Source organism: Gorilla gorilla, chromosome 21, assembly GCF_029281585.2.
Source record: "Gorilla gorilla gorilla isolate KB3781 chromosome 21, NHGRI_mGorGor1-v2.1_pri, whole genome shotgun sequence".
NCBI lineage: Eukaryota > Metazoa > Chordata > Mammalia > Primates > Hominidae > Gorilla > Gorilla gorilla.
In genome coordinates, this window is record NC_073245.2 from 52,178,989 (window position 1) to 52,251,077 (window position 72,089).

The 72,089-nt window shown below is 38.1% G+C and overlaps 1 long non-coding RNA gene across 2 annotated transcripts; it reads left to right on the forward strand.

Annotated features, from left to right (window-relative positions):
- Positions 1-43,440: 43,440 nt before the first annotated feature.
- LOC109024283 (uncharacterized) lies at positions 43,441-51,275 on the forward strand. 2 transcript variants are annotated; one of them, XR_002003778.4, is made up of 4 exons: positions 43,441-43,597; positions 45,377-45,472; positions 47,022-47,578; positions 49,248-51,275. It is a non-coding gene; the product is annotated as an uncharacterized lncRNA (long non-coding RNA). The 2 variants fall into 2 exon arrangements; XR_002003777.2 differs by lacking the exon at positions 49,248-51,275 and having other exon boundaries at positions 47,022-47,648.
- The last annotated feature ends 20,814 nt before the right edge of the window (positions 51,276-72,089 follow it).

Sequence of the window (72,089 nt, forward strand, 5' to 3'; positions counted from 1 at the left end):
TCTGTGTCAGGAACTGGGATCAAAGACAAAATACTAGAACAAAAGATTGTCCTAACACCGCTATTGCTTAGGAAATTATAAGAGTTTTAGAAGTGCTATGCCAGGAACTATAGTCAGAGACCAAATATCTATTTCTTATTATATTACAATATCATAGCTAATATTTATTGAGTGCTCACTATATGCTAAAGAGTGTGCTAAGCACTCTAGTATAAATGATCTCACTTAGTCCTCATAACATTATTATGCTCACTTGAAGAGTGATGAAACAAAAGCACATAGGCTTAGAAACTTGCTCGGGCCACACAGCTCATTCATGGACACAAACCTAGGATATATGAAAATAGGCTTTGATTTCCGCAGCCACACTATGGTTTATCTCTTTTGGTAAACTTTCAGTTAATAGCTCCATTTTTACTTCCCCAGAAACTTGTAACAAATCTATATGTTGGGGATAAGTTGGAGTGCCATGGTGTCTTATACACATCCTCCATCTTTATTAGCCAACCGTGAACTTAGCACCAGCCCTGGGCATCTCAGGCGTGTCCTCTGTCAAAGGGAGACTTCATTCACCTGGGCATTCCTTCAGTCTCTGGGGCAGGTTTTGGCTCCTTTCTCCATTTGAAATTATTTGACTTGGTATCCAATTTTAAGTTTAAAGCTTTCTTTTCATTGACTCTTTCAGAAAAGCCATCAGATCCCTTTGCAAAAGGAAAAACTTCTAGTGGCTCAACTGAGCATACTTGGTTTCTTCCCAATAGCATGTTTATGAGAGTGTCTTCCTGACAGCTTCATGATAAATACTATCATCAAATAGTAGCCAAGGACTAAGGTCCAATTCAAACTCTACCCTTCCACCAACTGGCCCACATGAGCATATGTTCCTGGTACAGCACTAACCTTAGAACAATCATTTGTCTAACCATTTATCTCTCTTTCCATTCCCTGGCCATAAGAGTGTGAGAAGTCATGCTATATTTTTGGGAAATGTTACAAATATATTTATTAGACTAAGGAAGTTCTTGAATAAAGCCATCACAACTTATGTTGGATGAAAATGTAAGAGAACATGTCAAATATGTCAAGTTCAATACACTTTTAGTTTTGTTTTGTTTCATTCATTTTCCAGATAAATGAAAATTTAGAAATTTATTACATCAGAGCTACAATTCAAGGGCCTGTGGAAGATAACTTTTCCCACCAATTGCTTATTTCAATCAAATGTACATGACCATAACATTATACTTTAAAAGACAAAAGAAAAAATAACTTAACTTCCTTGTACCAGTATTTTTCAATACGGGGTCAGTGCGGCAAAATTCATTGGGTATCTGGCTAAGTGCCAATTCCTGGTCTTATTCCAGGCATATCAAAGCAGAATTTCTGGAATGGAGGCTTAGGAACCTTAGATTTTGTTTCCCTTAGTTAATCTTATTGGCCATTATTCACTGCTCTAGCATCTCCCCTCACGTTGCAGGCTCAGAGGAACTGCATACAAAACTCAAGTGCCAGAAACAATGGAAGCTGACCTGGTATCAATGCTTCTCCTAAAATCTGGGCAGATTTCTGCCCCACTCTAGGCCCTTCTGTCTTTCCAACACTTTCTGTAAAATTCACATAAGTCAGGAGAATTTCGGAGTAGATTAACTATGACACAAAAGACTTCTAGGTGGCCAAACCTACCATAGAATAAATGATTTTATGAAACATTTTACGAATGATCTCAAACAGCCCTGCTGATCCTCTCTAGGAATGAAAATGAAGGGATGATAAGAATTTAACCAGTAGTCCTGAGAGAAACACTGCTGACAGAGAGACGCAGGGTGGAAGAGAGGTTAGATAAAATTTTAAAAACACCTGCCTGACTCTGTGGAAGGAACAGCAAGTCACTTCTAATCCCTGGAGTTATGCTGCCTCATAGGGAAGTAGAGTTGGATTTTAAATGAGAATTTTATGAGACATTCTTGATCTCAAATATTCTATACTAGGACCCCTTTATTGTACCAAGGCCTATTGGGTCATGGGTACCAATTATTTATTTAGAAAACATCACCACAGTAATTACAAGAGATCCTTGAGCTCTTTGATTTGTTTGGGCTTTGTTTTAGAGGCATGCGAGGCGGGAACAGTATTGTAATTCCTTAAGTGAGAAATCCTGCCTTTCTTCTATGCATCTAGTTTCCAATCCCATTGTAAGGATGTGAAATAATCAAAATCAACAGTACCTGTGATTAGTCACTCATTTATCCTTGAATTCACTCGTTTGCCAAATTGTTATTGATTACCTTCTATATGGATCACAAAAATTCTCCTCATTGTTGGGGAAAAAATGTAACCAACAGGTGCAGTCCCTGCCTACATGGAGCGTATGGTCTGAAGAGGGAGTATATAAGTAAATAGGCAAATTTAATATGGAATGAGTGCTATGATAGGATTAAGTCTCAATGAAAGGGAGCCAACTATGAGAACAAAGAAAGCAAGAACTAGAGACAGGAGACTTGTCAGGGGTCTTTGGCAACCATCCAGGTGAGAGTGGCACCAGTGAGCATGAAGAACCATTGATTTCCTTTGATGTTTTTTTGCTCATTTTTCTTTCTAAATATTGGAGATTAGGCAGAGCCTAATCACTCACCTCTGTTAATGGCTTCTAACCAATTAATCAGTGTACATAGGCCAGATGTGAACCAAAATACATCATGCGCTAGTAAAGCTGGGCTTCCTCTCTTTCACTCCAGTTTGAACTTATCCACTCAGCTCTAGGGCAGGCAGTCAAAAACAGAAGGAGTCTTCTAAAGAGGAGTCACATCCAACCCCGTATTATGGCCACAGTTTTCCATGCCCCCTGTGTTCATGCACCTTGGTTGTGTCCTCACAGAAGACTCTGGGCTTGGCCTTACATTCTGCATTGACCAACAGGATGTGCAGGAAATGACATTGGATCTGCCCGCAGCCGCAGGAAGACTTGTGCTCTTTTTTTTTAACACTCGTTTGAAACCTCAGGTACTTTGTAAAGAAGCCTGGGCTACATTGCTGGAGGATAAGAAACCAAGAGGAAAAGAGCCAAGTTGTCCTATCCAAGGTCATCCCAACCATGTGAAACAGTCCAGCCAAGATGAGAAGAGGTGTTTACCACAGTTGGCAACCAATGTATCAGTGAGCAGAGATGAAATCAGAAGATCCATCTACTTGACCCATATACTTGTGAATGATAAATGCTATTGTTTTAAGCCACTGAGTTTTGATGTGGTTTGTCACACAGCAATATCTAGATGATATATTTCCTGAGATCTAAGAGATTCAAGAAACAGAGACAAGATAAAGAAGAACTGGTACTGCTATTTTATGACTGTAACTTTGTGGCTTATATTACTACAGCCAAGTTCCCATAAGGTTCTGTCTGGTTTAATCAACCATCAAAAAGAATAGAAGAAATCAGAGAGAGAGAGGTCACGTATTTCCTCTGACACTTCTTGAGCCAGGATCTGAACAAAGTCTTACCTGGAGGAAGAACTTCTTTCTTCTGTGTACCTAAGTCATTCACCACCATAATTGCATTCTTAGTCTCCTTGTGAATAACCCATTAACTCAGATAAACCACTCTTTAGTGAATATAATAAGCTCATTTAAGAGCTGTGCATTGGCTAGGACAAAAAGAAAAAAAAATAACAATAACACAGAAAGTTAACCAAAGCTTAACTAACAGACTTTTCATCTTATTTCTTTATTTCTCTCCTAAAACAGTACCCATGCTTGAGTGTAACAAAATATATATAAAAACAAGCTGTCAGGCTTCTGACACAGTAGATGCCTAGAGGCAAATATTTCTGCTAAAAGTTTTGATGGAGCCCTGGGGAGAGGAGGAAAGGGTCCCAAGCTGAGAGGGATTGGCAGCTGGCTGGGAGCGCAACCTGACGCTCCCTTCCCATTTCACAAAGAAGGTTTTGTTTGGATTGTGGGGCATGGTGAGTGACTCCTTAGCACCATGGGGTTATGCCGGGTTCTGGGGGAACATCTGGGCTGCCATTTCAAGCAAGGCTGAAACCCTATCCTGGCCAGAGCTGCTCCAATGAATCAGGTGTAGGTGTATTTTTCCAGGATGTTCAAAACCACATCTTACCCTGAGAAACAGGGTTTTGTCCATAGAAGCCTCATTCAAAAGGGCAAGCAATCCTCCTTGGTCCCCATGAAGGGTATGTTTACTGAGGCCTTCATGCCCGAAGAATCAAATCCAATAACTGAAAGTATGACCTCCACACATGCTTTTCAAAGTATGTTAGGAACCCTCACCAATAAAATCTCTATTCTCACTCCATGCCATTCCCACCTTGTGTTTATAACACAGTTTCAAAAGATCGATCCCTCATTTGGAGCTGAAAGAATGCATTTTTTTTATTTTAAGTTCTGGGATACAAGTGAAGAACATGTATGTTTGTTACATAGATATACATGTGCCATGGTGGTTTGCTGTGCCTATCAACCCATCATCTAGGTTTTTAAGCCCCACATGCATTAGCTATTTGTCCTAATGCTCTCCCTCCCCTCGCCCTCCACCTCCCAACTGGCCCCAGTGTGTGTTGTTCCCCTCCCTATGTCCATGTGTTCTCATTATTCAACTCCAACTTATGAGTGAGAACATGCAGTGTTTGGTTTTTTATTTCTATATTAGTTTGCTGAAGATGATGACATTCAGCTTCATCCATGTCCCTGCAAAAGACATGATCTCATTCTTTTTTATGGCTGCATAGTATTTCATGGTGTATATGTACCACATTTTCTTTATCCGATCTATCACTGATGGGCATTTGGGTTCATTCCATGTCTTTGCTATTGTAAATAGTGCTGCAATAAACATACATGTGCAAGTGTCTTTATAATAGAAAGATTTATATTCCTTTGGGTAAATACACAGTAAAGGGATTGCTGGGTCAAATGGTATTTCTGATTCTAGATCCTTGAGGAATTGTCACACTGTCTTCCACAATGGTTGAACTAATTTACATCCCCACCAAAAGTGTAAAAGCATTCCTATTTCTCCACAGCCTCACCAGCAGCTATTGTTTCTTGACTTTTTAATAATCACCATTCTGACCGGCATGAGATGGTATCTCATCATGGTTTTGATTTGCATTTCTCTAATATCAGTTATGTTGAGCTTTTTTTCACATGTTTGTTGGCTGCATAAATGTCTTCTTTTGAGAAATGTCTGTTCATATCCTTTGCCCATTTTTTGATGGGGTTGTTTGTTTTTTCTCGTAAATTTGTTTGATTCTGGATACTAGACCTTTGTCAGAGGGGTAGATTGCAAAATTTTTCTCCCATTCTGTAGGTTGCATGTTCACTCTGATGCTAGTTTCTTTTGCTGTGCAGAAGCTCTTTAGTTTAATTAGATCCCATTTGTCAATTTTCGCTTTTGTTGCAATTGCTTTTGGCATCTTCGTCATGAAATCTTTGCCCATGCCTATGTCCTGAATGGTGTTGCCTAGGTTTTCTTCTAGGGTTTTTATGGCTTTGGTTTTTACATTTACGTCTCTAATCCATCTTGAGTTAATTTTTGTATAAGGTGTAAGGAAGGGGTCCAGTTTTAGTTTTCTGAATATGGCTAGCCAGTTTTCCCAGCACCATTTATTAAATAGGGAATTTTTTCCCCATTGCTTGTTTATCAAAGATCAGATGGTTGTAGATGTGTGGTGTTATTTCTGAGGTCTCTGTTCTGTTACATTGGTCTATATGCCTGTTTTGGTATCAGTACCATGCTGTTTTGGTTATTGTAGTCTTGTGGCATAGTTTGAAGTCAGGTAGCTTGATGCCTCCAGCTTTGTTCTTTTTGCTTAGAATTGTCTTGGCTATACATGCTCTTTTTTGGTCCCCTGTGAAATTTAAAGTAGGTTTTTATAATTCTGTGAAGACTGTCAATGGTAGTTTGATGGGAATAGCATTGAATCTGTAAATTACTTTGGCTAGTATGGCCATTTTCATGATATTGCTTCTTCCTAGTTATGAGGATGGAATGTTTTTCCATTTGTTTGTGTCCTCTCTTATTTTCTTGAGCAGTGGTTTCCAGCTCTCCTTGAAGAGGTCCTTCACATCTCTTGTTAGCTCTATTCCTAGGTATTTTATTCTCTTTGTGGCAATAGTGAATGGGAGTTCACTCACGATTTGGCGCTCTGCTTGTCTATTGTTGGTGAATAGGTATCCTTGTGATTTTTGCACATTGATTTTGTATCCTGAGACTACACTGAAGCTGCTTATCAGCTTAAGGAGTTTTTTGGCTGAGACTATGGAGTTTTCTAAATATAGAAACAGGTCATCTGCAAGTAGAGACAATTTGACTTCCTCTCTTCCTATTTAAACACTTTTTTTTTCTCTTGCCTTATTGGCCTGGCCAAAACTTCCAATACTATGTTGAACAGGAGTAGTGAGAGAGGTTATCCTTGTCTTGTGCCAGTTTTTTAAGGGAATGCTTCCAGCTCTTGCCCATTCAGTATGATATTGGCTGTGGGTTGCCATAAATAGCTCTTATTATTTTGAGATATATTCCATCAATACTTAGTTTATTGAGAGCTTTTAACATGAAGCCATGTTGAATTTTATTGAAGGCCTTTTCTGCATCTATTGAGATGATTATGGGGTTTTTGTCACTGGTTCTGTTTATGTGATGGATTACATTTATTGATTTGCATATATTGAACCAGCCTTGCATCCCAGGGATGAAGCCAACTTGATTATGGTGAATAAGCTTTTTGATGTGGTGGTAGATTCAGTTTGCCAGTATTTTATTGAGGATTTTTGCATCAATGTTCATCAGGGATATTGGCCTGAAGTTTTCATTTTTGTTGTTGTGTCTCTGCCAGGTTTTGGTATCAGGATGAAGCTGGCCTCATAAAATGAGTTAGGGAGGATTCCTTCTTTTTCTATTGATTGGATAGTTTCAGAATAAATGGTACCAGTTTCTCTTTGTACCTCTGGCTGAATTCAACTGTGAATCTCTCTGGTCCTGGGCTTTTCTTTAGTTGGTAGGATATTAATTACTGCCTCAATTTCAGAACTTGTTATTTGTCTATTCAGGTATTTGACTTCTTCCTAATTTAGTCTGGGAGGGTGTGTGTGTCCATGAATGTATCTATTTCTTCTAGATTTTCTAGTTTATTTGCATAGAGGTGTTTATAGTATTCTCTGATTGTAGTTTGTATTTCTGTGGTGTCAGTGGTGATATCCCCTTTATCATTGTTTATTGTGTTTATTTGATTCTTCTCTCTTTTCTTCTTTATTAGTCTAGCTAGCAATCTATCTATTTTGTTAATTTTTTCAAAAAACCAACTTCAGGGTTCATTGATTTTTTGAAGGATTTTTTATGTCTCTATCTCCTTCAGTTCTGCTCTGATCTTAGCTATTTCTTGTCTTCTGCTAGCTTTTGGATTTGTTTGCTCTTGCTTCTCTAGCTCTTTTAATTGTAATGTTAGGGAATTGATTTGAGATAGTTCTAGCTTTCTTATGTGAGCATTTAATGCTACAAATTTCCCTCTTAACACTGCTTTAGCTCTGTCCCAGAGATTCTGGTATGTTGTCTCTTTGTTCTCCTTGATTTAAAAGAACTTCTTGATTTTCTCCTTAATTTCATTATTTACCTAGGAGTCATTCAGGAGCAGGTTGTTCAATTTCCATGTAGTTGTGTGGTTTTGAGTGAATTTCTTAATCCGAGTTCTAATTTTACTGCACTGTGGTCTGAGAGATTGTTTGTTATGATTTCAGTTCTTTTGCATTTGCTGAGGAGTGTTTTACTTCCAATTATGTGGTCAATTTTAGAATAAGTGCCATGTGGCACTGAGAAGAAAGTATATTCTGTTGACTTTGGGTGGAGAGGTCTGTAGAAATCTACTAGGTTCACTTGATCCAGAGCTGAGTTCAAGTCCTGAATATCTTTGTTAATTTTCTCTCTTGTTGATCTGTCTAATATAGACAGTGGGGTGTAAAAGTCTCCCACTATTATTGTGTGAGAGTCTAAGTCTCTTTGTAAGTCTCTAAGAATTTGCTTTATGAATCTGGGTTCTCCTGTATTGAGTGTATGCATATTTAGGACAGTTAGCTATTTTTGTTGAATTGATCCCTTTACCATTATGTAATGCTCTTCTTTGTCTTTTTTGATCTTTGTTGGTTAAAGTCTGTTTTGTCAGAGACTAGGATTACAACCCCTGCTTTTTTTTTTTGCTTTCCACTTGCTTGGTATATTTTCCTTCATCTCTTTATTTTGAGCCTACGTGTATCTTTGCACATGAGATGGGTCTCCTGAATACAACACACTGATGGGTCTTCACTCTTTATCTAATTTTCCAGTCTGTGTCTTTTAATTGGGGCATTTAGCCCATTTACATTTCAGGTTAATATTGTTATGTGTGAACTTGATCCTGTCATCATGATGCTATCTGGTTATTTTGCACACTAGTTGATGCATTTTCTTCATGCTGTTGTTGGTCTTTATATTTTGGTGTGTTTTTTCAGTGGCTGCTACCAGCTTTTCCTTTCCATATTTAGTGCTTCCTTCAGGAGCTCTCGCAAGGCAGGCCTGGTGGTGACAAAATTCCTTAGCATTTGTTTGTCTGGAGAAGATTTTATTTTTCCTTTGCTTATGAAGCTTAGTTTGGTTGAATATGAAATTCTGGGTTGAAAATTCTTTTCTTTAAGAATTTTGAATATTGGCCACCACTCACTTCTGACTTAGAGTTTCTGCTGAGATGTCTGCTGTTAGTCTGATGGGCTTCCCTTTGTAGGTTACCTGGCCTTTCTCTCTGGCTGCCCTTAACATTTTTTCCTTCATTTCAACCTTGGAGAATCTGAGGATTAGGTGTCTTGGGGTTGATCTTCTCGTGGAGTATCTTAGTGGTGTTCTCTGTATTTCCTGAAGTTGAATTTGGCCTATCTTGCTAGGTTGGGGAAGTTCTTCTGGAACACATCCTGAAGTATGTTTTCCAACTTGGTTTCATTCTCCCCATCTCTTTCAGGTACTACAATCAATCATAGGTTCAGTCTTTTTACATAGTCCCATACTTCTTGGAGGTTTTGTTAGTTCCTTTTCATTTTTTTTTTCTCTAATCTTATCTGCATGCCTTATTTCAGCCAGATGGTTTTCAAACTCTGATACTCTTTCTTCCACTTGGTCGATTCAGCTATGCTTCACGAAGTTCTTGTGCTGTGTATTTCAGCTCCATCAGTTCATTTATGTTCCTCTCTAACTTGGTTATTCTAGTTAGCAGCTCCTGTATCCTTTTATCAAGATTTTTAGCTTCTTTGCATTGGGTTAGAGAATGTTATTTCAGCTCAGTGGAGTCTGTTATTACACAGCTTCTGAAGCCTCCTTCTGTTAATTCATCTATCTCATCTTCCGTCCAGTTTTACGTCCTTGCTGTAGAGACATTGTGATCATTTGGAGGAAAAGAGGCACTCTGGCCTTTTGGGTTTTCAGTGTTTTTTTCATTGATTCTTTCTCAGCTTTATGAGTTTGTCTAGTATCAATTTTTGTGGCTGCTGACTCTTGGATGAAGTTTTTGTGGGGACTTTTTTTGTTGATGCTGTAGTTGCTTTCTGTTTGTTTTACTTGCAATGTGCAGGTCCCTCTTCTGTAGGGCTGTTGTTCGCTAGGGGTTCACTTCAGATGCTATTCATCTGGCTCACTCCTGCACTGGGAGATGCCATGGGAGAAGGTTGGAGAACAGCAAAGATGATTGCCTGCTCCTTCCTCTGGGATCTCTGACCTCAAGGGGCACCAACATGATGCTAGTAGGAATGCTTTTGTATAGGGTGTCTGACCACCCCTCTTGGAGGGTCTCACCCAGTTGGGTGGCATGGGGAGCAAGACCTGCTTAATGTAGCACTTTGTCCCTCCATGGAAGGGGTGTGCTTCGCTGGGGGGAAACCCACTCGTCTGGGCTCCCTGGATTCCTCAAAACTAGCAGAAAGAAAGACTAAGTCTGCTGGTCTGTGGAGATTGCTGCCACCTCTTCCCCTAGGGGCTCAGGCCCAGGGAGATCAGAGTTCTGTCCCTGAGTCCCTGGCTGAAGTTGTTAAAGTTCCTGCAGGGAGGCCATGCCCAGTGAGGAGGGATAAGTCAGGGTAGGTCCTGAAGAGGCACTCTGTCTGCAGTCTGCCACAGCTAGTGTGTTGGGCTTTGGGGGATACCTCTTGGTAGTAAGCGGTCCAGTCTCCCTGGCTCCAGCAGGGGAAAAGTGCGGCCTGGAGCTATAGAAATGTCTGCCGCCCTTCCCCTATCCTGGGAGCTTAGTGTGTTAGGCAGCTATCAGTCTCAGTGTTGGCTGTTGCCCCTCCCTGAAGGAGCTCAGATGGCTTACACAGCAAGCAGCCACAGCTGTGGTGCTGGTCACCCCTCCCCACTGGGACCTTGGCAAGCTTAAGCAGATTCTAGCTGAGTCACTGTTGAGAATCTGCATGGCTCCGTGGTTGGGACCCTAGGCCCTGGTGGCATGAGCTCATGAGTGTGATCTTCTGATCCATGGGTTGCACAGTTCTGTGGAAAAACCTGTTTTCCCAGGCTAGGTAGCATGCTCACTCACTGCCTCTCTTGCCTGGGGGGTGACTGCTCCCCTGCCCCATGTGGCTGTCAGGTGGTCCACCACACCACACTGGTCTTCTTTCCTCTCTGTGGATAATGCCAGCCACTTAGTCAGTTCTGAGGAGAGAACCTGGATACCTTGGTTGCTGGTGCAGGATTTGCAGACCATTGTGGTTCTTTTCAATGGGAGCCTCTGATCGCATTGCTTCTAGTCCGCCATCTTGGCCCCAACCCTTGCATTGCATTTTTAAACCATGAATTGCATTTTTAAACACCCCTTTTTTTCTACTCCAAGGACATTTTCCATAACATTGTCAGATTCTCCACTTCTTACGCCACTTTGACATTGTTCTATTGCTAATAGTAACACTTCTATTCTTATCAGTATATGCATTTAAAAATCCCTTAATATTTAAAAAATTTTTACATGGATGAGCTTAACTTGATGCTGTTGATGAATCTGAAAAAAATTAAATGTTATTTCTGTATTCTGTGACATCTTAAGGTTGGTAGAGAAAGTGTGGTTGGTAAAGAAAGTGTTTTATTTTATTGTAAATCTGGTAACTGATTCACAGATTGAGATTGATCTAGGACCACATTCCAGAGTCTTAATGTGAGTCATTAAGAGTGGTTTATTGGTGGCTGGAAGATTGGCAGCCCAGGGGGAAAGGGCCAGGACAGCTGCCATGGAGAAGAGCAACAAAGAGGACGATGGGGAGGTATCATGTAGAATATGGACCTGCACTCATCAGCAAAGAGCTCCAGCCAGATCTTGGAGTAGCAGGCTAAACACAGACCAAAGACACAGTAACTAATTGAGCTTCCTGCAAAGTATAATAACTGATGTAAAACTTGTTTAGGAGCTGCAATTTATGGGAAATACCAACATAAAACTAATTTTTACAAAACATGGAATATGGAGGTCAGATTATAACATTTATTGGCATACTGATTCCAATTATTAACAAAATTAGAAGCTCTTAGGTGTATGCACATCTGAGTAGGTCAATTAACATCATACTTACCTCGTAACCTACTGTATTAGATGTCTGCTATTTGCTGCCCCCACATTTAGTTCTCTTCAAGTAATCATAGTGTCCTGATTCTACTTTGGGGATTAACCTCTTTTCCATTCCCGCTTTTGTAATTAGATAGCGAGGGACTCCAGCCTCAAATGTAGATGTGGGCTTATACTGGCTTAAGTCAATCAGATTAATTTTTTTATTGTTTTGTTTTAATTTTTTTTAAGACACAGTCTTGTTCTGTTGCCCAGGCTGGAGTGGAGTGGCATGATCTCTGCTCACTGCAACCTCCCCCTCCCAGGCTCAAGCCATTCCCCCACCTCAGCCTACCAAGTAGCTGAGAACACAGGTTCACACCACCACTACCAGCTAATTTTTGTATTTTTTGTAGAGGCGGGGTTTCACCATGTTGCCCAAACTGATCTCAAACTCCTGAGCTCAGCCTCCCAAAGTTCTGGCATTACAGGTGTGAGCTGCCACACTTGGTCCAGACTTTTTTTTTTTAATCACTGTGATTGGCTCAAAGTTGGAGATATAACAAAATCACTACCAATGAAGTTCTAAGGGGATATGTCATATGACTTCTGGCAGGAAAGGACATTTCATTCACCCTTCCAACAAACATTTTCTGAACAAGCTGGGTGCCCAGTCATGGCTAGGATTAAGAGATATTAATGGAAAGAAAGCACACTCTCTACCCTCAAGGTACTCTCAACGGAGGACACAGAACTATGAGTAAATAATTAGAATAACTAGTGCTGTGTCTGGGGTATCGATGGACTGCAATAAAAGCAAAAAGTGAGGAATTATCCTTAGTGTTCATGTTTGAAGAAAAGCTAGATGGGAAATCACTTCAATATGTAGAGACATCAGCAGAAATTTCCAAAAGGATATGGTGTGAGGCTTAGGGTTTTCTGGCTTCCTATTGGCTTCAGACACTTTCTTCCTGGATCTTCTGATTTGTCAGATAGCTTGTGTCTGTCCTTGAGAGATCTCCATTTCTGATTAGGCCAAATGATTTATTTTCCAGACCTTGATTTGCTAATATGCAAATGTCTGGGCACCCACAAAAGAAGTTGTCTCATCATCTGACCAATCATGCCTGTTCAAAAGATGAATACCATTGTTTGGAGCCAAGATGGCTGAATAGGAACAGCTCTGGTCTACAGCTCCCAGCGTGAGCGATGCAGAAGACGGTGATTTCTGCATTTCCATCTGAGGTACCCGGTTCATCTCACTAGGGAGTGCCAGACAGTGGGCGCAGGTCAGTGGGTGCACGCACCGTGCGTGAGCCGAAGCAGGGTGAGGCATTGCCTCACTTGGGAAGCGCAAAGGGTCAGGGAGTTCCCTTTCCTAGTCAAAGAAAGGGGTGATGGACGGCACCTGGAAAATCGGGTCACTCCCACCCGAATACTGCACTTTTCCGACGGGCTTAAAAAATGGCGCACCACGAGATTATATCTCGCACCTGGCTCGGAGGGTCCTACGCCCACGGAGTCTCGCTGATTGCTAGCACAGCAGTCTGAGATCAAACTGCAAAGCGGCAGCGAGGCTGGGGGAGGGGCGCCTGCCATTGCCCAGGCTTGATTAGGTAAACAAAGCAACCTGGAATCTCGAACTGGGTGGAGCCCACCACAGCTCAAGGAGGCCTGCCTGCCTCTGTAGGCTCCACCTCTGGGGGCAGGGCACAGACAAACAAAAAGACAGCAGTAACCTCTGCAGACTTAAATGTCCCTGTCTGACAGCTTTGAAGAGAGCAGTGGTTCTCCCAGCACGCAGCTGGAGATCTGAGAACGGGCAGACTGCCTCCTCAAGTGGGTCCCTGACCCCTGACCCCCAAGCAGCTTAACTGGGAGGCACCCCCTAGCAGGGGCACACTGACACCTCACACGGCAGGGTACTCCAACAGACCTGCAGCTGAGGGTCCTGTCTGTTAGAAGGAAAACTAACAAACAGAAAGGACATCCACGCCAAAAACCCATCTGTACATCACCATCATCAAAGACCAAAAGTAGATAAAACCACAAAGATGAGGAAAAAACAGAACAGAAAAACTGGAAACTCTAAAAAGCAGAGCACCTCTCCTCCTCCAAAGGAACGCAGTTCCTCACCAGCAACGGAACAAAGCTGGATGGAGAATGACTTTGACGAGCTGAGAGAAGAAGGCTTCAGACGATCAAATTACTCTGAGCTATGGGAGGACATTCAAACCAAAGGCAAAGAAGTTGAAAACTTTGAAAAAAATTTAGAAGAATGTATAACTAGAATAACCAATACAGAGAAGTGCTTCAAGGAGCTGATGGAGCTGAAAACCAAGGCTCGAGAACTACATGAAGAATGCAGAAGCCTCAGGAGCTGATGCGATCAACTGGAAGAAAGGGTATAAGCGATGGAAGATGAAATGAATGAAATGAAGCAAGAAGGGAAGTTTAGAGAAAAAAGAATAAAAAGAAATGAGCAAAGCCTCCAAGAAATATGGGACTATGTGAAAAGACCAAATCTACGTCTGATTGGTGTACCTGAAAGTGATGGGGAGAATGGAACCAAGTTGGAAAACACTCTGCAGGATATTATCCAGGAGAACTTCCCCAATCTAGCAAGGCAGGCCAACGTTCAGATTCAGGAATTAAAGAGAACGCCACAAAGATACTCCTCGAGAAGAGCAACTCCAAGACACATAATTGTCAGATTCACCGAAGTTGAAATGAAGGAAAAAATGTTAAGGGCAGCCAGAGAGAAAGGTCGGGTTACCCTCAAAGGGAAGCCCATCAGACTAACAGCGGATCTCTCGGCAGAAACCCTACAAGCCAGAAGACAGTGGGGGCCAATATTCAACATTCTTAAAGAAAAGAATTTTCAACCCAGAATTTCATATCCAGCCAAACTAAGCTTCATAAGCGAAGGAGAAATAAAATACTTTACAGACAAGCAAATGCTGACGGATTTTGTCACCGCCAGGCCTGCCCTAAAAGAGCTCCTGAAGGAAGTGCTAAACATGGAAAGGAACAACCAGTACCAGCCACTGCAAAATGATGCCAAAATGTAAAGACCATCAAGACTAGGAAGAAACTGCATCAACTAACGAGCAAAATAACCAGCTAACATCATCATGACAGGATCAAATTCACACATAACAATATTAACTTTAAATGTAAATGGACTAAATGCTCCAATTAAAAGACACAGACTGGCAAATTGGATAAAGAGTCAAGACCCATCAGTGTGCTGTATTCAGGAAACCCATCTCACGTGCAGAGACACACATAGGCTCAAAATAAAAGGATGGAGGAAGATCTACCAAGCAAATGGAAAACAAAAAAAGGCAGGGGTTGCAATCCTAGTCTCTGATAAAACAGACTTTAAACCAACAAAGATCAAAAGAGACAAAGAATGCCATTACATAATGGTAAAGGGATCAATTCAACAAGAAGAGCTAACTATCCTAAATATATATGCACCCAATACAGGAGCACCCAGATTCATAAAGCAAGTCCTGAGTGACCTACAAAGAGACTTAGACTCCCACACATTAATAATGGGAGACTTTAACACCCCACTGTCAACATTAGACAGATCAACGAGACAAAAAGTCAACAAGGATACCCAGGAATTGAACTCAGCTCTGCACCAAGCAGACCTAATAGACATCTACAGAACTCTCTACCCCAAATCAACAGAATATACATTTTTTTCAGCACCACACCACACCTATTCCAAAATTGACCACATACTTGGAAGTAAAGCTCTCCTCAGCAAATGTAAAAGAACAGAAATTATAACAAACTATCTCTCAGACCACAGTGCAATCAAACTAGAACTCAGGATTAACAATCTCACTCAAAACCGCTCAACTACATGGAAACTGAACAACCTGCTCCTGAATGACTACTGGGTACATAATGAAATGAAGGCAGAAATAAAGATGTTCTTTGAAACCAACGAGAACAAACACACAACATACCAGAATCTCTGGGACTCATTCAAAGCAGTGTGTAGAGGGAAATTTATAGCACTAAATGGCCACAAGAGAAAGCAGGAAAGATCCAAATTTGACACCCTAACATCACAATTAAAAGAACGAGAAAAGCAAGAGCAAACACATTCAAAAGCTAGCAGAAGGCAAGAAATAACTAAAATCAGAGCAGAACTGAAGGAAATAGAGACACAAAAAACCCTTCCAAAAATTAATGAATCCAGGAGCTGGTTTTTTGAAAGGATCAACAAAATTGATAGACCGCTAGCAAGACTAATAAAGAAAAAAAAGAGAGAAGAATCAAATAGACGCAATAAAAAATGATAAAGGGGATATCACCACCGATCCCACAGAAATACAAACTACCATCAGAGAATACTACAAACACCTCTACGCAAATAAACTAGAAAATCTAGAAGAAATGGATAAATTCCTCAACACATACACTCTCCCAGGACTAAACCAGGAAGAAGTTGAATCTCTGAATAGACCAATAACAGGATCTGAAATTGTGGCAATAATCAATAGCTTACCAACCAAAAAGAGTCCAGGACCAGATGGATTCACAGCTGAATTCTACCAGAGGTACAAGGAGGAACTGGTACCATTCCTTCTGAAACTATTCCAATCAATAGAAAAAGAGGGAATCCTCCCTAACTCATTTTATGAGGCCAGCATCATTCTGATACCAAAGCCAGGCAGAGACACAACAAAAAAAGAGAATTTTAGACCAATATCCTTGATGAACATTGATGCAAAAATCCTCAATAAAATACTGGCAAACCGAATCCAGCAGCACATCAAAAAGCTTATCCATCATGATCAAGCGGGCTTCATCCCTGGGATGCAAGGCTGGTTCAATATACGCAAATCAATAAATGTAATCCAGCATATAAACAGAGCCAAAGACAAAAACCACATGATTATCTCAACAGATACAGAAAAAGCCTTTGACAAAATTCAACAACCCTTCATGCTAAAAACTCTCAATAAATTAGGTATTGATGGGATGTATCTCAAAATAATAAGAGCTATCTATGACAAACCCACAGCCAATATCATACTGAATGGACAAAAACTGGAAGCATTCCCTTTGAAAACGGGCACAAGACAGGGATGCCCTCTCTCACCACTCCTATTCAACATAGTGTTGGAAGTTCTGGCCAGGGCAATTAGGCAGGAGAAGGAAATAAAGGGTATTCAATTAGGAAAAGAGGAAGTCAAATTGTCCCTGTTTGCAGACGACATGATTGTATATCTAGAAAACCCCATTGTCTCAGCCCAAAATCTCCTTAAGCTGATAAGCAACTTCAGCAAAGTCTCAGGATACAAAATCAATGTACAAAAATCACAAGCATTCTTATACACCAACAACAGACAAACAGAGAGCCAAATCATGAGTGAACTCCCATTCACAATTGCTTCAAAGAGAATAAAATACCTAGGGATCCAACTTACAAGGGATGTGAAGGACCTCTTCAAGGAGAACTACAAACCACTGCTCAAGGAAATAAAAGAGGATACAAAGAAATGGAAGAACATTCCATGCTCATGGGTAGGAAGAATCAATATCGTGAAAATGGCCATACTGCCCAAGGTAATTTACAGATTCAATGCCATCCCCATCGAGCTACCAATGCCTTTCTTCACAGAATTGGAAAAAAACTACTTTAAAGTTCATATGGAACCAAAAAAGAGCCCGCATCACGAAGTCACTCCTAAGCCAAAAGAACAAAGCTGGAGGCATCACGCTACCTGACTTCAAACTATACTACAAGGCTACAGTAACCAAAACAGCATGGTACTGGTACCAAAACAGAGATATAGATCAATGGAACAGAACAGAGCCCTCAGAAATAACGCCACGTATCTACAACTATCTGATCTTTGACAAACCTGACAAAAACAAGCAATAGGGAAAGGATTCCCTATTTAATAAATGGTGCTGGGAAAACTGGCTAGCCATATGTAGAAAGCTGAAACTGGATCCCTTCCTTACACCTTATACAAAAATCAATTCAAGATGGATTAAAGACTTAAACGTTAGACCTAAAACCATAAAAACCCTAGAAGAAAACCTAGGCATTACCATTCAGGACATAGGCATGGGCAAGGACTTCATGTCTAAAACACCAAAAGCAATGGCAACAAAAGACAAAATTGACAAATGGGATCTCATTAAACTAAAGAGCTTCTGCACAACAAAAGAAACTACCATCAGAGTGAACAGGCAACCTACAAAATGGGAGAAAATTTTCGCAACCTACTCATCTGACAAAGGGCTAATATCCAGAATCTACAATGAACGCAAACAAATTTACAAGAAAAAAACAAACAACCCCATCAAAAAGTGGGCGAAGGACATGAACAGACACTTCTCAAAAGAAGACATTTATGCAGCCAAAAAACACATGAAAAAATGCTCACCATCACTGGCCATCAGAGAAATGCAAATCAAAACCACAATGAGATACCATCTCACACCAGTTAGAATGGCAATCATTAAAAAGTCAGGAAACAAAAGGTGCTGGAGAGGATGTGGAGAAATAGGAACACTTTTACACTGTTGGTGGGACTGTAAACTAGTTCAACCATTGTGGAAGTCAGTGTGGCGATTCTTCAGAGATCTAGAACTAGAAATACCATTTGACCCAGCCATCCCATTACTGGGTATATACCCAAAGGACTATAAATCATGCTGCTATAAAGACACATGCACACGTATGTTTATTGCGGCATTATTCACAATAGCAAAGACTTGGAACCAACCCAAATGTCCAACAATGATAGACTGGATTAAGAAAATGTGGCACATATACACCATGGAATACTATGCAGCCGTAAAAAATGATGAGTTCATGTCCTTTGTAGGGACATGGATGAAATTGGAAATCATCATTCTCAGTAAACTATCGCAAGAACAAAAAACCAAACACCGCATATTCTCACTCATAGGTGGGAATTGATCAATGAGATCACATGGACACAGGAAGGGGAATATCACACTCTGGGGACTGTTGTGGGGTGGGGGGAGGGGGGAGGGATAGCATTGGGAGATATACCTAATGCTAGATGACGAGTTAGTGGGTGTAGCGCACCAGCATGGCACATGTATACATATGTAACTAACCTGCACAATGTGCACATGTACCCTAAAACTTGAAGTATAGTAAAAAAAAAATTCAAAAAAAAAAAAAAAAAGACACTTCATGCAACAGATGCACAAAGCAGATACTATTATCCCCATTTGACAGATGAGGAAATGGACTCTTCAGGCAATATTAAATAATTTTATTAAAGTCACAAAACCAAAAAAAAAAAAGATGAATACCAGGGAGGATATTTTAACATCTGATGAAAGGCTACTAAATAGAGATAACCATAAGAAATAAAAATGAAAATTATAAAGGATAATCAAGTAATAAATTAATATATAAATACCAAAAATCTGGGAAGTTTTCTGAGCTGACTTAGAACTTTAAGAAATGCTAAAACAATTATGAAAAGCACAAGTGATAATATTAATGGGTTTGGATGGGTAGACAATAAAATCAGAGGTGATAATATTAATGGTATTGAATGGGTAGATATTAGAACCTGAACCAAAAAAAGAAGGTGTTGGAACCTAAGGAAACACAAGTTAACCAATTTTTTTCTTGATTTTATGGTATTCAACAAACATTTATTGAATGTCTAAGTGCCACGAACTGGTAACTGATTCCTTGAACTGGCAATCATAAACTGAGCTGAAAGTAGACCACTGAAAGTTGTTTTTTTTAGTGGAAAACCAAAATATCAGGCCAAGATAATTACACTGAACTATACATTAACAAAGAACCTTTGCTGATGGGGCACAGTGGCTCATCCCTGTAATCTCAGCAATTTATGAGGCCAAGGCAGGAGGATCACTTGAGCTCAGGAGTTCAAGACTAGATTGGGCAACACGGTGAGACTCTGTCCCTACAAAAAATACAAAAATTAGCTAGGCATGAGGGCACATGCCTGTGGTCCCCGCTACTTGGAGGGCTGAGGCAGAAGGATCTCTTGAGCCTGCAGGAGGTTGAGAGGCTACAGAGAGCTGTGATCCTGACACTGCACTCCAGCCTGGGTGACAAAGGGACACCCTGTCTCAAAAAAAATAAATAGATAAAAAACAAAAAAGAAAGAAAAAAGAAAAAGAAAAAAAGAATTTTTGCTATCTACTTGAGTTAGGCACCAGATTTGCATTTTCAATAAGTTCCTGTTATTGCTCATTAGTAAATTATGTCTTATTTTTTATTATACCATCTGAGTACTGGAAAGATCACATTGCTATATAGGGACCTTGGCAGTCTCTCAATTTTGCATGTAATATGTTTAGTGTGTCAGAGCACACATATGCATAGTGTGAAACTGAGTTCATTTTCTATGTATTTATCATTAAACCTCAGGTTTTGAAGTCAGCAAGATCCAAACTAGCATTCTGCCTAGCTTAGTTACTTGCTTAGGAAAGTTATTTATATTTTCTGAGCTTCTATTGTTTCATCTCTTAAGATGGAGGAGCAATACTTAACCTTCAGTTATTAGAATGACTAAATAAAGTTCCTTCTTAAAATATAGAACACTGTGTTTGACACACAGTAGGGCCTCAATGAGAATTTAATGAATGAGCAAATAAACAAATAGATAAATAATAGAAATAAAACAAGACAGAGGAATAATATTTGTCTAGATTTATTTATTCATTTATTTCTTGGAAACAATTTCTCACCACAGAAAAATGTTAGGTACATTATAGGCAGGATGAATAGATGTCTTAAAATTCATGCTATATTCTTAATTCTGGTTAATTTATTCTAATGAAAATTATACATTAAAATCATCACAAAATATAATTTAAGTTGTGTGTCAAGCTGTACTTTTTCATAGTAATGAATTTATTTTTCAGGATATGCTGTGTGCATATAGTTTATTTACATATTTAGATATATTTCCTATTTATAATCAGAATTTGAATTATTGGGCCAGTTTTTAGCTAAATAGTTTATAGCTAAATTGTTTCCCAGTAAGTTTTCTAGTTTTTATCTATGAGAGGGCCAATTTGCCTGCATCCTCTTTAAACTATTTCTTAGGTCAAAGGGATATCTTTTCCTTAACAAAAAATGTTTTAATAGTTTACATCAAATTCACTGAAACTATATATCATGGCTAATGAAACAGGCTTTTCTAATTTTTAACTACACTTCAAAAAATTTCTTGGATAAGATAGTTGGGTTCAATTATCATACAGAAAATCTGTGATATTAGCAGCAAAATTTTAAAACAATAGACACTGATGTCCCAACTGGCACCCTAACGACTATGAATCTTTAATACCTACCATTGTGTTAAGCTTCAAGAAATGAGGCAGAGGAGGGAGAAGACACAGTATTTCAGTGATTCTTTACAACTTGACAAAGTGTTATTATGTCATCTTTCATATCCATAAGCCATTATTTTGCACCTTTGGGGAGCAATACAGTAGTGCTCCAGATCCCACAGAATCACTTATCCTTAAAGTCTTCATATACTTTTCTCAGTCTATCCTTCTCTCAAGGGAAAGCAAACTTCTCTAGCTTTGGGAATGAGTAGGTCTTAGGTGTCGGCTATCACTTCTCCAGAAACAGGACACAAGATAACAAGCAAAGTGACCTTTGCAACTGTCTTTCTCAAAGGAAGCTGAGTCATTTTTCTCTAATGTGGTTTTAAAAAAAGATGTTTTTATTATATTGAGAGTTAGCACCATAACTTCTCCCATGGAGGAAGTTTTTCTTGTGAAAATACCTTCAAGAGGCATTTTGGCGTAGATGAGCCAGAGTGTGGTAGATTGATTGCAAAAAATAGCACAAACATTTCCCCTCCCTGTACTCATCCTCTTGCAATATGACTTTGCAGCTCCTCCCCTCGAGACAAAACTCTATTTGTCCACCATTAAATCTAAACTGGTTTTGTGACTTGCTTTGGCAATAGAATGTGGTGAAAGTGACAATCTACCACTCCGAGGCTAGGTCTCAAAGGCTTCTTCATGCATTGTGCTGGCTCTCTTGAAACCCTGCTCTGCTATGTGGATCAGTCCAGGCTACTCTGCTGGAGGAGGTGCAATCCATGACCCAAGCATGTGCATTTCCATAGCCAGTATTCAGCAACCATTCCACTGAGGCCATTCTAGATTAGCCAACTCCTACCTGACTGCGAAAGTGAGCAAAGCCAGCTGGGATCAGCTGAGCCCAACCTAGAGACATGCAACTCACAAATAGATTAGTGACCAACAATAGGGTTTATTTTAAAGTCCCTGAAATTTGGCATGGTTTATTACTCAGCATTAACTAACAGATACACTCACAAGCAGGAATAGCAGTAAGTATCAGGATATATCAAAGACTGTGGGAAGCTGCTCTACAGTAGCAACAGGGGAATCATGTTGGCTGTTGCTGATAGTTGCTCAAGGTGGTATAAAGAAAAGAGATGAGGATGAGAAGGGGAGAAGATCTAACAAAATGGGGAGTATATGTGATTATATTTGGGGGGCCCAGGGACCGTTAACAGTGACAGGATGGCCAAAAGGTATGTAAGAATGATGAGTTATTGTGTTGCCGGAAAGTGAGCATCCACTCCACTTTGCCTTCTGCATTTTGAACACAATATATGTAACTGATTAATGCAGCACAAGAATAGATAGAGATCCTGTTCTTGTTTGTGAAAACTAAAGAGAGGGCTGATCATTTCTACTGGGTAAAGTGATGTGATACAAAGATAGCATGCTTGGACATAAGACCCTACAATGCCGAGCCACCTGGAGGAATGTGACTCTCCATTTCCATCCCCTCACGTGGAATTCACAAGGCATACTGAAGAGTGTTAAGACTTCCACAGACCATTGAACCCATTAGGTGGGAAGAAGGGAGGTTGAGTCATGTTTAGCTTCCTCTCCAGTGGAACAGAGATCTGCAGCTGACATCTGAATAGCATTCCTCTCATGTAAAGGGTGGAGGGAATGTGTCAACACCAACTGAACACCTAAGCCTTATCTCATGTAATTGTGACAATTGCACAAAGAAATTATTTGCTATCCGGATTATGCTTAAAAGGAAACTAAGTTTCAGAGACATTAAGGAGCATACTAAATTTCACTCAGTTGGTGAGTGATAAACAGTATTTTAAATCCAAGATTGCTTGACCCTGGCCCAATAATCTTTCGATTCCACCACAACTGCCAGAAACATCTATCCACACGTCAGGTGTATCCACAGCTGTTTGGTTTGTTGTTGCTGAAATTTAAGTATAACACCTCCCTTAGCAACTGAAAAGGCCCTTAGCTACCTGCAATATTTAACAACTACTTTCTACATAAATAGCTTCTGAAGGTTTTATCTTACAGCATAGTGGGTTCATGACAGCTTTTATCTGAGATGATGAAACAACAAAAATGCCTGGACTATGACCTAGAGCCTGCCTGGGAGGTGGTTGGTCAGGTGTAGTCTCTTGGGAAGTGCTGGGGACACAGATGTTCCAGATGGTTGAGACATTTCTTTCACTAGAGCATGGAGTGTAGAATTTGCAAAATACCCAACCTCTAGGAAGGAAATACAGATGTTCTAAAATTGTGGTATCCAACTCTTACTTTTCAGATTTCTAGGATTCAACAGAGGTTCCTGAGAGGCCATTGCAAATGTCAGGGGGAAAAGTAATTCAATTAACAACAACAACAATAACAACATAGCTTATAATTGAATATCACCAGGCAGTGTTCTAAGAATTTTGTGTAAATTAACACATTTAATCATGTTTTTATCCTTATGAGCTACATATAACATTATCAATAGCCTCATTTTACAGATGAGTAAACTAAGACAAAGAGGGGTTAAGGAAATTACTCAAGGTTTTGCAGTAAGTGGTCCGACTAGAATTTTTTCACAGGCAGTTTTGTTTCATTGACCATGCTCCTACTCACCATAATGTACTATTTTTCAGGCAGAGAAAGTGTTTATTTTTTTAATTGCACACACACACACACAGACACACACACACACACACACGCACACACACACCTTACATCTTCATGGGATTAGTACATTGGACCAGCAGGACTCACAGGATACAATACCAAAGCAACTTCATTTCCCCCGTAATTGCTCACTCAAACCTGTGCCATGGATCAGACCTTTCCCTAACCCTGGATGAACTCCTGGGCAGAAAAGACCACACAGCTTCCTGATTCCCTCTGAAATAACCAAAGAAACTCCAGGCATTTTAGTTGCCTAAAATAGTGTCTGTTCACTGATGAATATCCCGAGTCCAGTGTAATATTTGAAATTCTGAATTTCACTCAAAGTTATAGCCTGTCCCTTCATTTGAACCTGCAATAGGTTGGAAATCCACTGATGGGGAAAGAGGGACTTTGTCTTTTCTACTCTGTTGTCTCCTTCCATCCCCTACCACAGCCTGGTGTTGACTTCGAACCTCCTGGTTGAAGCCAGGAGAGAAAAGAGGTGGAGGCTTAAAAATACCTTAATTGATGAGCACCCATATACAGATCGTTTCATATTACATTGCAATTGTGAAGGTATTTCAAAATGTTGTTTACACTTATCAATGTTTTAAAATTATGAAAATAATGATAGTTATTAGGACTGATGCTAAATCTGGTTATTTAATGTTATAAAAATTTTGAAATATTTTGATAACTCTACTTAAAGAGGATTCCTTTGGCAATTCTATGGATTTAATTTATCTACTTAAAAACAGTAACCTAAGAAGGGGTCATCTATTGCCAAAGACTGCTGAGAGAGTTTATAGCGTAAAAGCACCTTGGTTTTTGGGGTTTCTTCTCCACCATATAATGTCTCAACTGTTGTCCTATCTCCCTTCCAGACAACCTTCTTGGGTAAAGTCCCTTTAAGGTGATAAGGGCCAGTTCTTTTCCTCCTGCTCACATGGCTGACATCTCCATGGGAAACATGTACCTTTACCGGTGCTTGGCAGAAGTGCAGGTACTCTGTAACCCCAGCAGCCCCTACTCCATCTGCTGTTCAGGTCTGCTAGTTAACTGGTATGCCCTAGTAGGGCAAACTGGCTTTGCATGTTTGAAGTCCTCTTGTAACAATTGGTAAATAACTTCTGCTCTGAGCTCCTGTCAAATCCTCTGCCAATACCCTTGCCTCCTCAGCCTCTTCCCAGGACCTCCAGACCTCCCACTATTCAGGAACCTAAAAGAAAATACTTGGCAAAGCCAGAACCTGCAAGAGCTGACTCCAAATGCACAAATGATTTCAGTTCTCATTTGTCAGTGCTCAGGCCTCACTAGTTGTTGGAACCCTGTGAAACATCCGCACTATTCATTACATCCAAAGGAAGCAATCTAACTCCCTAATTGGGTTTTTCCAGCCTCTCTCACTAGACTTGAGGCAAGGGGACCACATCCCCTACCCACCCCTTCTTGGAATGGCAGTAGGAAAAATACTCCAACACATTTTCCCAAAGAAATTCTCTCTTTAATCTAGCACCTCAATCTTTTTATACCTTTCATGTGGCTTTTGAACCTTACATATTGAGGGTCCGTATTAAATGTTCATTCACTGAAATTACTGCTGACAATCAATCCCTACACACCACACACACACACATACACACACCACACACACACACACACACCTAAATGTGTTTGGCTATAAGAATTTCCCATGCAGCAGACTATTGAACTACAGATTTTTCAGCATTGGCATTTGGAAAAGGCTCAAACCTGAAGGCAGAGAAAACTAATAGCCTAAGGCCTCCAATCTAAAGATAGATTCTACTAATCCTAGGCTGGCTGCCTTGTACAGCTTTGCAATGTCTCCTCCACATATGAGCCTGGCCCGCTTGCCTCTCCTGTTTCTACATTCTCAGTTCCTTGGCTGGCTCCCCCAGGGATAACTCTCAGTGCCTGCCTGATCTGTGTTACAAAGCAGACATGAATAGCCAGGCCAGAGAGCCATGTACTAATTTCCTGGGTGGCCAATCCCTCCCTCTCATATCCTAGTACCATTTTAAGGGAAAAGAAATGTAGGACATGGAATAAACAGAGGGAAACCTGCTTGATTTGTTGTTAATGTGTCAGTGTTTTGTTTTGTGGGTTTAACTTGTAGAAGGCAGGCCTTTGTCTTGTTACTCTCTGGCATTTAACAGGGCCTGCCTTCAGTGACTCAGCCAGGGTTTCCTTAGACAGAAAACAGCCACTTAGCGCCTTTTACACCACCAAGAAAATGAGATTATTCCTTGAGGAGATCAGCAGCTCTCGGCTGCTGTCGAAAGGGCGCTTTGCCTGTTTGTTTGGCTGCAAGGCACCACGCAGCCCAGGCTTGTTTAAAATTAGCTTCCTCATAAATCACTTGCACAATGAAGTGTCTGCCTCTGCCCTCTGACATATTTGTGTCTCTGTTTATTTTTAATGATGACATGGCTTTTTCTGTTTCCATTTGGCTCTTTATTCTCCACACTCCCAAGCACTAACTTCTGTGCCAAAAGTACAAAATCTAAGAAACTGCAGGGAAGAAAGAGTTCCTTTTCCACCAGCACATAAATGTAGTGGGGAAACCGAGTTAGCCTTGGGGGTATTTCTGGAGGAAATTGCCTCCTTTCTAACTTTGTCAGATTATAATATCCTGAAATTGTACTTTTTGAAAGAGTAAGAGGGTGATGGCAATATTCTGTAACTTGATAGGGGTCTGTGTTACACACGTGTATGTGTTTGCAAAACTCAATAAATGCATATGTACCTTACATGTAAATTTTTACATAAAGAAAAAAGTAAACTAATAATGAACTCTAATAATATTTATACAGAACTATTTAAGAAGAAGTATACTAGTTTTCTCAATTTACTTTGAAATGCATCCAAAACTGTGATAAATTAATTGATGGATAGATGGACAGACATGTGATAAAACAAGTAGGAAAAAAATGTTAAAGACAAAATATAGATGGTAGGTACAAGTCTGTTCCCTGCAAAATTACTTCAACTTTGCTGCACGTTTGAATATTTTTACAATAAAATATTAGAATAAATGCTCTCTTGGTGACCCACGCTGAATCCTTGGAAACATCAGAGAGCCACAGCTTCTAAAATCCTATATTCCACCGAAATTTTATTTTTAAAAATCTATATTTATATAGAGTTAAATTGCAATAATTTACGACAACAAGGAAAACAGTATCCTTGACCCAGTAAAAAGTACAAAATACAGAATATTCTGAGAGAGGGAAATTTTATTAGACACGTAAGAACCTTCTTCAATTTAAATGGCATGTAACTAGAAGTTCTTAATGCAGCTCTCTAATCCAATATATAAAACACAAATGAAGAACAGTAAAGGGCATACAATGACCAAAACCCATGTAGGATGAATTCAAATGGGCCTGGGGTGAGAAAGTCCAACCTTAGTGAACCCATATTTACTGTTGAAACAAACAAACGAATACCCAGAAAAGTCTGAAACAAGGAAAAAAACTGGAGAATTCTTCTATGAATGCTACCTTTTTGAGGCAAGGTCTTTTCTTTCTTTTTTTTTTTTTTTTTTTTGAGACAGAGTGTCGCTCAGTCTCCCAAGCTGGAGTGCAGTGGCCCGATCTCGGCTCACTACAACCTCCGCCTCCCGGGTTCAATTGATTCTCCTGCCTCAGCCTCCCGAGTAGCTGAGACTACAGGCGTCTGCCACCATGCCTGGCTAATTTTTGTATTTTTAGTAAAGACAGGGTTTCACCATATTGGCCAGGCTGGTCTCGAACTCCTGACCTTGTGATCCACCTGCCTCAGCCTCGCAAAGTGCTGGGATTACAAGCATGAGCCATAGCACCCAGCTGGTGAGGCAAAGTATTTTTATTTTCTTATTACAACTTTTGGAGACTTTGACTTCCAGAAAACAACCAGATAATTAGAAAAGAAGAGCTCTTAGCACATATTGCCATGGTACACTGCAAAACTGCACTGCTTTGGCAAGAATGTGGACAGGAAAACTCATGGTAACAGTATATTGCAGAGGTAGTAGTTTGTTGTGCATTTCTTTTCTTCAGAATGGCACTTGGAGTTGAAAAAGCCACCTCTGCAGCAGAGCTCAATAACATGAAAGTTGATTATTTTCCAATATGATATTGGAAGTTGTTCTAGTTATTGTACAATTAACCTGTCTTCTGGGGAAGGGAAATATACTCCTCCCATGGAAGAGAGTAAGGAAATGAACAATAAGCTAATCAACCTTAATATCTAAATGAGTTTCTTTTCACAAATGAAGACCATGTACCCTTATTGACAAACACCAGCTCTTGATAAATGTCCACTCATTCATGGATGAGTAAACTGAAAAATATTTTAAAATATATTTAATTGGTTATAAAATACACCTACAAAGTAATCTTCAAAGACAAGTCTTAAAAATGACATAAGAAAAAGTAAAAGGATCAGACAAAACTCCAAATCATGCAAAAACAAAGTCTGCATTTGAGGTGGTAAATAAAGAATTAACACTACTTGAACTTAAGATGTGAACATAAATTACAATTTGAAAAGTTCTCAAAAAACATTGATGAGAAAGACAAAGGGAGGGAGAGAAACAGGATAGAAACCATAGACTTGAATGTATTCCTCAGGAAGTACCCAAACTGAAAGGAAACAACAAAAATAAATAAATAAATAAAGTCAGAGAAAAGGTCTGAGAGCACATTGCCAAGGAGTTAATAGCATTTCAGGGAAGTTAGTGAAGAGGAGCCAAGTGTGGTTCCCTGCACAGCAGCCATGCAAAATGAGTTCAAAGGTTAAGAAAATGAGGATTGGAAAGTTTTGTTAGCTTGACCAAAGCCCAGATCTAGAATGGGATCTCAGGAATTTTATTATCAGAATCATAAATCAGAAATATCAAGTCTGTAATATTATTTGAAAATGCTGAAGTGCCACAAGTGACCATTTTGAGACTGAACTCCTCAAAGTTGTCACCTCTCTCTGAAACTCATTGTGCTTTAATATTCTTGCCCCATTGCCAGGGAACAACTAAATAACTTCCTTTGCTCTATTTCATTCATCCATTTCTCCTTACAAGCAGCATTAATGTTGTGCTGCCTTATTGGACACTTTAACATAGATCCCTGTCCAAAAAAAGCACAAATTTCAGTAGTGTAGGTAAACAACTTCAACATAGCATATGGAGTACAGAGGGAGAGAGAGAAAAAACATGAGAGTCTGCAAGAAATTATCATTTCTGTTTTATAGTATTTTTCTCTTATAGTTTACCCACGTATTTATCATTTTCATAGTTCTTTTTGCTTCTTACATGTCTTACCTTTCATCTGGGAATATTTTATAATTCCCATTGGTAGCATCTGCTAGTGTTAAACTATCTTTGTTGATTTTGATGATAAAATGACTTTATTTTACTTTTATTCTTGAAAGTTATTTCTCTGGGCATTAAACTACAGGATGGGAGTTTTTTGTTGTTGTTTTCCTTTTTTTTTTTTTTTTAGCACATTGTATCTATTTTTTGTTTCCATTGTAATTGAGAAGTCAACTGTCAGTAAATGCTATTTGTTTGAAAGTAATCTCTCCTCTTTTCTCTGCCTCCTCTTAAAATTTTTCTCTTTGTACTGGGTTTTCTTTAGAATCACTATGATATGCCTGAAAGATTTTTTAATATCATTTGATATTTTTGGGTTTTCTGAATGTGTGAATTAGTGTCTTTCATCAGCTATGAAATCTTTTACACCCTTACCTCTTCAAACATTACGTCTGCTTCACTTTCTCTCTTCTTTTGCTTTTGGTGTTTTTATTTCTTATATGTTAGAATCTCTATATGTCTCCGCCATATTTGTACTGTTCAATATATTAGTCCCTAGCCACATGGGGGTATATAAAGTTAAACTTAACTAAGTAAAATTAAATAAAATTTAACAGTCAGTTTTTCAATCTCAATAGCCACATATCAAGTACCCAACAGCTACATGTGTATAGTGGCTACTGAAGTGGACAGCACAGATACAGAATGTTTCTATTATTGCAGAAATTTCTATTGCACTGATCTATATCTGTTAGGTGTTCTGGTATATTTTCAATCTTTCATTTATTCTTCATTTCTGATTTTTCATAGATTTTTGACCAATCTTTTTGTTCAATAGTTCTCTATCAACTCTTCCTAATTTGCTGTTAATTTGATCTTTTTAGTTATTTTACTTTAATTCTAGAATGTATATTTTGTTAATTTTTTAATCTATGATATCACATTTTATGATTGCTGGTTCCCTGCCAACATTTTAAAGCTTGACTTTCATCTCATTGTATATAGTGAGCACAGTTGTTACATAGTCTGCCTGGTAATTCTGTTTTTTGGACTTCATTGTGTTTGTTCCTACACTGCATTATTTTTGCTTTTTTTTTTTCTTATGGTATTTCAACTCTTCATGTATTCAGTTATTTCTGAGTATGTGCTGGACATTGTTTCTAATAACTAACTTTCAGCAGTAAATTCAAGACTTGATTAAAGTTGTCTTCCTCCAACAAATATATTCATTGCTTTTGCCAGAATCCTGGGCACACTATTTTTGTCCATTTAATACAGTTCATGCTTCAGGTTTTCTGTAGAGTAGAATGATGCAAAACTGTCATCTTAACTACCAGACTTCAACCCTTAAAGTTTCAGTCTAAAGTGTTAGTGTCCTCTCAAGATCCTCCTCCCAAATGTATAGAAGCTGCTAATGACAGAAAAGAAGAAATATATAGGAAACATCAAACAATGGAGAAAAGTATCAAAAACAAAAGCTCATTCTTCAGAATTATTAATAAAACAGTCCCTTGAGAGACTGGCCAAAGAAAGAGAAGGCACAAGTTGAAATATAAAAACTTGCACAAATAAGAAATAATAGAAATTGATTTAAAATCTTGACATAATCAAGAAATACAATAAATTGATAATATATTAAAATTTTATAATAAAAATAACATTGAATTATAAAACAATAGAAACCACAAAATGCCAATAATTAATTAATCTATACCTTTTCACCCTATAAAATAGTTTTATAAAGGGCTAACTACATTTTCAAAAAACAAAAATTCTTATTTTCTAAAACCATTGTACATAATATAAAGAAATGTCCTTTAACAAATTTTCTGAAAATAATGCAGCCTTTATATCAAAAACCAGAAAAAAGACAGCATAAGAAAGTATATATTAGTCAATATTAGGTAGAAACATGGATGAAAATATCAGTTATTAACAAAATACTTCTCATATCCATCAAACTCACATAAATTAAATTTCTAGCAACTCCCAGTGCCACTGAAGTTATAGGGTACCTGGAACATTCATCTATTCCCAGTAGGAGTTTAAACAGTACAACCATTTTTGGGAGTGATTTGGAAATATCCACTAGAGTAATGCCCAGTAATGGTGGAATGGATTGATAACTTGTGTGTATTAATATAATGGCATACTATATACCTGTTACCATTTATGCACAATTTCTTTTTGACTCAACATACACACATTTCAAAAATGCAAAATCAAGTAAATAAACCAAGGTGCCGAAGAACATTAAAAAATTATACTATTTGCACAAATTTAAAAAACACACAAGACACAATACAATATGCTGTGTGTGTGTGTGTGTAGATATATAGAGCATATTTATACATCAACTGTAGAAAGGCAATTGTCTTCTGGGAAGGAGACTAGGAAAGGAGATCAAGAAGGGTTACAATGGGGACATGAAGTCTGTCTGAAAAGAAATATTTAAAAATGATTTGAAGCAACCAAGGCTCAATATAAGCATTTTAATATTTAGGTAGACAGTGTTTATTAGGTATAATATTAGACCTTACTTTATAAAGTAACTGTGAGGACTAAGTGAATTAATGCATATAAAGGGCTTAAAGGACAGAGGAGGTGCTCATTACATGCTGATTTTCATAATTGTTACTCATTAGAGATGGTGAATTTCTAGACAGCAAAGCCCAGCTATTATTTATCACTGTCCCTTATGCATACTACAGGATCTAGCACAGAGGAGATGCTCAGTAATTTGGTTGAATGTGTCCACACATCATAAATTGCTGTCTTCATCTCAAACTCCTTAATGGTCCTTGCCTACTTGCATGGATATAGGTGAATGAGGAGTGTAACAGATTGGCATAAACCACTGGTAGAAATGTTAGGGCTTAGTATTTGACTGTTACAACCAGTTCCATATGTGACCTGGTTTATGGTTTCAGGGCAAGTGATTACTTTTAAGTAACCAACCAGCAGAGTTTAGACGTGTTTCGAGATTCTTGGAAGAAGGTTGATTACATAAATGCCAACTATATTAGTATTGATTTCTCAAAGAATAAAAAGAAAAACCAAAAAAATGGTCAGCTCAATCAGCTATTTATTATTTCTTCTGTTCTTTAAAATTGTAAGAATTTCTGAGGGGTGGGAATTTCAAAGCTATTTCAAGATCATCATATATAAAGCATTCTTTAGTATATAAGGTCTTAAGGAGGAGAAATGGGCTTTGGCTGACTTCACCCACAAGCTGAACTCCATAAATATTATATAGTTAACACACGATCCAGATACTTTAACTTCACAGAGTTCAGGAAAGAACAGCTTTTGTTTATGGTGAGTTTTCCTATGTGTTGAATATAAAGTACCAATTAAAGTGTAATCAGAATAGCTGTTTGAATTTTTGGCAGCATATCAGAAGGAGTTACGGAAAGCAGGGCCCTTTCAATGATAGATATGATTTTGCAGAGGTCATGCTATGGCCTGGATAGGGCATGCCTGGCCTGATTTCAAACCATAAATGCATGCGAATGTAAGGAAATGAATCCTATTCCAGGGCCTATATCTTCATTGCCTTAGAAATGGTTTTTCTATTTCCAAAGCAATTCTGGTTTTCAGAATAATTTGCCTGGAACTCAATCCCTATATGCTGATGAGATCAACTGAGGTCTAGAATGGCTAAGACACTGGGGCATTTTATTTTGTTATTTCCACTGTCCAATTCTTTGTAGATTTTGATTTGGAAAAGTATTCAACCCATTGGAACCTAAACCATTCTCCCTCTCCCTAAAATATTTTCATAGAACTGAGTTCCCCTTATTTTCAGGGTTCTTACATCAATTATACATGAAGTGAATGCCTGAAAGGATCAGGACTCATTGTAGGGAAGAAGTGAAGTATGTTATGGAATAAAAGACTAGAAACAGAAAATAAGTAGAAAACAGAAAAAGCAATGAAGCAAACATGCATGGTTGACATAAACGTGGAGCAGAAACTACAACAATAGGTTCTTGGATAGTGCCTCTGAATGGGACAAATAGTCACTCTGGAGTCTCAGTAAAAATCTAAAGAGAGAAACCTGATCCAAGTTAAAGGTATAGTCAGCGACTAGCTCAACTTCTAACAGCTTCCAAAAACCAAAAATATGCAGTTGACCTTGTAACTAGGATTGCATATGGCACCCAGCCAAAACCCGCCAGCCCTCTCCAGGGCAAAGAGTGACAGCTTTGCTGTCCTGCAGTTGAAACAAGTGGGAGCTCATATTAAACTGTGCCAAGCAGGGCCTGCCACTAAGCTGAACACCTGTAATTCACCCATCTGTGTCCCTCAAGTCCTCACCCCAAAGTAAATTGATTCTGAGCTCTAACAGCTGTCTGGGGGACTCTGCTGGGCTGTTCCCAGCAGGAAAGGCTGTGGGAGATGACAAAAGCTGTGGGTGTGTTTCCAAGGTCAGAACCCAAAGAGGGAAGTATTTTTGATTCTTTCATTTGTAGAGATGACAAAAGTGGTAGTGGGTGGGATGCATAATTTCCACATCATTTAAGTAACTACCAGACGTTGTTTATCCCATCATATGATTTGAAAATTAAGATAATCATAGTTGATGAAAGAGGAGAAAGCCTGGGCAATGAGGGTCCCTTTCATCAAGGAGTGTAAAGCAAAGAGTAGGAGAGATGGGGTACAAACTTAGAAAATGAAAGTCATATGCAGTGTCTCTGTAAAGGTAAGAGAATTTCAGGAATATTTTAAACATACATTCAGTGTAGACTACCCTGTTCATATCAATGATAGAAAAATAGATATGTAAGTTTTATGAGCAATAAATTCAAGTTTGGAAGAAAGAAACATACACATATGGTCACCTGCTATGGGTATTTATAATATTAGATGTAAAGTGTTTATAATAGCAGACTCTTGCCAACATCAGCAGCCATTGACATAAATAGATTACTGTAGATTACTAGAAATAAATGAAACCCTTGTATTCTATATAGGTGATATTCCAAAAGTAAACAGAATCTTAAAGGCTGAATAGCCCAGGCTCCCTTGTGACTTGAGCCATAGCCACACTTTTTTTTTGCAAGCTTACATACTATTTCGTTTCTGGAATTTTTTAAATGCTTTTGAGTAAAGAGCCTTGTTTATTGTTCAGATAACTTTTTTATCTCCTATTACTAAATAGGGAATCTTCATTTATGCATTACCAGTCACACATTTATTAATTTCATTTAAAACTATTTATTGTCCTGGTCCTTGGGATATAGTGATAAGTAAGAGCATTAGTCTCTGCTTGCAGGCTCATACTCAACAAGTGGTGACTTTCAATGTACTTTTGTGTTTATGCACACATGGGAAAACTAGAAGCAATAGATTGCATCTAAAGCAAAATGCTAAGAAAACAGCTTCTAACTGAAGGCATCTCTATGAGAAGTTTGACTGAATTTAGCTGATTTCCATTATCACAAACACTTACTGAATAACTACCTATGCTTTGTCTTTGGTGAGCCACAAAAGTGCTGAGATTTATTCATAGGGCCCCATTCTAAATGGGATCAGCCTAGTGGGAAAAGACTCTGCAGTCGTCTTTGCATGTGCCATCAATTTTTCCTTCATCTGTGTGCAATTGCGTTGTCCAGCACATACATTTAAGTGCCTATAAAATATTAAGCACATTGCTAGGCAGTGGGAATAAAGAGTGCTGTTAGCCTCTGTCCATTCATCTGCACATCTATCCTTTCATCCATTTGTCCAATTCAGATATTTAATGAACGATGATCAAGTGCTAAGTGTTTATGCTGGACTGTGGAGAAAAAATAAAACAACATAGACACGCTTTATGACCTCATGGAGCTTACATTACAGAAGCAGACATAAACAAAACATAAGAAAAACAACTAGATATACATGAAATTGACAAATTCTGGTATTTGGAGAGATTTCTATTTTTAGAACTGTAAATCTCAAGAAGTTCTGAGAGACCCTCCTGCTGTAAAATGAACAGTCTATGAAGGTAAATATTTTAGAGAAAATGCTGATTCCACAATTATTAGGAAAGATGCCAGAGGCACCCCCCAGTTTCCCTCCCCTACACACAGACAAACACACACACACACACACACACACACACACAAAGCAAACAAACAAGAAATAAAGGAACCAACAACAAATATGAGTTGGTCCTAGAACAGCTTTGAAATGAGGAATCTAAAGGTACCGGTATCAGAATGCTGGGGGTTGATATTGCCGAGGCTGGGCACCTGGATTTAAAAATATTTTATAACCTTTCGTAATTTTTCTCTACATGGCCTAGTAAAGAGAAGAATGCCCTGGGCATTCTCTTGATACCCCACAAGGACGACTACTCAAGAATTAGGGTTTGAGATGATTCAGCTCTTACAAAGACTGATCTTCGTGAATGGACTGTTTGCTCTCTGCTTGGATTAAGGTGATTTTTCCCTAACCTAAATGCCTACCAGGTACACAATTAGATCTTCTCTAGAAGAATATAAAGCCATGCAGAGCCTTAATTATTACACTTTTTCAAACTCAATATCCATTATTTAATAAAATATAATTACTGGGCATATAGGGATAGAAGGACAAATAACTAATGATCAAGACAGAGAGAGAGAAAGAAAGAGACTAGAAGCAGACCAATAGGAGAGCCAAATATTGGAATTAACAGATAACAAATTTAAAAATGATTATGATCAATAAATACAGGAAATTAATTGGTAAGATTGATGCACAAAATACACATAGGACATGGTGAAAATGTCAGACACTCTTGAATCCAGTTGGAGTTCCAGAAAAGGAGGAGATGCAACACATGACAAAGCAGTAAGGAAAAAAAAAAAAAAAAAGAAACAAAAAACGCTCTCAACAAACACACAAACACACACACATTTTAAAGTGTACATTGAATACTTACCAAAATAGATTATAAAATCTTTCTCAATTTTTTAAAAATTGAGATCTTAGAGCACGTTCTTTAGCCACAATAAAATTAAACTAAAAATCAATAACAGAAAGCTTTCCAGAAAATACTCAAATATGTTTTTCCATGTGTTTGTGTCCTCTCTTATTTCCTTGAGCAGCGGTTTGTAGTCCTCCTTGAACAGGTCCTTCACATCCCTTGTAAGCTGCATTCCTAGGTATTTTATTCTCTTTGTAGCAATTGTGAATGGGAGTTCATTCATGATTTGGCTCTCTGCTTGTCTATTACTGGCGTATAGGAATACTTGTGATTTTTGCACACTGATTCCATATCCTGAGACTTTGCTGAAGTTTCTTATCAGCTTAAGGAGATTTTTGGTTGAGATGATGGGGTTTTCTAAATACAAAATCATGTCATCTGCAAACAGAAAATTTGACTTCCTATTTGTATAGCCTGTATTTCTTTCTCTTGCCTGATTGTCCTGCCCAGAACTTCCAATACTATGTTGAATAGGAGTGATGAGAGAGGGCATCCTGTCTTATGACGGTTTTCAAAGGGAGTGCTTCTGGCTTTTGCCTATTCAGTATATGATATTGGCTAAAATATTACATCCTCATGGATAGGAAGAATCAATATGGTGAAAATGGCCATACTGCCTAAAGTAATTTATAGATTCAATGCTATTCCCATCAAACTACCACTGACATTCTTCACAGAATTAGAAAATACTGCTTTAATTTCATATGGAATGAAAAAAGAGCCAATATAGCCAAGACAATCCTAAGCAAAAAGAACAAAGCTGGAGGCATCATGCTACCTGACTTTAAACTACACTGCAAGGCTACAGTAGCCAAAACAGCATGATACTGGTATCAAAACAGATATATAGACCAATGAAACAGAACAGAGACCTCAGAAGTAACACCACACATCTACAACCATCTGATCTTTGACAAACCTGACAAAAACAAGGAGTGGGGAAAGAATTCCCTATTTAATAAATGGTACTGGGAAAACTGGCTAGCCATATGCAGAAAACTGAAACTGGAGGGCTTCCTTACACCTTTTACAAAAACTAACCCAAGATGGATTAAAGACTTAAATGTAAAACCCAAAACCATACAAACCCTAGAAGAAAACCTAGGCAATACCATTCAGGACATAGGCATGGGCAAAGACTACATGACAAAAACACCAAAAGCAATTGCAACAAAAGCCAAAATTGACAAATGGGATCTAATTCAACTAAAGAGCTTCTGCACAGCAAAATAAACTAGCATCAGAGTGAACAGGCAGCCTACAGAATGGGAGAAAATGTTTGCAATCTACCCGTCTAACAAAGGTCTAATGTCCAGAATCTACAAGGAACTTACACAAATTTGTAAGAAAAAAACAAACAACCCCATTTAAAAGTGGGCAGAAGGTATGGACAGACACTTCTCAAAAGAAGACATTTATTCAGTCAATGAACAGATAAAAAGCTCAACATAACGGATCATTTGAGCAATGCAAATCAAAACCACAGTGAGATACAATCTCAAGCCAGTCAGAATGGTGATTATTAAAAAGTCAAGAAACAATAGACGCTGGTGAGGCTGTGGAGAAATAGGAAAACACCTTTACACTTTTGGTGGGAATAGAAATTAGTCCAACCATTGTGGAAGACAGTGTGGCAAGTCCTCAATGATCAAGAACCAGAAATACCATTTGACCCAGCAATTCCATTAATGGGTGTATATCTAAAGGAATATAAATTATTCTACTATAAAGACACATGTACATGTATGTTTATTGCAGCACTATTTACAATAGCAAAGACATCAAATGACAATCAGAGATAGTCTGGATAAAGATAATGTGATATATATATATATCATGGAATACTATGAATATTTGGAATATAAATTATTCTATTATAAATACACATGTACATATATGTTTATTGCAGCACTATTTACAATAGCAAAGACCAAAATGCCCATCAGTGATAGACTGGATAAAGATAATGTGGTACATATACACCATGGAATACTACACAGCCATAAAAAAGAATGAGATCATGTCCTTTGCAAGGAGATGGATGAAGCTGGAAGCCATCATCTTCAGCAAACTAACACAGAAACAGAAAACCAAACATTACATGTTCTAACTCATAAGTGGGAGTTGAACAGTGAGAACACATAGGATAAAACAAGGAAGATTAAAATATATTTTAAACTGAATAATAACAAAGACACATCATTTCAAATGCTCACAGAACATCCGCCAATATAGATTATATATTATATATAATGAGTTCATAACAATTCTCAGTAAGTTTAAAATATTTGAAATTTTACATAGTATGTTCTCTAACACAACAGTATTAAAAAATTAATAGCACAGAGATTTCTGAAAAAATCACTAAATATTTGAAATGTAAATATTATACTTCTAAATACATGGTTCAAGTAAAAAGCAGCATAAAACATAACATATATTTTGAATTAAATGATATTGAAAACACAGAATGACAAAATTTGTGTGATGTAACTAAATCTGTCCTAGAGGGAAATTCAGAGCTTCAACTTCTTATACTGGCAAAGAAAAAAAAAGATTTTAATTTCAGTGATCTGGTTAAGTGTTAAGAAACATCTGGAGGTTACAACACTCTTCATGGTGAAATATAACGGCATACCCCTCTAACCACCTATATGCAACATAATCCTGGAGAGCCTATCCATGAGACTCCATATAGAAAACTCTAAAAAAATTTTTTTAAATACTAAAACCTACAAGTGAATTTAGTGACATTGTAGGATACAAAGTCAATACACACAAATCAATAGTATTTTACATAATAGCTGAGGACACATGGAAACAAAATTTAAGACCACACCAGTCACGATAGCTTCAAGAAGAATGTAATATTGAGAAGAAAATTGACAAAATATGTGCAAGCCCTATATACTGAAAAATACTAAATAAATCTTGGTGGATATTAAGGCTAAAATTTTTGAGATGCCAGTTTTACTCAAGTTGATCTAGAGATTCAACACAATCCCATTCAAAATCTCCACATGCCTATTTTACAGATATTTAAAATTTTATTTTTTGATTTATATGGAAAGTTAAAGAATAGCCAAAGCAATGTTGTAAAAGAATAACAAAGTTGGAGAGCTACTTAATACATTATTTGATTTCTAGATTTACTATGAAAATAGTTATCAAGATGGCATGATATTGATGTAAGCATAGATATGTAAATCAATAGAAGAATAGTGAGCCCAGAAATATATTAACACATATGAGCTAAACTGATTTTTGACAATGATACCAAGGTGATTTAATGGGGGAAATGATAGTTGTTCAAAAAATGGTGCTGAAACAACATCCACATGGAAAAAAAAATCTCAAATTTTACTTCATCCTCTGTGTAAAATCACTCAAAATGGATCATATACCTATATAAAACCTAAAACTACAAAAGTTTTAAAAGAAAATACAAGATAAAATCTTTAAGTACTTGAATTTGGCAAAAATTTCTTTGATAGACAATGGTTTACGCTAACTATAAAAGAAAATAAAATGATAAACTGGACTTCATAAAAATTAGACTTCTTTTCAGAAAGTGTCATTGAAAAATAATGAAAAGGCTAAGGTACAGACTGGAAGAAAATGTCTGTAACATATATATCTGAGAAAGACAGAGTGAGGAGTACAAAAAATTAACTGGGGAGGAGAGACATGCTAGAGAACAAGAATTTGCTGAACACTTTTTATGTATCTGATACTGTACTTAACTTTGTTTTTAAAGATAAGCTATTGGAGCTTAGAGAAGCTTTCCCAAAGTGTAACAACTAAGGTATTCAGTCTTTCCTTCCATTCTTTAACAGATGAGTCTCCCGTGGTCTTACTAAAATATTACTAATACGGGAACAAATTGGTCCTTTATTGTTTTTTTAAGGAAGACTAGAGGATAGGAAGCTGGGCATGGCTACATGTGAGATCACGAAGACACTTATAGAAATCCTTTTCCTTCTTATTCTGTCCCTGAAACCATATGCATTTATAGTGGTTTTTATTCTTCCTGATTTATTTTGAGGTCTACCCTAAGCTGTAAGCCCTAGGATAAGTCTATTCAATCTATAAAATCTAACTAGAGTTGATAATTTTTTTTTTTTGAGATCAAGTATCACTCTGTCGCCCAGGCTGGAGTGCAGCGACGTGATCTCGGTTCACTGCAACCTGTGCCTCTGGGGTTCAAATGATTCTCCTGCCTCAGCCTCCTGAGTAGCTGGGATTACAGTGCCTGGCACCACTCCTGACTAACTTTTGTATTTTTAGTAGAGACAGGTTTTAGCCATGTTGGCCAGGCTGTACAGCCAATAATTTAATATTAGATAAAGTTTAACCACTATATTTGAATTGTACCATTAATTTCCACTTTTCCCTTTTAAATCTAAGGTGTGACTCCATAACAATAGATTTCAGTCTTGTCTTTCATCCTTGCTACTGGAAGTGTGAACCATGGCCCAATAGCATTGGCATCACCTGGGAGCTTATTAGAAATGGGAAAGTCAGGACTCACCCTACACCTACTTCATCAGAATCTTCAGTTTAATTAGGTCTCAGCTTATTCAAATACACATTAAAATTTGGGAACCCTGCTGTTTATGACCACATAGAAAAACAGGAAACAGGATTGCTTCCTGCTCCTGTAACTACAAAGGTATGAAAGCACATCCTTGGGATGTCTAGACTATAGTCTACCACTCTACTGGACTTTACCGCTTGCGGACCATGTAGAAAACTTTAGACAGGTCGTTTAGCATCTCTCAGCCTCAATTTCCTAACTATAAACAGGATGACTACGTTGTCTTCATAGACTTGCTGTGAGGATTAAATGAGATAACATTCATAAAATACCCAAGGCAAATGCTGACACGGTGTTGGTTTTCAATATATGCAGTCTTTTCAAATGGTCAATAAAGAATGATTCTATTTTGCATGAAATAAATAACAAAAGTCAGTGCCTTAAAGCCAATGCAAACCCTTGACATTTCCTCACATCAAGGAGCAGGATCATTTGCCTCTTTTTCTATGTGTTATTTTTTTCTTTGTGCAATGGCCTCAGTCTATGAGTGGGGGCAGGCAGTGCTAGGAAGAGCCATTGCCTTTTAGATTGTGGCCTCCCTCCCATCCATGTCCCCAAACGGCCTACTTAATAACAAGAACAATAACGGGGTTCATTATGCATGCAGCTCTGCAATCATTGCTGAGGAGAAAATTAGTTTGATGCCCTGAGCGACAGTTGAACTCTAGAAAGTGCCTAAATAAAATAAAAGAGAAGGAAAATATATACATATACATAAATATAATAAAGAGTGCAATGAGAAAAGTTATGAAGAGGCCAATTTCAAAACTTGCCCTTTTCCTGGTGCTTCTTAATTTTTTAGGCATGGCGTGTTGGTTACTAAAAAGTCTGTTTATTTAACCAAAAGTTGCCTTGTCTCTAGCATTGTGCAGGTCCATGGGAGGTCTGGGAGGCTCAAGCATGTACACACATGCATATCATAAAACAACACAGATGAATCTGGAAGCCATCATCCTCAGCAAACTAACACAGGAACAGAAAACAAAACACCTCATGTTCTCACTCATAAGTGGGAGTTGAACAATGAGAACACATGGACACAGGGAGGGGAACAACACACACCAAGGCCAGTAGGGGGATGGGGGCTGATGTGAGGAAGAGCATTAGGGCAAACAGCCAATGCATGCGAAGCTTTAAACCTAGATGATGGGTTGATAAGTGCAGCAAACCACCATGGCTCACCTATGCCTACATAACAAACCTACACGTTCTGCACTTGTATACCGGAATTAAATAATAATAATAATAATCATAATCGTAGGTTGCCTTCTATGAATTGTTAAAAAAAGATTTTTTTTGCCATTATTTTTGGTTTACAGAAGAGTTGCAAAGGAAGTGTAGTGTTGTCATACAGCCTTCACCTAGCTTCTAATGTTAACATCTTCTATAACCACGGTAAATTTATCAAAACTAAGACATTAACATTCATATACACTATTAACTAAGTGTAATAGGCATTCTTTGGATCTCCCCTCTTTGGTTTTTCTGGACCTGGATCTAATCCAAGACATATTGCATTTAGTAATGTATGCTTAGTCTTCTCCAGTCTAGAAGAGTTTCTGTCTTTCCTTGAATTTCATGACCTTGATGCTTTTGAAAAGTACCAGTCTGATATTTTGTATAATGTCCTTAATTTTGAGTTTATCTGATGTTTTCTCATGAACAGACTGAGGTTATTAATTTGGGGGAATGGATACCACAGAGGTCATGTACCCTTCTGATATAGTTAGGATGTGAGTCCCTGCCCAAATCTTGTATTAGAATATAATCCCCAGTGTTGGAGGTGGGGCCTGGTGGGAAGTGACTGGATCATGGGGGCAGATTTCTCATGAATGATTTAGCACCAGCCCCCTTGGTATTGTCCTAGGAGGACATGAGTGACTTATCCTGAGATCTGGACATTTAAAAATATGTAACACCTCTCCTTCTCTCTCTTGCTCCTGCTCTGGCCATGTGATATGCCTGCTCCCCCTTTGCCTTCCACTATGATTGCGTTTCTTGAGGCCTCCCCAGAAGCTGAGCAGAGGCCAGAATCATGCTTCCTGTACAACTTGCAGAACTATGAGCCAATTAAATCTCTTCTCTTTATAAATTATCCAGTCTCATGTATTTCCTTATAGCAATGTGAGAATGGCCTAATACATCATCTCATCACATCTTATCAGTGGCACGTGATATTAAAATGTCTTATTACTGGTGATATTAACTTTGATTATGTAGTTAATGAATGTCTCCAAATTCCCTGCTGTAAAGTTATTATTTCCCCCTTTCTCTACTCTGTTATTAATATTTATAAGAAGGTTACTAAGTCTAGTTCACAGTTAAAGGGAGGGGAAGGGAGATGGGAGGTGTAGTGAGACACAAGACCTCTTATAAAGACAAGATGCATGTTTCAGAAATCATTAGCTCACCAAGAGGCCATGACAGGATGGACTTCTATTCAGGAGTAAAAGAAAATAAGTCATAGAGTTGATAAACACATGATTTGGTGAGGGCTTCCATTTAGGCAATGTTGTTGCCCTTCAATGATTGTGACTTTTTTCTCCCTTCTTCTAAGATTTTTTGTGATTGTTTTAACCTTCTGGTGAATTATCATGGTGATAGCAGCATTTTTGCCTTGTGCAATGCTTTAAATGTTATAATGTACACACACACACACACACACTCATATATATAATCCCTCCTACCTTTTTTTTCTAGTTTTTCCTTTTGCTTTGAAAACCATACACTTCTCCAGCATACTGTTACTACTACTTAAAAAGTATCTTAGTCATTTCTTTTTTTAACTTTTAACTTTTAAATTCAGGGGTACAAGCTCAGGTTTTTTACTTAGGTAAACATGTCATGGGGGTTTGTTGTACAGATTATTTCATCACCCAGGTATTAACCCTAGTACCCATTAGTTGTTTGTTTCCCAATCCTCTCCCTCCTCCCATCCTCCACCCTCTGAAAGGTCCCAGTGTATGTTGTTCCCCTCTGTGTGTCCATGTGTTCTCATCATTTAGCTCGCACTTATAAATGACAACATGTGGTATTTGGTTTTCTGTTCCTGCGTTAGTTTGCTAAGGATAATGGCCGTTATCTTAGCCATTTGAAAATAATGATTTAACCTCTCTCACCTTCATTGTCATTTTAGAAGAAACTACCAGTTGGTGTCCTGCTGAGACAAGGTATGTGGTTCGCTTTTATTTTTCTTTCTTTATGTACATGTAGAAACAAACATACAGTTCTAAGTTTTGAAAATTAAAGGTTTAGGAACATATTTGTGTTACTTTAACATTAATTTTATATTACATATCTTTGCAAAATGCTGAAATTTGCACTTATTTTAACCAGGCAGAAAACAAATAGGAATGGATTTTTAAAAACTGTTTTTGGTGCTTTACTGAAAGTTGTTTTCCCCCTTTCACCTTTATTTGATAGGAATTTTGTCCCTTGTCTCAACCAAAAGGAAGCACATTTTTCAAGTTTTCTTCTCTTCCCATACTTTGGCTCCTTGCAACCAAGAACAGCATAATTTTCTATATTTTTTTATTTTACAAAGAATTATCTTTTCCTTTAGGGTAAAGCAACTTGGATTCATTCATTAAAAAGAAAAGCAAAAATAAATAAAACACATTTTTAAAAAGCAAACAAAAAAGTACACAGCTTATTCTTGTAAAACCTTTATCGACATGGCTATTTTCTCTTCTAGCATTTCAGGTTTTAGATTAAAAGCCTCAGATTAGACAAATTTTTGTTCCTCCCAAGATGTCAACGTATTTGTATTTATATATTTTAAAAATTCATGTAAGTTTTATTATTTTTCTGCCAAAATGATTTTAGCATTTAAAAAATCCTTATCATTAAAAAGGTAAAGAATATAGACCATTAATTCTATTATTTTTATGTACTTCTCAGTAAATCTCTGCAATTTACCAATACAGTTTCTCCCCCATATTATGGAAATGTCTCTTATTACGAATGTGGTTATTGTCTTTCTTTTCATTTTCCTAATCTTTCCAAGACTCTTTCCTCAGGAGAACCTATTATTTCTATTTTAGGTCTCTATTCTTTGTTCATTCTAAAATTTTCTTTCTTGCCATTTTTATCTCATTGTTCTCCTACTTTTTATTCTCAGATGTTTTCTCAAAATATCCTCCTCGCTACTGATTCAACATCCCTACAATCTCAATTATACTCTTCTCTGTGCTCAATGTGAATATTGCTGGGATTTTAAAAATGTTCACTAATCCTTAATTCAGTTTATCTCTAAAAATGTGTGTGTGGGTGAGTGTAGGGAAATGTAGGGAAAAGAAATAATTAAGGAACACACACTATCTCCTTAATTATTTCTTTGCTCTACATTTAAGGGTCATATCTTTCTACATATTTGAGTGTAATAGTTTCTTAAAATTTTCTTTTGAATACTGCAATTACTGATAGTAGCTTACTTTTTTTGAGATTTCTGAAACTTATCTTTCCTATCTATCGAGCCTTGTAAGTTCTCTTTACACGTATGTTTATGTCTATATCTACTTGTCTATTTGTGTATCTATCTTTGTAGAGAGAAAGACTTGGACAAGTTACTTGCAAGGAAGTTATTGGACAGTTTTTTTGTGAAATATTGTCTATTTTCATCTTTGAAAATGTGATAACTGATATTATATATATGAACTTTAAAAAATTAATATAGGCATTAAAATGGTTTTACATTCATTATTGGAATTTCTTTAATAAATTGCCTGTTGATGTGTTTTCCTATTTTTTCTCTTGAGGCATTCATAATTTTATAGTTAACTTTCAAAACTTCTTTGCTTACCAAGAATATTAATACTTTTTCTGGAAAATGCCTAGCAAAGACTTTTTGTCCATTTAAAAATTTTCCACTGTTTCTTGTTATTTATCACTTAATGACATTTCAGAACTTTAATACACTAATATCCATAAATCTCTTCCTTTTTCCTTAGAAAATATTTTCACAACTCAAGACAAGTTAAATATCCACTTATGGGAACAGTGCTGAAGGCCTGGACTAGGATGGTAGCAATGGAGACAGACTAAAGGTCAGCATAACAGTCAACATTAAGGGGGTTGAATCAACAGCACATAGTACCTGACTGGAAATACAGAGTAAATTAAAGTGAGAAGTGAGTTGCTGTCCAGGTTTCTATCTTGAATATGTAGACAGATGATGGTCAGCAAGCAAGAAAACAGGCAGAACAATTTTAGAAACTAAGAAAATGTATTTCCAATGGAACTAATTAAATCGGAGTCTGTAAATAGCATTGTAAGATATAGGAGGCTGATATGGTTTGGATTTGTGTCCCTGCCTAAATCTCATGTCAAATTATATCTCCAATGTTGGAGAAGAGGCCTAGTGGGAGGTAATTGGATCATGGAGCTGGATTTCCCCTTTGCTGTTCTCATGACAGTGGGTTCCCATGAAATCTGGTTGTTTAAAAGTGTGTAGCACCTCCCCCTTCTGTCTTTTCCTCCTGCTCTGACCATGCAAGATGTGACTGCTTCTCCTTTCACCATGATTGAAAGTTTCCTGAGGCACCCCCAGCCATGCTTTCTGTACAGCCCATGGAACTGTCAGCCAATTAAACCTCTCTTTAAAATAAATTACCCAGTTTCAGGTACTTCTTTTTATCAGTGCATGAACGGACTAATACAGAGGCAGAAGCACATTTGCAGACAGAAATGGGGAAAAAAAATATCAGAAGAAAGGATAAGAGGAAGAGCTTAAGAATAAGTATGTGCAAATTTTAGTTGATGCTGGACTGGGGAGAGGTGCTAATGGATTCAGATCCTGGGGGAATCTGGATAAGGATATGGTCCAGAGATCAATGGGAAGGAGAAGAAAATTAATAAACTTGACTTAAGGACTAACCTCTAAGTTGAGAAATGTAATGTTTATGCTAATATTTTTACAGAAAAAGGTGTTATCATTCTCAGTTTTGCAACCTGATTCAGAGAAGCTAAGCCATAGACCCCAAGCCACATGGACTACATGGTGGCATCTATTTAAATTCATATTTATTTGTTCTTAGCACTTTTGTTGCGGTCGCTATGCTACCTCTAAGTAGGACTTTGACTTCCTACAAAATTCACTGTTACACATCCAGGTAGATGTGAATACATGCTGCAGTAATGTCTGTCACCCATAGTCACTGCAGGGGAAGTTGGCATCACAGCACTGACGATATGCCTACTATCTTTAGGTTAAAGTGGATACATTATCATTACCCTATGCAAAAGAATCTGATCATTGCCCTGAAGATAATTTTATTATCTCACATTGCATATGTGATCATTACCCTGAGGGCAGAGATGCAATCATTGGCCTATAGGAATACTTATCATTATGGCTTGGCAAGTGGAAAAGTGATAATTAACTTGCACGAATAGATGGGATCATTGCACTACAGATAGATTTGTTATTGCATTTCCTGAAGAAATGCAATCTCTAGTGTGCAAAAGACAATGTGTTATCTACATTTATGGTAGAGATATGCTCCTTATATTGCCCATAATGATGATATCAATTGCATTTCAGGTGGAAATTAGGATTGTTGCATTGCTGATAACCTTGTTATAATTACGTTGCAGAAAGAGATGCAATCATTCCCTCGCATATGGTGTGTATGAAGATGGGATCATTACAGGAAAGGTGAAGGAGATGCAGTCATTATGCTCTATATACACCCATTTTTATGGCTAGCAGCTGAAGATGGGATGCTTTCTTTGCTGGAAGACCTATTACCTGTTAGGTTGCAAAAGATGTGATCATCTTCCTAAACAATAATTTAGAGTCCCATAACAATTTTAAGTGTGCTGTTCATGAAAATTTGAATACATTGTATTGGGAATATAATGGAAGTGAGACGCCTCATGTCATGAGAAAATCTGACATAAACTTCTTAAGCATGAGAGGCCATGTGGGTATGGAAGCCCTGAAGGGGAGGAAAAAACAGCCAGACCCTAGCTGTTCCAGTCATCCCAACTGAGGGGCCAGACTTGTGAATGAGGCCATCTTGCATCATCTAGGCCTAGTAGAGCTGCCAACTGACTGCAGACACATGAGTCAATCCAGCTAATGCCACATGGAGCAGAGACAAGCCGCCCAGCTGAGCCCAGTCCAGATGACAGAATCATGAGCAAATAAGGTTGTTGTTCTTTTAAGCTACTAAATTTTCGGGTGATTTGTTACACAGTAATAAATAACTGAAACAACTATGTACAGTTTAATGATCTGAAATCAATCCATAGTGTTATGATAGCCTTTTTAACAAAATTGAAATGATAACTTATTCATTTACAATGCAAATCAATTTAATGGCAATAGTTACAACTGCCCTGAAATGATCTAAAGCCTCATGAAGTTGATTTAGTATCTAGCTATCCAACATACTTAATCACATGTTCACAGTTGATGAATAGTGACTGAATCTCCATGAGCAAGATAATAGTAAAGCTCTTTTTTTCTCTTTTTCTTTTTTTTCAGATGAATAATTTTACATTTACACTGAGAAAAAGTTAAAGTTGCAGCTCTGTTTTCACACTACCTGAGGGATCTTTGTAGGTTACATAAACCCTAAGCTTCCTGTGTAAGTTGAGGAAAAAAATTCCAAACTCACAGTGTTATTGAGAGGATTAAATAACATAATTTATGCAAAGTCTTAACCATAGTTGCTAGCATTTAAACTTTAACTTTTGTCCATGTCTCTAATGTAATTTAAAATGATCTTACTCTTCAAGGTTTGATCTAATAGAATATTTGTCAGACACAAAGACCAAGATTTGTCCCAGTTGATGAACCCTGGGTATAACTCAATAGCATATTGGCAGTTTTTATTTTCTGTTAAGTCTGGATCCATTCAATTAGTGATTTATTTCTTAATTTGTCAAACATTACATTAACAAAGTAACACCTTTTCTATCCATATTATATTGTGGTTACAAAAATGGATAAATTATATTTGAATTAAAAAATTTAATTGCCACCAAAGAAGAAAAAAATAACTAGAGAAAAACAAAAGAGATGTGTCAAGAAGGAATAAAGAGGCTGATAACATGAGAACTCTTCTAGCTTTGAAACATGTCTTGTGAAATGACTAAAATTTTAAAAGCTAGGATCAAGTATTGGTGAGGAGATGAAGTAATTCTAAGTCTCATCCATTGCTAATGGGGTACACATTGGTTTAACCAGTTTGGAGGACTGTTTGGTAATGTCCAAATATTTATTAAAGTTAAACCTACTCCTAAGTCTTATAGCCCAGAAATTTCAAACCTAGGTAAATACCTAAGAGAAATAAGAGTACATGTCTTCCAAAAGATCTATACAAGAATGTGTATAGCAGCCATAGTCATAACTCCCTAAAACTGGAAATGACCCAAATGTCCATAAAAAGGGAAATGGATACATGTATCATTACATATTTATCTAATGAATTGCTATGTCGCTATAAGAATGAGCAACCCACTGATACATGCCACAGTATCATGAATCACATAGACAGTATGCTGCCTGAAATAAGCCAAAATAAAAAATGTCTTATTTCACTTATATGAAGTTCCAGAATATGTAAATGTGATTTATGATGACAGAAATTAAAATAGCAGTTCCCTTTGCATAGGGGGAGAGTATTCATTACGGAAGTGTATGATAAAACATTGTACATTGGTGGAATGTTCTATATCTTGACTTGAGTGTTTACTAGGATATATGTCCACAAAAAAGTTATCAATCCATACTTAAGATTTGTGCCCTTTATACTATGTGTGTTATACAGCCACTGAAAATAAATTGATAGATTAAAAAGTAATGTCTTCTAGGTTCCATATGGAGAGGACTGATGAAGCCAGCATTAGGCGTGATGGGGACATGCATAAATGTGTATGTTATCCACTGAGACACAGATGCTGAAGCACCAGAAGATTAAAGGCACTTCTATTTGTTTCTTCTACCCAGCTGAAAGGACAGAATGCTTCTTCCACAGAACCAGGACAGTCCAGGGGAACATAGTCCTTCGACTGAAAGCTATGCTTCCTATTTTCTAACAAAGAGGCTAGCTCATGTTGACCACCCGGTTTTGGCCTGCCTGGCTTGCTTTTTATTCCAGCCTGGAGGACTTTCAGGGTTGAATATCCACTCAAGCCAAATCCCAAGAAGCATAACCTGCTATTAGACTCTTGTCACTTATCGGGTGAGGGGCTGTGCGGCTGTTCTAGTGCTTCCCCACTTGGGTCTTGTGACATACCCTGGGGCCAAGCCAAGCCCTGGCGGTTAGCTTCTACAGTCTGTCCTTAAAGAGAGCTCAGGGATGTCTGGACAGGACCTGGAGACAGTGCCCTGGGCCAGAGACCTCTGATCTCTAGGCCAGCAGAGTCACCATGCAGACAGATTTATGAGCCTTAGGCAAAACAGCTGGCATTCCTGTGGCCATCTTTCTACCCCTTCCTTTCCACATGACCATATCCTTGGCCAGATCTTCATGTCCTTAGATGGCTGTTGCCTTTGGGTGAATTGGCAATTAAGATAAATAAGCATGTTTATCATGGCCTTGTGGTTACCCATCCTGAAGCTCTCAGGGTGGCAAGCTGCCTGACCCTCCTACTATGAACTTAGTAGCTTTAAAACAGAGAGTATCTTTTCCTGCCTAGCTGAAATTTCCTCCCCAGGGGACCTACTTTTAGGATTAATATGCGGGAAAGTCTGCAGTTTTGTTTTCAGTGAGGGTAGTTGTGTTTTCAAGGAAAGAGGTAGCGCCTTACAGTCAGATTAGTCAGCTTTATTTCTTTCATCAACCCTTTACTGGCTTTCTAAGTTTTTTCAAGTAACTTCACCTCTCTGAGTTTCATTTACCTCATTACCTTCATCAGGTAAGATGACATATGAAAAGTCCTTCTCAAGCAACTGCAAAGTTCCAATTAATAGAAGAAATTGTAATGACTATCTGTGTTTGAAGCAGGGCCATTTTTCTTATTTGGAATTTTCACGTATTAAAAATATGGATCCTTTACACCTGTATGCCTTTACTCTCCAAATTGATTCATTCTCTAGTTCCTCTATCTCATTACTAAGTTCAAATAATCATCTTCCTACAAATCACTCAGTTTAGATGCCTTGAAGGCCTCTTTGAATGCTTGCTCCTGTTCACACCCGACAGTCAGTAATCAAGCCCTGTGGAACTTGTCCCTGGTCAACATCCGTTCTTCTCCATTCCTACTGCAGTTCACCACACGCAGGCCCTCATTGTCCCCTCCTGGGATCTATATCCTCTCCTCAGCACCTTTTCCTTCTCTATTGATACCATAGACAACTTCTCATCTCATATTCTCTAAACTCAACTTTCAGGATATCATACTCTTATTCCATAGATCAGAACTTTCAATGACTTTCTCCTTCTTTACAGCTCTTCATAACAACTCTGAAGATAGATTCACTCCTTCTTTTTGGAATTGCCTCTTATTTCTTTTTCTTTCTATGCCCATCATAAACCTCCCATTGGCAAAATTACCATGAACATTTTCTTGTGAATTCATTGCCTTGGTTCATTGGTTCATGGATGGGCACCACCATGAGCCAATTAGAATCTTTCCCTGAGAATCTAGAATCATGGTTAAGAAGGTATAGATGTGCCTAATGCTTTGTTGAATGAAGAAAATATAATCTCCCAAGGGTGGCAGCCATTTTTCTGCCCTATGAACTTCAAAATGCAGAAAATCTATCTGGAATGTGAAAGAAGAAGGATATCAATGTAAAAACACGAACAATATAGATAAGTAGAGAGAGAAGAGAGAGTGACTCCCCATTCTGCTTTTTTCTGAGGCCTTAATTTTTTTTTTATTTGTCATTGGTCTGCTAAGATAAGTTATCCCCCTTTTTTTTTTTTTTTTTTTTTTAGAAGAAGTCTCACTCTGTTGCCAGGCTGGAATGCAATGCCACAATCTCGGCTCACCACAATCTCCACCTCCAGGGTTCAAGTGATTCCCTTGCTTCAGCCTCCTGAGTAGCTGGGACTGCAGGCATGCACCACCATGTCCAGCTAATTTTTTGTATTTTTAGTAGAGACGGAGTTTCACCATGTTGGCCAGGATGGTCTCCATCTCTTGACCTCGTGATCTTCCTGCCTCAGCCTCCCAAAGTGCTGGGATTACAGGTGTGAGCCACCATGCCTGGGCACCCTTTTTAATTTAACAACCTGGAGTTAGATTTCTATATTTGTGACACTGGGAGTCCTACTTGTTTTAGGACCTACATACCAACTGTCATTTACTGAAATGATATTTAGCCATACATTTTTTCCCATCTGATTATAAAACAAAAATCACAAATCTAGAGAAGTTTGCTCCAATATTCTAAAATGCTTGGAACATACATAATAATATAATTGAAACTCCCTTCCCTCTTGGCTTTTCTGACCTTGAACTCTCCTCTTTTCTGACTCCTCAGCCCAGCACCACCCCTTCCTTTCCCTTCTTTGCCTCTCCTTTTTCTACACATCTTCCAAAAGTAAGTAATGTTCTGCAAACTGACCTTGGACTTATTCTCTTGTCTATTTGAAATTCTCCCTTAGTGTCTCATCATTTCTTGGCTTCAACTATTATTTTCAGGTGACCATCTCCTCATCTTTACATCCTAACTTCTTTTACTGCCCCATTCTAACACTACCAACTCTTCGCTAGACATACCCATTTGGATTCTCCTCCTGCTTCTCAATCTGAAAATGCCTAAATCAGTGGTTTTCAACTGGGGGTGATTTTGTTCCCCAGGGACATTTGACAATTCTGGAGACATTTTTTTATTATCACAACTGGGGTTGGAGATCCTCCTAGCATCCAGTGAGTAGAGGCCAGTGATGTTGCTAACCATCCTAAAAGAACAGAAGAGCCTCTTACAACAAAGAATTATCTGGCCAACAGTTCTGAAGCTGAGAAGCTCTGCTCTGAAACAAATCTCACCATGCCCTCCCTGTATTTCCTCTATGGCCTAAATCTGATCATTTTCCTGTGTCCTCTTGCCTGTTAGTGACACCTTTAACCTCTAAATCACCCAGACCATAAATTTCAGTAGGTCTTGTTCAACTATTTGTCAAGGATGATTTATAAAGTATGCCTACAGTGGGAAAAAAATAAAGTAAATATTACTTCTAAAATACTTTCTATATCTAGGAGTGTTTGATTGTATCAATCTTAAATATAAATGTTATAAAATTAGACAAGAATACATTTAAACATATAAGAAAATAAAACATTTAATTTCAAATACCTTATCTATCAAATAGATTCTGGTTAAAGCAACTAATCTTCTACTCTTTAGAAAAACAAACTTGTTGGGACCACTCATATATTGCTGCAATTTTCCTGCACATTAAATTAAGGGGAGCATGGTACAACTTCTGATGAGGATGGCAAGCCTGTCTAGTACTCAAACATTGGAATATGGGCTTTATAAGCTTTCTTATATGTGTTTTGAAAGGGCAACCCAAAGAAAATGCAAAGAAAAAGGGGATGGTCAACAGATAAAGTTTTTATCAATTTCTCTGGGGAAGAAAGTAGCTTCCTATGAAGCTAATTCCCTGCATAGCATTTATTCCTGTCTGATGTTTGTTTATTGTTAATTTACCTGTTTGTTTTTTGTTGCTTTCCACTAGAATGCAAGACCCACGAATTCAGGGGACTTATATACTTTGTTAGCTGTTACATCTCCAGATTTAAACCTATGCTTTTTATTAGGCATTCTATTTGTTGACCAAAGGAATGGATTAATGAATACATGCTTGAATAAGTATGTGACTTATATGAGGTCCAGTGAGTGTCCACATGACAAGGGCTTCTGCTCAGGGTCCAGATCTATCTAAAGATAGTGGAAAGGGCATGGGACTTGACTCAATAATTCATCTAAAGCTGTTGCTTTTACAGTTAGATGTTTCAGAATTCAAATTTCAGGTTTTCCCTGTTAGGTATGTAACTTTGAGAGAATTATTTATCATTCATTCATTTATTTAGGCAGTAGTCATTGCTTGAGTTCCTAATTTATGCCAGGTCCTAGGCTAGACTCTGGAAATTAGTAGCAGAGATGGCCAACAGAAACCTGCCCTCAATGAACTCCCTACTAATTGGAGAGACAGCCATTAAGTGTATTCATAAGGGAATGCATTGCTTTGAAGGGGAGAAATCACAGGATAGTATGGGATTACATATAGGGGATATGGGAGGAGCTACGTATGTCTGGTGGGTTTCTGTATCTATGCTTATTAATCTATAAAATAAAGGTCATACAAACTTCCTCAGTGGTGTTCTTGTAAAGATAAACTATGAAATGATCTGGAGCCCATATTGGTTGCAGGAAAGCGACTTAGTAAATATTGGATCCATTCTTTCTTATTCCCTCTGAGTACAGGAGCAGCTTTGGGAACTGCAACCTGGGGCTGGTGCGACACAAGCACATAGCAATGAAACTCATCTAGGCCTTTTCTTCCTTCTAGAATAGTGACAACAGATGTGAGGAGCCTAATCAGCTGATTGCTCCATAAAGTCATGAGGGCTGCAGGTCTGCTCCACATGGTTGAATCAAAGGCTTCTCAATTCTGCCACTTTCATTTTTTGGTCCCTCTTCCTGAAATTACTTAAGTTTTCTACTCTTACCTGAAATGCTCACAGTTGGGTGTGATGAGTCCTTGTATATGCAATCTATCTGGCTTTCTAGAGGTCATAGAGGTCATAGCAGGCTCTAGATTATTCCTTTTGTCACATCTTCTTGACCTGGCAAGCTAAGGATTAGCTCGTGAGCCCTCTTTAAGAGGAGGGGCTCATCTGGGTTCACCGAGATTGCAGGAGGCAAAGAGCTGTAGGGCACCACCTCATTCTAGTGCTACGCATTGTAACTGGCTGACCTCTCAGAGACCACACAGTGGCCGTGGAAATCTGCCTTTTGTAAGATGCCCTGAGAAACTGGAGAATATTAGAGAGGGATGAATATAAAAGCAGTAAACACAACAAGCCTTTGTTGAACTTAGTAATTGCCATCACTGGGTTAGATGAGCAAGGAGAAGGTTTATGAAGCTGTGTAGGCATGGTTTTAATCATATGAGGCCAGATCGATTAGGCCTGGCATCTCAGTCTGAACAGATGAAAGGGGGTGTGATAAAACCCACATTTGTAGGAGGTACCTCGTTGGGATGGTCAAATCTTTCTTATGTGCCCTGTGAACATGGGCAAGTTACTTACCCCCTCTACATCTCAGCTTCCTTACTTGTGAAATAAAGATGGTAATAGCTATCACGTAGGGAACAGAGATCGCGTGCCAACACTGTGTCTACAACCTCACCTGCATCAGCATGTATCACACTCCTAACCACCCTGTGAGGTAGGCAGATTAGGTGTCTATGTTTTACAGATAAGCAAATTGAGTGTCTAAATGGCTAAATATCTCTTCCAAAGTTACACAAACGGTAAACTGAAGAGTTAGGATAGGAGTCTGGCTAATATAATGCCAAATCCATTCTATAAATTACTGAATCATAATGATCTTATAGAGTCGATGTGATGATTTAATGAGATGTTAAATGTAAATAGCTGCTCAGAAGTAACTTTTAGCTGCTATTGTTGTGGTTATTTTCATTAGCATAACCATCACGATCAGATAATTGTGGAAGGTTTCTTACTTAGATTCAGAAGTACAGATTATACAACAGCATTAAGTGTAGAATAAAGGAAAGGAGATCCTATTCATCAGCAAGGATGTAGCGAAGGAAAGTTTAAAATATTGACTGTACAAGGTCCAACTTCTCTGATGGGCTTGGGCCCACAATTCACCTAAGCTGAGATTTTTTCATGATAGGAAGCAGCTGCTAATTATTTGCATACAGTGCAGCATAAGAACCTGCCCCCGAAGTCATGTCGCTCTAGTATTTAGCAGCTTCTTTATGGGAAAGATATTTTATATTAATACTTTGGGAAAAGTAGTTACAGCATCTCTCAGAGATAAAATACCAAAGCAACACTCACTTCCATCTTGCATAAGTTATTGCAACAATGATGCTGTGTAACAAATAAACACAAAACACAATGGCATACCACAATAAGTGTTTATTGTTCATGTGTCTGAAGTGATCAGCTAAATAAATCTGGCATTCTTGGATTTATGCGTCTGAGGATTGGTTGTCTGCATATCTAGGCTAGCCTCCTTTGAGATATCTGGAATGGCTTGGGTCTGTGTCTCATCCTTCTCCTGGAACTAGCAGGCTAGTCTAGGCAGATCCTTGCTGATGACAAAGGCTCAAGAAAGCAAGCAGGCATGCGTAAGACCACTTGAGGAAGTAGAAATCCAACAGTTCTACTTCCTTCACTTAGCTAAAGCAAGTTACATGGGCAAACCCAAAAGCAAGAGATAGAGTTGACCTGTTGACTTTAAGGAACTTTGGTGAAAGGAACTGCAAAGTCATACAGAAAAAAAGAGTGGTTATAGGAATAAGTGAAAAATCAAATAATGTCATTATCTGCCCATATCTTTTCTTAAAAACGGAATCCATATGTGTTTGAATTTTATTAAAGGAGCCCCACCCATATCATTAGTCTAGTTTTATCTCCAAGATAAATATATAACACATTCAGCAAATGGGTTGAAGTCAGGGTCAGGTTTGTTCCTGTTTATTGTCTCACCCAAGATGAGCACCAAGAAGTTCAGTTGTTCTCACATGCCTGTGTGTTGCTGGGCCTTGTTTCTTTAACAATTAATTAGTTATGAGAACAGAGCTTAATCCACCCTCTTTACTCTCATAATGTGTGTGTGGGTGTGGATGTGGGTGGGTGCGCGTGTGTTAACTAGCATGTGAAAGACTGACTTTTTCCTAGAGTCATCAGCCTTGAGGGCAACTCTGAGAGGCCCTCGGTTTATACTGGAGGTAGTAGAGTGAAATGGTTGATTATACAGGCTCGGAAATGAAACCAGCCAGGATTCAAATCTCAACTCTTATGTTTAAATATGAGATATCTACTTAGTTACCGTAATTTCATGGATTTTAAGCTTCTTTAGAAAGAGAGTAAAACTTCTAATTCAGAGAGATGTTGTAGGACTAAATAAGATATTATGTTTTGAAAGCCTTTTGCAGTGTTTGCCAAACATATAGTAAACTATCTTGTTAATACCAAATATTTTAAAGCATATGATTTTAATAATAAATGAGTGTTAGTGGTTATGGTCTCATTATCATCATCCATTCATCCAACCATCCATTTCCCCGTAGATGATCTACAGGAATCTACGGTTAGGAGTCCTAACCATTTCTAAGTCACATTACACAAGATTTCCTTTGGTCAGGAAAAGGTTTTCACTTAGGACAGACCATTATCTCCTTTATTCTCTTTCCTCTGAAATTGCCATGAGAAGAAAATGCCACGAAGAACCATGAAAGGCTTCCCTCTTGTCTCTGTTTCTGCAAGCACTGAGAATACATGCTTCTGAGCATCCTCATAAAACACTTCATAAAAACATTCATAGATTTACAGATAGAAAATAATTCACCCTGGCCTCCTGAAAACTAGGTGTCAATTACTCTACACTTTCTCCATTGGATCCAAACCTCAGAAAAATTGTTGTTTTACCATTTTATTTGCTAAAAGTAGTGACTAAACGAAAAAGAAACATAGGAGAATGTATTTGTGCATTTGGGTTGTGCAATAGTTTCTTAGATATAACACCAAAAAGTATGATTCATAAAATTAAAAACATAAAAAATTGGACTTCATCAAAATGAAAATATTTTGCTCTTCTAAGAACACTATTAAAATGAAAATGCAAGTCAAAGACTGGGACAAAATATGTGTATATCATGTATCTGTTAAAGGACTTGTATCCAGAACACATAAGGAACTCTTACGATTCAAAAAGAAGAAAACAACCCAAATTTAAAATAACCGAAACATTTAAATGGACATTTTGCCAAACAAAGGTACACATGGTTAATAACCACATGAAAACCTGCACAACATTATTAGCAATTAGGAAAATACCACTCCATACTCATTAGAAAAGTTATAATCCAAAAGACTGACAATAACAAACATCGGTGAAGACATAGAGAAACTAGAACTCTCATATATTTCTAGTGGAAATGTAAAATGATATAGTCATGTTGGAGGAAAGAGAGAGAACCCTAAATCCTAACCAATGGACACCATGTAAGATACGATACAGCCATTTTGGAAAACAGTTTGATAATTGCTTAAGAAGCTAAAATTATTCTTACCTTACAAACCAGTAATTCCACTTCTAGGTATACACCCCAGAAATATGAAAACATGTTCACATATAGACTTGTAAGCAAACATTCAAAGCAACATCATTCATAATAGCCAAAATGTGGGAAAAAATGCAAATGCTCATCAACCAGTCAACAGATAAAGTGTGATCCGTACAATGGAATACTACTCAGCAATAAAAAGGACAGATTATTGATACATACCACATTGTGAGTTAGCCTTATTTCACTGTGCTATGTGAAACAAACCAGACATAAAAATTGCATAGTGTAAGGTTGCATTTATAAGAAATTCCTAGAAAAGAGAAATCTATATGTAGAAAAAAACAGATTAGCGATTGTTGGAGACTGGGGATTAGAATGGGGATTGATGACAAATAGGCACATGTAGAGTTTTTAAATGATAGAAATGTCCTAAAAATTGGAGTGAGTGATGGTTGTACAAACGTATACATTAATTTAAAAACAGAACACAAAATTGGTGGTTTTTATGGTATGTAAATTATACCTCAATGAAGCAGTTTTTTTTTTTTTTTTTAAGTTAAATGAGATCTAGAACTCTAGTCAGGACTGTGTTAAAACTGCTAACATTGGAGTTGTTTTCTTCCCAAAACAATTCAAATAATGCTGTTCATTCCTATTAGGCAATACATATTTCATTTCTAGTCAGCATGTGGTGAGGTGATCATCTTATTATTTTCTTTCCTTCTGCATACTCCAGATGCACTTTTGACTTAATATCTTCGTTGTATCCTCTTAATTAGGTTCTTGCTGTTTCCTTGAGACCATACCTTCAGTAGTTCATGCCTAGTTTAAATTTTATCCTCCACTCAGATTTAATTCAAACCACCACACTTTAAATGCCTTATAGTTTATTTCTGTGAATGTAAGAAACACATCCTTGGCTTGCTTTTACAAATTCATTACTGAAGAGATGGACTAGAGGGGCCAATGATTGATTCCAAGAGACACCAATTGCTCTATTCCCCTGCCTGATAATGAGCCCATACCCAGAGGGAATCGGCCAGTGTTAAATCTCATAATGACAAACAGAAATGTGCAGTGTCATTATCACTAAGCCAACACCATTAAAGGCCAGTGTTTATTGACACTTCAGGTGACTGGATGATGCCTCTCCAGGCCGAGCTAATGAGGAGAACCTCTCCATTACCTCTTATCGAGATTTAGCAGCCTCCATAGCTACCCAATGAAAGTGGAAATTACTGGGCAAGCACTGACATTTACCAGAGACTGGCCTTCAGTCATAATGCATAATGCACTCAAGGACAGATTTGTAGACTCAGAAATCCAGTTTATAGAGGCTTTTGTTTTAGCCTGTTGTTTGCAAAGCCTGCGCCCTCAAACATTTTTGCTGCTTTCCACAGTCTAGAGCAAAAGTGGTTGTTTTCATGGATGTATTTCCTGCCAGTTGTTGTTTTCTGATGGGATTTATTCACTCAATCCCAATCATTCATAGACCATCTCCATAAATTTGCACTTTCCATCTACTACCAAATTACTTGCACTTTCAAGTAATTAATTATTTTCTTAAACCAATTCATATTTTTTAAAAAATATTTTTCAGAAAGGAAATGTAATCTTACTACCATTAATAAAAGATAAGATTAAAAATATATTTAAATAAACACGTAACTATTAATTGCTGTTTCCCTAACCAATATACTTTCTAACCTAATATATTAACAGAACCATGTTTTGCTTTGTTTCATTTTGCTTTGCTTGTTTCCAGAGTAGCAATGTGAACAGATATAAACTACATTTTCCAACCTCCTTTGCAGTTAGGATGGCCATGGATATGGTCCTGGGTGACAAGAATAAAAAGAAGATGCTCAAAAGAGATTCTGGGAAAACCACAAGAGGAGGGTGAGGCAACTGACGTATAACTTTGCCTGTCCTCTTTTTTCCTGCCCTGAAAATGGTCACAGTGTTAAAGATGAAGTGGCAATTTTGGGTCAATGAGGCAACAAGCATGAGGTTGAAAGTCACACTCAGGTCAGAGGAATAAGTTCAAGATGTCTACTGTACAACATGGCACCTATAGTTAATAACATGCTGTATTCTTGATGATTGTCAAGAGAGTAGATTTTGAGTGTTCTCACCACATAAAAAGATAAGTATGTGAAGTAATTTATGTTTATTTGCTCAATTTGGGCATTCCAAAATGTATAAAAATATTTCAAGAGACCATGTTTTACATGATAAATATGTATATATTTTTTTATTTGTCAATAGAATTGTTTTAAAAGATGGCCAAACAGAAATATAGTCAGAATAGGGTCTTCAATTATTGTGCAAGAAAAAAATGAACTCTCCACTTGTTTAAGCAACTTCTAAATCAGGTTTTCTGTTACTAGAGGCCAGTGTAGTTCTCACTGAGGCATTTATCTCTGTCCTACTTAAAATCACTTCATGTGCCACCATCAGCATGGGCATCACACTTTGATCAACATTCTGCTCATTGAATATGGTACGTGTAGATTGTCTTTCCTGAAGATAGAGATCATTTTTTATTTTTTACTCACTCCCATCAGGCCAGAGCTAAATTTGGGAAGGCCCAAAGTGGTCTCTTTCCCATCTAAATATATATATATTGTGGGTGGGCAGCCTCTGTATTCTTCCTCTAATTGAAAGAGATTTAAATGCTTATGGTGTGAATTCAAATTTATTCAAATATGAATGCTCACAATATTGACAGGCCAGTCCATAGCCAGCCCAGCATGGAAATAGGACTACAGGTGTCCATGCAGTTTGTTCTAAGTTATGGCTGCAGCTACTGCCTGTCTCTGAGTTTTAAGGATGATGTCTCTGGTGACTCCATTCTTGCTTATTTATAGAATAGAGCATTCATAACTAATAAGCCAGTGACCAGTGATTTATATGGCCAAAGGTTCTGAGTTTGCTAAATTTATCTTATTTTACTATCCTAAACATCAAACATCTAAGCATGTATAGTTCTTGCTCAAAGATGAGTAATAGAAATTCTTTGAAAGATACTATAGATTATTATAATAGTAACAATAACAGCTGCCACTGATTAAACTTGTTCTATATGCTAAGAGTATGCTGTCACATTTGATCTTTAAGCAATCCCATGGGTAACTATTATTGGGTATTTTTTTGTTATTATTATCTCTATTTTACATTTGAGGACATTGAATCTTAGAGAAGTCGAACCTCTTGCCCAAGATCACACAGTGAGTACCATGAACAAGAAATAAAATTCTTCCCTGTGTGAACCTAAAGCCAGGGCTTTTAACTATGGCTAACTTTGATGGGTCTTAATATAAAAATATCTTGACATGTTTTTATGTTTGTTCATTTCTATTAATTATTTACAATTAAGCTATTATTAAATACTGATGTCTATTCATATTTTATATTAATTCAATAAAACTCTTAATAAACCTCTAATAACATAAGCCAATTAACTAAGTGACCCTGGGCAAGTTATTTATTTATTTATATTTAATTAACACATATGGCCTTTGTGCTAGACACTGTCCTAAGGAGTCTGTAAGTTTTACACATTTAATTCATATTTCAACTCAATGAGCTAAGTACTCCATTTATACAAGAGGAAACCAAGGCGTAGAGAGTTGAAGTAACTTGGCAAAAGTCATACAGTTATAATAGACTTACATAGTCATACTAGTCATACAGCTAGTCAAACGGCCAGTAAATGGCAATGCCCTTATCTGCAAAATGAGAAGGTTGTAGTGGGTAACCCCAGAACTCTTGTCATCTCTGGCATTCTGTAAACTGTAAATTTGGAATTTCTGGCTTGATTAATGATTGATTAATTGATTTTTTGGTTGAGCATATAAGAAATATGCTGCCACAGAGGAAAACTGGCTTTCGTAGCCCTTTCTGACCACGGTGTTTCTTTCAGCTCAGCAAAAGGCAACATCTGTGTATATGCAGAGTACATATCTATACCCTCAATGTATTTCTGACAAGTTCAGCTTGTGATCCATGTGGGCATAGCTGGTAAGTAAGTTTAAACCATCATTTCCCAAAGACAGAGCTGTGATGAAATGATTACTTCCCAGACACTGGAGAATACCACTCCTGATGCAGTTTGGGGTGTCTTTGTGATAGCCTGGCAAGAATCTCCAGAATCAATCATAGGAGACAAGACACAGTAACAGAAGTCAGACGGCCTGACATAGTGTTTGTTGACCATAACCTGAACTGGAGCCTAGCCACTGATCAGCTTTGAGAATTCAGCTGTCAGTGGTTTAAGCACACATACTTAGGAAGATCAGAAGCTTCCCTATGTGTGAAAAGTAACCTTTGCTGGCAGAGCAATGACATAACTTACTTTCCTAGGACCCTCCCAATGTGCATAGAGATGAGTGGTGGGATGCTCTCTTATGGAGCAAGCAATTTTATTAGTTATTATTGATGTGCTCAGATATTTGTAGCTCTAGCTACTAATGAGTTTCAGTAGGAATGCCAGCATGAATTCACTCAGCCCAGTTTATTTCAGCAATACATTACTGTGACAGGTGATGGTGATCCTCCACCTAGTTTCTCTTTACCTGACTGGTGCCCTTAACTTCGTTCTACTGGGGGTGTTAGCTGCTCATGGCTCACACTTTTATCCTCTTCTGGAGGATTTTCCACGGCTGATAGGGCCTGCCTTGTGCATATACCTGGAAACTTTTATTCCTTTTCCTGGAGGTGGCCCATTGCCAGTAGGGCCGATGCAGGTGTACAAGAGTGTAACCCCCTTTCCCTGGGAGTGGAAAAGTGATGGGGGAGCTCTCTGAGTAGAATTCATTCTCTGGTTCTCTCTGTGGCATCAGAGTAAGGTAAACCTCCTTCTGGACTCTTTCTTTTCTATCCTGTTCCCCTGTAGCCTTACAGGTTTCTCTTGAAAGCAGCCCCTCAATATGTCACTTACACAAGAATCCAGATCTATCAAGCAAGAGGAATAAGTTCAAGTTCATAAGATTCTTGTCTTTAACTGCTGAGGCCCACCCCCATCCTTGGCTTGTGTCCATCCAAAATGTCAGTACTCTTTGATTGCCCCCTGGCTCAATTACCTTCATGTTTTACTTTCCCCTCATATCCCTTTCAAACAATAGAAGCTTCTTTCACTGAACATAACTGCAGCTCCTTCAGGAGATGAGGGAAGAAGGCAGTGTCAGAAGAGAGACTATTCTGCACTCCCTGGAGAACCAGTGACCAGTGGGTATGGTATTTAATTTTACCAGGAGCATGCATCAGAAAATAGTCCACAATATTTCACACAAATAGTCATATCCAGAACAAGGAAATTAAATAGGTTTTAATTGAAACCTTAATGCTACATTTGAGAAGGAAGGTCAGATTGAAAGAAAATTGATTTCTGTAATTGATAATTCTTTTTCCCACATATCCGTGAGCACAATAATCGTAATTCTTAAGGAACTCAGAAATGCATGGTATACAAGGGAGTGACATGAGTGCACTTATTTCAAAATGGAGAGACAGACTTCCTGCCTCAAACTATCCCAGATATTTAAAGATTTGAAACATTTAACTAAATTTTTGGTAACTCAAATATTTTGCCACTCCTTAGACATAAAATTTGTTTTCTATCATCTGTCAGTTTCACTCTATATTTTATTTCATGGATGAGACAGAATGATCATTAGTAGTTAGTTGGTTGTAAGGAGAAACATAAAATAAAAATAGAGGTTCATGGGAAGGATTTTCCATATGCATCTGCATGAAAGTAAGTTTCACCTGGAAAAAAATTTAAGGAAAAGGATTTAACGTGCTGATATTTCAAGCTACCTTTTCATAGGATGAAATATGATTTGCCTGTATGTGATTTTGAAATTCAGATAGTAGAAACTCTATGGGCAATGCTATCTCCTCTAGAAGTTGGTAAAATAAGAGGCAAGTCTTATTAAAAATAATTATAATTCTTTTCAACCAATATTTATCGATGACTCACTCAGGGTCAAAAAAGTAAATATTTTTTAATGGTAAGAAGGTACAAAGAACAGTATGATGCCAAGGAACACATGCCACTTTTTGATGGAGAATATGAAAGCATCCTGGGGGAAGAAACAGATGATGCAGACCATTCAGAGCAAGTAGGATTTGGATAGGTATAAATCGATGTTGAAAGGAAGGGGCTAGCAACAAGAAATAGAAGGGCTATAGGCTCATTGGAAGGAAAAGGTAGGCATTGTTCAGTGAAATGCCAAAATATATTTGGCACTTCGAATACTATAGAGGATGCGCAAAAGTAATCTGGAATGGTAGGTTGGAACTATGGAAAGAGAATCAAGGTGCTTATTGTTTCAGTGAATGTCAAAACATATGAGTGTGTATATATTGGAATAGAATGAAGAGATCTCAAAGGTGGACCATCAGTTAGAGTGATTGATATGGCAGTGATCTAAAACAACAGTCCCCAGACTTTTTGAACCTGGGACCAGTTTCATGGAAGACAATTTTTCCACAGTGTAGGGGGATGGTTTTGGGATAAAACTGTTCCACTTCAGTTAGATTCTCATAAGGAGCATGCAACCTAGATCCGTTGCATGTGCTGTTACAATAGGGCTTGTGCTCCTATGAGAATCTAATGCCACCATTGATCTGACAGGAGGAGGAGCTCAGGTGGTACTGCTCGCTGGCAGCTCACCTCCTGCTGTGCAGGCTGGTTGCTGACAGGCTGTGGACCAGTACCAGTCCACAGCCTGGGGGATGGGGACTCCTGGTCTAAGATAAGTAAAGGAGGCATGAACACACAGGTGATAGTGGAAGTCAAAGGGAACAAGAATTTTAATAGAGAACAAAAGATCAATGCTGGCACAAACTATAGAAAGAATGAGGAAGAGGAAGGTCAAACCAAAGTAAATGGATCTGGCAAAGAGGAAGTCATTTGGTCAACCAAAGCCGGTATTTAATCTATACTGTCATACTGCGGATTCCTCCCAAAGCCAACCTCGGCACCAGAGGTTGAGTAGTGGTAGTTTGTTTGAGAGGTAGCCCTAGGAAGAACAAGGAAGGGGGTCAGAACAGTGAGGCAGGAATAGCAGAAGCGAATAGAGGATACATGAATGAGGCAGTGAGCAAACGGAGATCCTCCAGAGGGATCCGTAGAATGTATCTAGAATTGTTACACTGAGGGAGGGGTAGAGCCCAGGGATTTATACAGTGATTTCGGCTCCTAATTGCTTGGCAGTTGCCCTACATCAAATCCCCTCTTGTATGGACTGGTCTGCTCTGAGTAGGGCAAGCCCCTGTGGCCCTGCTCAGGTAGAAAAGCAGAAACATTCAAGCCATTGAATTATGCAAGGAGTGATCCACTGCAGCCTCAGATAAACTTAGAGGTAAGCAAGGGTATAAATAGCAACTTCTTCAAGTACCTACAAGTTCTAGGTGTTTGCAAGTGGCTTCTATTTTTGAGGTCACCTCACAGTTTAAGATGGCTGCTGGCATTCCAGCTATCACAGCTACTTTGTGGACAGCAGGAAACACTCATAGAAGAGTCCGCTTCATTTAATCAGCCTTCCTGTAAGTATCACAGAACATTCATTCACCAGAAACAGACATATGACCAATCTTGCTGGAAGGGAGGCTGGGAGATGCAATATTTTAGCTCGACATATTATTGTTCCACATACAATTGTGCTTGGTTTTAAGGAAGGAAAGGTACATAGAGGTTGTGTGATAGCCAGCAGTCTCTGCCATACCATATAAAAACATATTTAAGTCAGAGTTTTAATTTCTTTTTTATTTATTGATTCTGCGTCCCACCCACTAGATTTCTAGTTCCTTGAAGACAGGAACTGGGTTAGCTTTACTGTGTTATTACTCACTGTGACTCATACACTGAGGTTTATTTTTTTCCCCCAGAACAGTCTAGCCCACTTCATCCCTTTTGGCTTTTTAAGTAAGGACATCAGTGTCATTACACCAATTAAAGGAAAGAGAGGATGAGGATGCCCAATAGCCAGTCATAATGAGAAGTCAGAAATTCCAAAACTTGAATTTTAGATTTTATCAAAGAAGCAGGTGGCCCCGGAGATGAAAATTATGGGTTATCTGATATATTTAATTATTCAAAATCGTAAACAAACGTACTACACAGAACTCTTTATAACGAATTCTTCATTTTTCAGCATACACTCACCCAAACATAAACCTACACCACTATTCTCTAGCCGGAGCCATAGCTGAAGGTATTTTTAATGCCTTTCATGTTAGTGAAAATATCTCTGTAGTAGCTGTGGACTTGAACTCAGCAGACCAAGATATGAGTCTCTATTTTCTATTACCAGCAAGCAAGCACTGACAAGCTGTTTATCATCTCCTATCCTTTGTTTCCTCACTTTTAAAACAAGCATAGTCACACTGCAGGGGCATTTGAAAGGAATATTTGAAAAGCTCCTGCACAAGTCTTAGCAAAGTAGGCTATCAGAACACAAACTTTAATCTGAATCTCTTCTCTTGTGTCCAAGACTAAAGAGGAGTCTGACTTGATCTTTGGCTCCTTTGACATTGGGAGATCACTGCTACAAACAGTCATACTGTGAGAAGCCCCTGGGATTCCTGGAGATTCCTGCATGTCTGTCTCCCAGACTCTTAAGCATCTGGCCTTGACTTTCTCCAAAATGTAAAGGAGGCCTCCAAATGACAGACCTTAGAGGGAACATCTCCAAATGGTTCTTCCAAGCACAGTGAATCAATCCCCTCTCCTTGCATATTCTGAGAATTAGCAGAAAGTACATACATATTTCAGAGTTACCTCTTAATACAATTACAATTCATTCAGCCAGCAATTACAGTAATAGAAAGATTGGCGACTACTGCAAATCAGGTTTAAGGGAACTGATGGCCCAAGGGGCTAACGCTTCATTCTGTCTGGCTCTAGTAGCAGACTTGGTGGGCTTGTGACCCCCATGTGGTGCATGTGTGGGTGTGTGTGTGTGTGTGTGTGTGTAGGGAGACTGGGCACTCCCAGTGGTGTAGGTTGACTGATTATGGTGACCATTTTATTATTTTTATTTTTATTTCAACAGTTTGGGGGATACAGGTGGTTTTTGGTTACGCAGATGAGTTCTTCAGTGGTGAAGTCTGAGATTTTAGTGCACTTGTCACCTGAGCAGTATAGTCTTTCATCCCTCAACCTCCTCCAAACTTCTCTGTACCCCCAACCCCCTCCCGAGTCCCCAAAGTTCATTATATTACTCTGTATGTCTTTGTGTCTTCATAGCTTAGCTTCCACTTATAAGTGAGAACACATGATGTTTGGTTTTCCATTTCTGAGTTACTTCCCTTAGAATAATGGCCTCCAGCTCCATCCACATTGTTGCAAAAGACATTATTTAGTTCCCTTTTGTGGCTGAATAGTATTCCATAGTGTATATACACCACATTTTCTTTACCACTCATTGGTTAATGGGCACTTCGGTTGGTTCCATATCTTTGCAATTGTGAATTGTGAATTGTGCTGCTAGCTATAAACATGTGTGTGCATGTGTCTTTTCCATGTAATGACCTTCTTTTTCTTTTGGGTAGACACTGAAAGCCTTCACCTCCTGGTGAAGACAGGAGGTTATTGGCCGTGTTAGACACTGAAAGCCTTCATCTCCTGTGGCTCCTATCTATACCAGCCTCATAGTCTGGATTCTGTGGTTTTAAGAAACTACTCTGAAGAAATAAATGTGGACAGAGCACTACAGGAAAATGGTGACTGTATTAAAGACAGGGGGCATGGGTGGTCCTCTAGTGCTTAGCTATGCCCCATTCCATTGTTGATCTCCAAATAACTTCTCACTGAACTTCATGTAAGCCTTTGAAGCCAATTACTTCCAACTATGTCTCATTCTCTCAAATTAAAATCCACATCTGATTCATTCTCTCTGAAATACATATGCCCAGATATCTAAATTCAAATGGCATCTAGCTGGAAGGTTGGAATACAAGTTTACTTCCTACAAATATATTCACAAAGAAGAAATGATTTTAAAGAACAGCAACAATGACTTAAAAAACCTAAAGACAAAAAACGAAAACAAACAAACAAGCAAAAAAGGCCCGGCATGGTAGCTCATACCTGTAATCCCAGTGACTAGGGAGGCTGAAGCAGGAAGACAACTTAAGGCAAAGAGTTTGAGACCAGTGTGGCAATCTACTGAGAATCCCTCTCCTAAAAAAAAGAGAAAAAAATAAAAATAAATTAGTTGGGTACAGTGGCCTGAACCTGTAGTCCCACCTACTCAGAAGGCTGAGGCGAGAAGATCTCTTGAGCCCAGGAGTGAGTTTGAGTTTGCAGATTGCACCACTGCATTCCAGTATGGGTGACAGAGTGAGCCCTTGTCCCTTAAAAAGTAGGAAATAAATAACTTTAAAAGACAAAATAGTTTTAGAAAAATGGTAGATTGAACAATATTTATAAAGTAGACCAGACTGGGTTAGAGCAAAGACGAAGAAAAAGAAACATAGAAGGCAGCTTGACACTGTGTTCCTGTTCTGTTTACTCTCCAGAAATCCAGCAACCTATCAAATTAAAAAGACCTAGCAGCTTATTTCTCTGTACCATAGACTGGTTTTTATCTCCACTCTGCTTTAGACTTTATCTCTACCATAGATTTTTAAATCCGTATTGAGAGAAAGAAAATATCTTAACGAATCCTTGTGGAAATAGAATTTCAAGCATACTTGAAATGTTCTCCAAAACTGTGGAAGAAAAGAAATACATGAAAATGATAAAAGATAAACTGATAGACATTGAAGAAGAATACAGGAATTTTACCTATGAACAATTTCTCCTTTTGGAATATGGTTTGAGACAAAGAAAGAATATTACAGCATATCAGAAGAAGAAAGAAAGGTAAACAGAAAGGACAGAGAAAGAATAGAAGCAAGAGAGGAGGGGAGGAGGGGAGAAGGGGAGGAAGAGAGAAAGAAATGGAAGAACGGAGAAAGGGAGGAAGAAAGGGAAGGAAGGAAAGAAGGAAGGAACAAAAAGAGGATGGAAGGAAGGAAGGGAAGGAAGGGAAGGAAGGGAGGGAGGGAAGGAGGGAGGGAGGGAAGGAGGGAGGGAGGGAGGGAAGGAGGGAGAAAGGAAGGAAGGAATGAAGGGGAGAAGGAAGGAAGGAAGGGAAGGAGGGGAGAAGGAAGAAAGTCCTTTCATGCACTAAAGAGAAGTTAGTACCTACAGGTGGAAATGGAGTTATAACTGATAATTTATTGATACCTAAACAGAAGAAAAAACATGGTTTTTTTCCAATCATGAGGGCACAAAAAATTTCTATATTGGCATCATACTTTACTGTTGCAAAAGTGGTCTTTCTGTAACTCTCTTAAACATTTATTTCCTCATAATCACAGAGAGCGTTTTCCATGTGAATTCACACAAATTCCTTGCTTAGAAGCCCTCACTGGCTCTCCCTCATCCACCCAGTAAGTCCCAGATTCTTGAACAAGACTTGGCCTATAACTCTCTCTCATGTCTCCTGCAACTGCCAATCTGTCACTCTCTCAAGAGCCCTGCAAAAACCATGCTACTCAATATACCACAGACGTCCTTTGTTTCTATGCCCACTTAACGTTACTTTTCATTCAGATCTTCTTTTATATCCCATCTTCTCCAGAAAGCTTTCTCTGTGCCCTCTTCTCAAACAAGAATAAATCTTTGTATCCTGTGCTAGGATATAATGAAAACAGATCTTCTGTATTAATTTGTATTCATAGCTTTTTATGTTAAGTTGAATTTTTCCATGTTTGTTCCATCAAGTTCCTCCCCCAAGATTGTGGGTGTTCTCAGAATTGAGTATGTGCCCCAACATCTAACATGGTACCTAGTCCATAATACGTGTGAGATTGTGCTTTTTGACCTGAATCATGGAAAATGCCTGGGCCATATATGAAGTACAGAAGAGCTCCAGGTGTGAGGTAGTGCTTGGTAAGATAAAGACTTCAATGTAGCACCTGGTATTGTGAGGGCGACCTGTCTTTCCTGGGTCTTCAGCAATGTAGGAACTTTTTCGGCAGTAGTTTTAATTTAATCCTTTAATCTCTAATTTTGCAGCCCATTTAGAAATAAAGAAATTACAAGCAAAGCTTTTGGTTTCCATCTTAATTGTATTACTTTATCACCAATATAGAACAGAGAGATCCATAGTGGATTACAATAAGCGGAGAGGCCCTGTAGCTGGAGTGTGCCTGCAGAATTTCTAAGAAGGCCAGCGTGCCTGCAGCATAGAAAGCAATGGAGAAGGGAAATGGAGGATGAAGTCAGAATGGTGATGAGGGACCAGATGGTGGAGGCTTTCAGGTCATTAAGGGCTTTACTTATTTTGAATGACATTTATTTTGACAACAATTAATGGGTTTTGAGCACAGGAGCAAGAAGACACAACTTACATTTTATCGGGATCATTTCAGCATTCTTGAATAAGTTGAAAAGAGAAATCATTTAGAAAACATCTGCACCTATCCAGGTAAGACATGATGGTGGACCAAGGTGGTAGCAATGGAAAGGAGGGGCATAATTGGATTAGGGATGTATTTTAAATGTTGAGCCAACAGGATTTGCTGGTGGGTTGCATGCAAGTCGGTACTTAAATGAGATTAGCCATGGAATACAAGAATCAAAAGTAAAGAGCAGAGATGATGAAAGTGATGGTAAGGTCTGGGCCATTCTAAGAATTCTAATAAAAATCAAAGGGGTAAGGGTTGATGTCAGTTCACAGGCTATGGAACTGTCAAGAGCAAAGACCCTGTGAGGTAGCTGAAGCAGGAAACACTTTCCTTTTATGTATCAAAGTCTCCAATCCTAATGCTGTGCTGGAGAACTTGGACCTATGGTGCAACCTGGCAGTCAATGGATCAGGAAATAAGGGGTCAGCCTGATAGAACATTTAGGAGGGAGTGTGACTTATAGATGACAATGTCTTAAGAAGGTCTAGTATGTTTACTCTTAAGCATCAAGAAACAAATGACGATTTTCAATACTCGGAGTATACTGGCAGAGGAATCCTGAATCAACTGGAATAGGTGTGCCACTGATGCAGGAAGTTGAACCTGGCAGCTGCAGCCAATCAGAGCTGAAGAACAGTCAAGTCAAGGTCAGGACCCCTCTTCCAGCCTTTGCGTGTTGGCTGCTGCTTCCCTCCCTCAGTCCTGATATTCCTTACCACTTCCACTTTCAAATAACTGAATTACAGCCCCAGACCATCTTGTTCTCCCTTGGGCCACAGCAATGCAATCCACCTTCTTCTTAATCCTCCTGCAGCTCCAGCCTGCAGTTTCAAGACAGGTGCACAAAGTTCCTTAACAGTTTCCTCTCATTCAGACACAACTTCAATGAAGAGAAGTTAGGGAACAAAATCCACTCTATCTACTGCCTCCTATCTTTGGTCCACTCATCTCTTATTGTCTCAAGTAGGGATTCCCTATTCTCATTCTTAGCTCTGTAGAACTCTGCTGCCTGGAATTCCTGGCCCTGTCAGATGAAACGCGAGGGGAAAATTTAGACAGATATAAACTTAGCCATCATAGTTTTGGGTAAATTTTATATTCGCAGTTGTCTGATTTGGTACTGTTCAAAGCTTTTTATGACAAGATCATAATGATAAAACTCTTAGGTCTCTTGGCAGGGAAATCAAGAATGTTCTTGGAGCAGCTAGTTATTTTATATATAGAGAGATATCTATCGATCGATATAAATAAAACATGTATACATATATATTTATATATAAAACACGTATATACATATATACATGTAAAAGTCTATGTTTACATATATTGTTTATCTAGTTGTACGATCACTCTGCCCTTAAATGAGATAATTTAATTATATTTGAAATCATGAAATGTGAAACAAATATGAAATCCGGATTGTTATAGCATGATGTAACTAAAAGATAATTAATTTCCAGATGTTTTTATTCCTTTTTATAGTAATCTTATTTTACTGCTTATACTTATTGACATTTACTTTATACAAGCTTTGTTCTAATTTCATCTATCTCTCTAGAAAATTATATTCTCACAGCAGCCCTGTGGGCTTAATGATAATATGACATCTATTTTACAGATGTGGACACTTAAGATTGATCAAAATCAAGTAGATAATAAGTGTTAGGGTTGGAATCAAATCTAGACCTATTTATGGTCAGATTCCGAACTCTTGAAGAGTTCACTGTATGGTATTAACTGAGAGTAAGCACATTTAGAGCGTTCTCTTGGGCTGGGGCATAAATGTAGCCCAACTATGTTTGCATTCATTTCCAAACTAAATGTAGTTAAATTCAAAATTTTTCACAAAGGAGCAGTTAGGAGTTGGTCTAAATTTCTGATACCCTGTCTCTGAATGTGGTCCTAAAGGAAAAGAATCTGAAAATCCCCTTGTTTCTAAAGACAGGAAGTGGTTCTTGCA